Genomic DNA, 72089 nt, shown 5'->3' on the forward strand with positions numbered 1-72089 from the left:
CCATCTAGTCTTTAGCATCTAGTCAGGCTAAAAGCCCCTGGGCAGGAGGTCTGGTCTAGAGGGTTGAGTCTCCATTTGCCTGAAGATAACATCTGAAGGTCGCCAGTTCGAGGCCACCGGCACCGTGCGACCTTGAGGCAGCTGACAAGCTGAGCCGAGCTATTCCATCTGCTCTGAGGATGGAGGCCAGAATGTGCAACCAGATTAAGAAAGAAACATCTGAATGTTGTGGCTTCTTGAAAGATAGAACCTTTCAAATTGTAAAAATCCCTACGGGGATTTAAATTTGCCTGCCTGTGTAAACCGCCTTGAATAAAGTCCAAGGAGAAATCTGAGGACCAAGAAAGGTGGTATAGAAATACCTGTATTATTATTATTATTATTAGTCCAGCTTCCTGCCTCTCACAGTGGTCCACCAGATGCCTCAGGGAGCACACAAGACAACAAGAGACCTGCATCCTGTTGCCACTCCCTTGTACCTGGCATTTAGAAATAACCTACTTCTCATGGCTTGTAACCTATGGCAGACTTTTCATCCATAAATCTGTCTAATCCCCTTTTAAAGGCATCTAGGCCAGGCACCATCACAATATCCTGTGGCAAGGAGTTCCACATATCTATTACACACTGGGTGAGAAATATTTTCATTTTTTTACATCTTTTTTCTCTCTTTTTGCTTGTGGTTTCTACATTTTTTAGATTGTGAGCCTTTTTAGGACAGGGAGCAATTTAGTTATTTAATTTTTTTTTTTTTAAAATGTCTGTAAACTTCAAACTGTTAGCTTAAATTAATTGCACAATGGAAGGAAGAATGGCTGTTCCTCCTATGTTTAGAAGAGATTAAAAACCTGCCAAGTGTACGTTAATAATCTAACCTACAAGTAATCTAACCTACTGGCCCAAGATATTGATTCTGTTACCTCCAATTCTACATCTTTCGATGTTGGCTTTTAGAATTGCAGCAGAACTTGAGATGAAAGGACTGGGTACATAACCAAACATTCTCAATGAATGAACAACTTCCATTCCTGCTTCTGCTAAAGTAGAAAACCGCCATGCAGTTATTATATTGTCAAGGATTCTCACTGTGGTGAAGTAACTCTGCTCTTCTCATATAGAAGTTAAGTTGCAATCTGAAAGTCCCAACAGAGCCCTAAATATGCTGACGAACTCTCTGATCTTTTCAAGCCTATTTTTAACCTATATTTAGATCCTTGTTTCAGGTTTCTGCTCTATGAAATTTTTATATTGTAATTGTGAGACAGTGCCTGGTGTTATAAAACACAGAACAATTCTCCCAGATATTATCCCATATTACAAATTGTGAAACATGAGGCAGTTTTTCACAATTACAATGTAAATGTTTAACATGACATAGTACAGGAGAAGACAGGGGGAGAAATCTAAGTATGGAAAGTAAATCTGCTTGAAGTAGAGTTACTCACGGGCAACCCGATCCTAAGCTGCCCAGCATCCAGAGGAACAGCAGTGCCAAAATGGCTACTGCATCATATGGGCACCATGGCAGCTCCTGGAGTCTCCTCGGGGGAAGGGGACATTCATCTCCTTCCCCCAGGTATGGGCACAGGCCCCACAATGGGTCTCCTCCAGTCTGCACCGGCTATTTTGCCAGCACAGACTGGAGGAGTTCCATGTTGGGTATTTCAGCCCAACATAGAGCATAGGATCGAGTGGAGCATGTTCTTATGTTCAGTAACATTGCGGCAGAGGGCTACATTTGATTCCTGTTGCGTATATGCAACGTTGGGCAGAAATGGCTTAAAAGGGAACATTGTGACAAAGTTGATTCAGTTAAAACTGAGTAGACTTATAGTCAGAGGATGATGCTGAAGATGCTCACAAACAGTGCTTACATATTTATCAGTGCACTGAGTTTGGATGTGACAAGGGGCAAAAAAGGAGGAATCACACAAAGATCTTACAACTGGCATATATTATCTGTTGAGTTGTGGTCTCCGCCTCCCCCTGTCAAGGTCCCATATTTGTTTTTCAACACTAGGAACAATGTGCTTAAACTTCAAAGCTAATGAGTGAAACTTCAGAGCTAATGAGGCCTATCTGAGGATACTTTCTTGTAATAATAATAATAATAATAATAATACAGGTGTTTATATACCGCCTTTCTTTCAGATTTCTCCTCAGACTTTAATTCAAGGTGGTTTACATAGGTAGGCTGTTCAAAATTCCCCATAGGGATTTTTACAATTGAAGAAAGGTTCTATCTTTCAAGAACCGCACAACATTTCAAATGGGTCTGTTACCACTTTCTGGCCTCCAAATTCCTCCCACACAGGCTGACAAGCAGCTCCTTCATCTCTCCAAAGAGCAGGTGGAATAACTCGGCTCAGCTTGTCAGCTGCTTCAAGATCTCGCCATTCACAGTGCCGGTGGCCTTGAACCGGCGCCCTTCGGATGTTATCTTCAGGCAAATGGAAGCTCAACCCTCTAGACCAGACCTCCTGCCTCTAACACTCCAGGAGTGTTAGACACTCTAGATGGTTTCTCTTGTTGATAAAGGTTTAGTTTATTTCTGCATCTCCTCCTCCTCCTCTCAACTCATTTCTGTTTTACCCCTGGAAATTATATCTATAGTAACTTTAAAATGAATGATAGTTTGTTTTATGCAAAAAGATAGAAAAATGGCATGAGCAGGCCTCACACAGAGACAGAATGGGTTCACCAGTGTAGTTCACAAATTCATTTTAGGATGTGTGATGATGAACCCTACCATGTGGATACAGCAAGCCCCAAAAGGGCAAATGTATTTATTTTGTTAGCCAAGCTCCAGGAACTATGGCAGAAAAAACAGTTACATTAAAAAAAAAAAGATATAAAACTTCATGTGCAAGTCCAAAGATGTGTGCCTCTTTCATGCATGGAAGCTTCCTTCCATAAATGGAAGTCTTGCCCTAATGAGGAGAATAAAAAGGAACATAAACTGTGGCAAAAGAAATGTAAGAAGGTGAGACGGGAGGCCAAGAGAGACTATGAGGAACACATAGCCAGCAACATTAAGGGGAATAATAAAAGCTTCTACAAATATGTTAGAAGCAGGAAACCCGCCAGAGAAGTGGTTGGCCCTCTGGATAGTCAGGGAGGGAAAGGGGAGAAAAAAGGAGACTTAGAGATGGCAGTGAAATTAAACGAATTCTTTGCATCTGTCTTCACGACAGAAGACCTATGGCAGATACCGCTGCCCCTCCTGACCAAGGAATTAAGTCAGATAGAGGTGAAAAGAGAAGATGTTTCAGACCTAATTGACAAATTAAAAATCAATAAGTCACCAGGCCCTGATAGCATCCACCCAAGAGTTATTAAGGAATTGAAGAATGAAGTTGCTGATCTCTTGTCCCTCAAAACGGCCTTGGTGCCAGAGGATTGGAGGATAGCAAATGTCACACCGATCTTTAAAAAGGAAAAGAGAGGGGACCCGGGAAACTATAGGCTGGTCAGCCTAACGTCTATTCCAAGTAAGATGGTGGAATGCCTCATCAAAGATAGAATCTCAAAACACATAGACAAACAAGCATTGCTGAGGGAGAATCAGAATGGCTTCTGTAAGGGTACGTCTTGCCTAACAAACCTTTTAGAAATCCTTGAATTGGTCAACAGGCATGTGGATGCAGGAGAACCCATGAACATTATATATCTGGACTTTCAGAAGGTGTTCGACACGGTCCTCACCAAAGGCTGCTGAGGAAACTCCACAGTCAGGGAATTAGAGACCAGGTCCTCTCATGGATTGAGAACTGGTTGAAGACTAGGAAACAGAGAGTGGGTGTCAATGGATAATTTTCACAATGGAGAGAGGTGAAAAGCGGTGTGCACCAAGGATCTGTCTTGGGACCGGTGTTTTTCAACCTCTTCATAAATGACCTGGAGAAAGGGTTGAGCAGCGAGGTGGCTAAGTTTGCAAACAACACCAAACTTTTCCAAGTGGTGAAGACCAGAAGTGATTGTAAGGAGCTCCAGAAGGATCTCTCCAAACTGGCAGATTGGGCAGCAAAATGGCAGATGTATTTCAGTGTAAGTGTAAAGTAATGCATATTGGGGCAAAAAATCAAAACTTCACATATAGGCTAATGGGTTCTGAGCTGTCTGTGACAGATCAGGAGAGAGATCCTGGGGTGGACAGCTTGATGAAAGTGTTGACCCAATGTGTGGCGGCAGTGAAGAAGGCCAATTCTATGCTTGGGATCATTAGAAAAGGTATTGAGAACAAAACAGCTAATATTATAATGCCATTGTACAAATCTATGGTAAGGCCACGCCTGGAGTATTGTGTCCAGTTCTGGTCACCACATCTCAAAAAAGACATAGTGGAAATGGAAAAGGTGCAATGGAGGACATTCACTAAAATTGAGTGTTGGGAAAGTTAGGACAGACAAAGAAAATATTTCTTTACTCAGTGTGTGGTTTGTCTGTGGAACTCCTTGCCACAGGATGTGGGATGGCATCTGGCCTGGATGCCTTTAAAAGGGAATTGGACAAATTTCTGGAGGAAAAATCCATTACGGGTTACAAGCCATGATGTGTATGTGCAACCTCCTGATTTTAGAAATGGGCTATGTCAGATACAAGGGTGCACCAGGATGCAGGTCTCTTGTTATCTGGTGTGCTCCCTGGGGCATTTGGTGGGCCGCCGTGAGATACAGGAAGGTGGACTAGATGGGCCTATGGCCTGATCCAGCAGGGCTGTTCTTATGTTCTTATGTACCAAAGTGACTTTCAAGAGTGGCCTTTGATCTTCCTGAACAATTTTGGACTTTGATTATTGTTGAACCTGAACCTGAATTGAAGCTTGTTATTCCCTCTGTGGCATGCTAGAATTCCTGTTCCTTGGCTATGAGGAGGAATATTGGTCTGTTTAAATATGGAATTTCTGCATTCTGCTCATCAATGATATTTTAGAGAGATGGCTTTATTAAAACACAATTTAGTTTGAGGTTTCTTTTCTCATATTATTTTTCCTCCTTATAAAACTGAATGGTTGAAAATGGCTGAAAACAGAAATATTTATCCCATCAGTTTATCAAATGCTTTATCAACATTTTATCAATCTAAAATAGATGTCAATCATCATGGGATTAAGACTATTGCAGCAAATCAGTGGTCAAGGAAGTGGCATTATGGAAAATATTACTATAGTCTAGTAATAGTCTAGTCTAGTATAGTCTAGTATAGTCTAGTAAGGCCAGGGACAGACTGCACTTGCTCCCAGTGTGAAAGGGATTGTCACTCCCGAATCGGCCTTTTCAGTCACACTAGACGCTGTTCCAGAACCACCTTTCAGAGCGCGATACCATAGTCTTTCGAGACTGAAGGTTGCCAAGCTTACTATAGTCTAATTAACCTCAGAGCTTTTGTGCTGTGAATATAATATTCAAGCTTCTTCAAGCCTCTTGTGGCTTCATACTACAGAACTGACAAAAAAGGCAGTTAAGGAACATACTCATTTCCTATTATCAAAGTAATTATAATTTTCATTTGAAATAAATCTTCCAAGGGATTTAAGGCCAAAAAATAGTATTCAAAGTTTTCTTCAATTTTATTCCATGTGCCATTATTGAGGTTCCCTTTGGGCAGATTTAAAACTTCAGTATTAGTATAACATGCTGCTAAATCTTTAGTTTAAGATGCTACTTTAATGTCTAATTCCTTGGTGTCTTGGAGTCTAAAAGTTATGCCTATATTTGTTTTGCTAGTTTACCTTTCAAAGGGTGTTCATTGGTGTATGTAGAAGAATGGAGAAAATAGAACATTGTTAAAAAAACAGCACAAAAAAACTGTTATTTCAAACTTGTTCAGATAATTCTGCCTTTTAAGGAAACCACCTCCTCTCACATGAACCTACTTGAATGATGTACAGAGATTTTAAGTTGGACCTGTGTTCTGTGTCCTGCTTCCATCAGATGTGCAGTTGGGCAGTGACCTAGGACAGGACCTGCTTGTTGGTGATACCAAAGATGTGTAATGGTCTCCAAATGGAGGTTTGACAGATACCTTCAATTGGCACACCACCTGGCAAAACCTTTACTGCTTAGGCAGGTTTTTCTTGCTGGAAGCTTTATTTCTAGTTGCTGCTGCTGTGTTTCTGCCTGTTTTTATTTAGTGTTTGTTTAATTTGTATTTTAAATTATTGGGGGCTCAATCGAGAGCAGCATGCGCCAGCTCCCTGTTGCAAACGTGCCATAAGGCACCTTTGCAAGCATTAGTGCCAGCCCAGCGCCAAAGCTGACCCAGCGCAAGCCCGTGCTGGGACAGTGCCAATCAGAGGCTGAAGATCTGCCACTTGGTGCTCTTTTAGAGTGCCAAGTGGTGAAGAGGTAAGTCAGAGTGGACAGGAGGTGGGGAGAAGGCATTCTGGGGCAGGTGGAGGGCAGAGGGAAGGCATGGAGCGGGAGGGAGTGGGGTGGGACTGACACAAGGTGCCCTTACTCTGCGCCAGCTAAATAGCAGACGCAGAATCTTGTAGCCCTATTGTGGGGCTGCTTCCCTTATTTGAGGGATGGGGACAAATGTCCCCTTTTCCCAAGGAGCTGCCGCCGGCTGCCTAGTGCACTCAAGATGCCACGGCAGGCATTTTGGCATCGTGGCAGCCCCATGCGCCAGGCAACTCAGGATTGAGATGCGGTTGCTATGTTATTTTGATTTTTTTTAATTGTATACTGCTTTAGGTACCTCCGTAAAAAACAATTTATACATTGAATGAATGAATGAATGCTCTATATCATTTTGAAAGAGATGGGAGGAGATAATATGAATGAAGAAGGCATAGTCCTTCCATTTATTAATTAGTCCAATAGATGTTTGTTATCTAGTAATTTCAAGGGACAATTCACACTGAATCTTCACTGAAGAGAGTGGTCCATAATGCAGTCAATTTCTGTCATATGATGTTGCAATTCAGTCCATTTTAGGGAAGGTTGTAGCATTGGAATGAGAGATTAATGTGAGATTGTGAGATTAATGTGTGCCGAAGTAATGAAGACTCAGCACTGATCATGTTGAATCATTGCATGAGACACTGACATCACAGACAGGTGCAGACATGCTGGAGAGGGTTCAAGTTGTAACAGTTTTGAAGAATAAATACTATCTGCCAGGGATGGGCAAGTCCAGCGTGGCTTGACTTGAGTCAAGTTTCCAAGTCACTGCCCCCTGTGACTCAACTAGAAAACGAGTCATAAAGGGGGCACTTTTTGAGTCGCCAAGTCACCCTTTAGTGACTCTAAAGGACTTGAGTTGAGTTGCCCCCCCTTTAAAAAGCCCATCGCAGAAAAAACGGGGCTGCTGCCGAGGGGTGTGTGTATGTGTCGGAGTTATCTTTGAACACTTCCCTGCTGCCCCACCCATCCGTAAACAGGGCAGGAGGGGGTGGGAGGGAGTGTGAGAGAGCAGGGACAGAAGTGGCTAGAGGGAGGAGGGTCTCACGCAGCAACTGGGAGGCTTACCAGGATGACCCAATCCTTTGCAACCCGACTCAGGAATAGTCCCACTGCAGTGGGTCATTCAAATGAGGCTTCCCCCTCCCCACCAGCCGTGGTAGAAAGTGTGATCACTATGAACTGCCTCCCCCAACTTCCTCACCTCCTTTTTTCCTCTCCAGCCAATTGTAAGTTAAGAACCCCCTTGGGCTCATCCTGCTCTCCCTCAGTCAATTAAAATACCAGACTGCCCATCCTGCATCCAATGATCATCCATTTCTTAATTCCTATCAGAGATGAGAAAAGAGAGCCTAGTCCCACCTCCCCCATTCATTGCAAACATTAACCCTTTCCTGCCTCCCGGCTGGAACCTCCCTGCTGCTTGCCCCATTGGAATGCTGGCCCCACGAGGTTTTTCACACCGTGGAAACAGCAAGCACACCCAGACACAGGCAGACTAAAGTCCGCATGTGTGGTAATGAGTGCCAAGTCAGGGAATGAGTGCCAAGTCATCCCATCATGGGATGGGCACCTTATTTTTGGAAGTGCCCTATGTGCAAATATACTGGCCTCTCTCAAGCACACTTCTTCCACTTCTGTCTATGTTCTGCAAGAGCAACATTGACCACTGGATGGGGACACTACTGAGTGAGCGAGCCTTAAGAATGCTACTGATTTGGTTTGCAAGTTGTGACCTGCAAAGCTAAGCATAGGACTCACATGCATCACTGACAAGCAAATAAGAGACTGCAGAAAACAAAACTAAAACAAAAAAGAGAGAAATGGGAAACATACGACAAGCCACAGTATGAGGCTGGTAGATTGCACTTGGTTTGCAGACTTGGTGATGAGCTACAGATTGCAATGCAAGAGTGACTACCTTAAATATTCTGTGTACTGGCTTTCCATTTGTTAAATACAGATAATGGCACCGCCTTGCTCTGACAAGGGTCCAGGAAATTCAATTTATTAATATTTCTGAAAAGCTTGTATACAATGCTAATGAGAGCAACCTAAACTTAAGACAGGTATGCCAGGCTGAGAAAGACGTGTGCAACAATCAATTTGATGGGTCGTGAAAACGCATCGGCCTTCGGTGAAGAGCTTTCAGATGCAGTCACTTTCTTCCAGAATTACCAATTAGCGCAATTCTTCCAGCCTGCCTAAGTTGTTGCATGTTCAGTGCTTCCTGTGACAGTCTTTTTGGCAGTCTTGTGCTCTATTTGGAGTTAGATCATTAGACAAGACATTTCTCATCACTGTTATTGATGCCCATTCTCCTTCTGAGGAGCTGTCATCCTGGAGCACAATTTTATTTTGGTGACAATTGAGTGGGAAAAACTCTGTGTTTCCCCTCAGCACATTTATACGTATATAACTGTACCTCAGAAGCCAGCAACCCACTTCTCTTAGGTTGGCTTCTTCCTTCCCACTAATGGGTCAGCTCACTTGACACTCTCTAGGATTATTTTGAGTGTTTGTATCCTTGGTATCCATCCACTGTAATTGCCTTTTAAAGCTAAAAGAAACTTCGCAAGTTATGTGAGGACCTGTTTACACATTATACAGTAATTACCTTGTGAAAGCTACTTTAAACTGTTCCATGTAGCAAATCTTGTGGCAGAGAGAACCATCCGCGTGCAGCAGTTCACTGAATGGATTGGGCAGTGTTATCCACACCAGTGCAAATGTTCAAAAATGAACAGCTGTGGAGAAAATGTGAATGGTGAGCCACTTAAACACCTTGTCTTAGTATGTGGTGGTGACAACAGTAACATGGTACCTTTTTGCTCAGCCCTATGAAGATTTTTTTTTTTTTGGTGTGTGTGTATACCCTGGTGTTGATGACTCCTTCACCCATATCTGCAGAGACATAAGTGGAGGCATGAGTGAAAGGGGTTTGTGACTGGTGGAACTCAGCTCTGCTGGATCCGAAGCCTTGCACTGGTCCTCCTGGCCCAACATGGAACTCCCTTAGCTGATGCAGAGTCTAGTAGACCAGTTGCAGGGCTACTTTACTTACCTGGGGTAGGGAATGAATGTCCCCTTCCCCTGAGGAGCCAGTGGCTGCCCAGAGCGCTCAGGATACCATAGCATGCTTGAGCAGGGCAGCTCAAGATTGGGCTGTAAGTGTAGATACACAATAATCTTGCAAATAATGTCAGTCACATAGACAGGTTCCACGTGGAGGCACCATGTTTCATAAGGGGCACTCTTTAAATACTGCCAGATCCCAAGCCCAGTGAAAGCTCATTGCACAGAGAAGAAACTTGCATGGAGGGAGGCTATAAAATATATCTTGATGTTCTCAAAAGTTAGGGTTTCAAAATAGGCAGTTTTGCTTCTTTGAAAATTTTAATTGAAAGATGGGATAGAAATAGTTTAATAATCATAAAAATTTACTTTGCTGTATGCTGTAGCTATATGTCAAGGTCATAACTATACCTAACCTGGTTTTCTTCCTATCAACTCAAAAGTCATGCAGAATGCTTTAGATCTTACAGTACTTTGTAAAGAGACTGTGGAGTACTTAAAAAAAAATTCTCTTTTACAGATGAGAAAATAGAAGCAGAAAAATGATGTGTGATTTGATCAAAGTCACAGAGTGAATCACTGACAGCAAAGTGAACAGGTCTCCTGGTAGAACCAAAGAGTTTAAAGCACTTGTCCTCTGAGAGTGAGAGAGCAAGATCCTATAATTGGATCAACTTGGGGGATCTCTTCACAGCAAAATGGAGTGGGTGCTGTCAAGAACCTCCATTGAATGGAGTTGTGCTTTCAGAGATTTTGAAAACTTTGCCTATTCCCACTTTCCATTATTTTTGCAGTGTTTTAAATAATTCTATTTTGCTCAATACAACCAATCTTGAATTCAGAAATTACAATTACGTGCAATTCTGTTCATTAGCGCTCAATTGTTTTGATCAGGCCTGGGAGGAGGGGCAGGATCAGAGGCACTGGTGTGTGCCACATCCTATTCCCTGCGCCTGATCCACCAACATGGGTGCATGCAGATGTGCGCCAGTCATAAGGCTCATGCAGATCCAAGTAGACTTATTGTGCGGGCTGGGGCTTTCTCCAGGACAAGGGGGCAAATGTCTCCTTACTCTGAGGAGACCTCCTGCCTGCTAAATTCTCCTGTGGGATGCAGTGCAGGCTGTGCTGGCCCTGCTGCATCAGCATGGAGGAATTTATCCTGGACTGGGGAGCCCAGGACCCTATTTGGCTAGGTGGTCAAATTGTCTGCAAACTCTGCATAAGACTTGTCTGTTTGTCAGTGAATGGTTATTACACAAGTGGAGAAGCTCTAACATAAAATTAGAGTGAGCCAGAATGGCGTAGTGGTTTGGAAGGTGGACTTAGACCTGGAAGATCCAGGTTCGAATCCCCCCCCCCCAACCAAGGAGCTTCCTGGGTGGCCTTGGGCCAGTCACTTTCTCTCAGCCTCACCTACCTCACAGGGTTGTTGTGAGGACCAAAAGAGGGGAGCAGCTGTGTACACCCCCTGAGCCCTTTGTAGGAAGGGCAGTATAAAAATGTGAAAAATAAATAAATAATAATAAAATCAAAGAAACAATAGACCGTGCTAGTTCTGAAGTTTCTTTTCCAACATTGATGCCATCTGTAATTCACATTGAAGGCACTTTCAAGCTCCAAAACTGTACCTCCATAGTCACTAATTGAACTCTTTTTAAAAAAAATGAAGTCTATAATGGAGACACTTTTCACAGCAAGGCTGATCCAAAATTAATTGTATGAGGAGAGCTGGTGATGCTTTCGTTATTAAAAGCACACTTTAGGATTCCAAACATACATATGCATGACATGCAGCATCAAGTGAAGGTCTAACTCTCCCTGCTGTAAGTCAGCATTTGATGTCTTCTGATGAGGTTCTGCTCCAATCAACTTCCATCTTATGTGAAAGCAAGACTAGTCTCTACATGGAGCAATCTTCTTTGGCCGCCCTGAAGTCCAGTATTGACTTATTGGAAGCAGCTGAAGACCACTCTTTTTTTCAGAGGGCCTTTGTTTCATTGATGGTGTATGGCTTTGTTTCTCATGTTGATTTTGCTGCTATTTATTGAGTTTATTCTATAGATTTCTTTACTGACTAGGGGCCCAATCCTATCCAATTTTCCAGTGCTGGTGCAGCCATGCCAATGGGAAGTGCATTGCAACCTGTGGTGGGGAAGCAGTCACAGAGGCCTCCTCAAGGTATGGAAACATTTGTCCCCTTACCTCGGGGCTGCACTGCGGCTGCACCGGGGCTGGAAAGTTGGATAGGATTGGGCCCTTGGTCAGTTTTGATGCCTGACAAACTTTTTATTTCTTTTATTCATATGCAGATGTATGACATTTTGGCATGCACATGTATGAGTGCTGGGTGTCTGCCAGGAAAGCATGACCCAGGACGATATTGTGACTTTAGAGCTGGACTTATTTATTTATTTTTCACATTTTTATACCGCCCTTCCTCCAAAGAGCTCAGGGCGGTTTACACAGCTGCTCCTCCCCTCTTTCTTGTCCTCACAACAACCCTGTGAGGTAGATGAGGCTGAGAGAAAGTGACTGGCCCAAGGTCACCCAGGAAGCTTTGTGGCTGAGGGGGGTATTGAACCTGGATCATCCAGGTCTAAGTCCACCTCCCAAACCACTACACCACCCTGGCTCTTATGGCTCTTATGACTTATGGCATGAGGCTATTGCTGCAGGCTGGGGGATAGGCTGCATTTTTAATTCGTCAGAGCAAACCCTCCCCCTAAGCTAGTAGGATAGCTAGACAGTTCAACTTGAGCCAGTTATTTCACTGGTGCAATTCCAAGTCAAGGAACAGAGGCTGGGAAGGGGATACCACTAATACCTAGTGGAATTGAGGCAAGGGAGGGGTCACCCCCTACTTCTCCCTTCCTGGCCTTCAATCCACCTTCCTCCCTATCTCCCCCATTTCTCTGCCTCCCTGACCTGTTCCACCCCCCACCTCCCTCCCACCATCTGCATGGACTTATTGGCCCCAGTGGGCTTCTTCAGGTTACTACTGTGCAGACCTGGCTGTGAACCACCTGCAGCAGCGAACAGGTCATGCTGAATGGTTTGTCACATTTCGCAGCAGGAATAAGGCCTTTTAAGGATTGGGCCATAGGATCTTCCAGTGATGTCTTTGCTTTTAGGAGAAGAAAAATCTGCATGGATTTTCTTGTTCCTTGTAGCATAGGCTTCAAGTGAAATGACAGAATTATAAAATTGGGAGGAGCCTGGAGTTTCAACTTGAAGGAGTTCACTGCACAATCATGCATTGTAAATAAATTAAACCTTAAGAGTCTGTGAGGATCAGGGTTGCATTAACATCTGAACAGAGAATAGGAAGACCAAATTGCCCTTCCTCAAATACACCCATATGAGAAAGAATAAATATTAACACCCAGATGGTTCAATCAAATAAGGCAGGCAATGTGCTCCAGGGAAAGGAGCTTCCTTCACCCAGAATTATCCACCCAGTCTGGCTTGGAGGAAGATTAATTGTCGTTTTCTAATACGTATGTTAATTAGTTCAACTTCAAGTATGCAAATAAGACCTGTTCAACATGCTACTGAGATGATTCCCAGTAATTCTTCTCCTAAGTGCTGTTCTATCCATTTCGACTATCTGTGGATTATTTCTGGCAGAAAATTATGCTGGAGTGCAAAATCCATTTCATAGTGTTCTTGCTCCAAAGATCTGAAATCTCATGTGAATTCAAGAATTACACCTGCAAAATTTGGATTTAAATTCACATGATTGCAACATTATATTTTGCACATTTTTTCCCCTCTCCTTTCTATCTTTCTGTGGATCAAAAACAATTCTATTTGAAGAACAGAAATGCTCACTGGAATATCTATGGAAACTCTGACATAAAGAGATATTGCTGTCCCCAGATAATAAAAAAAACTATAATATTTTGCACACGTTTTTCTCCTCTGGTATCTTTCTGTGGATCAAAATCAATCCTATTTGAAGCACTGAAGTGCCCACTGGAATATCTATAGAAACCCTAACATAAAGAGATATTGCTGTTCCCAGATGATTTTCCACACCTTCTTTTAATGGCAGCTATTTCTTTCTCTTAGGTCTCATTGCATCTCCCTGTTTTGTTTTTTTATGTATAGTTTTAAAATTAAAGAATCCTGCTCCAGTCCAGATGAGGAGCTTTGCCTGCAGTTCAACTTGTTGGATCAGGAATCACAGGAGAAAATTAGATATGCATCCAAGTATGCATGCCATTAATTCATGGTACATTGTTTTCAATGGGATGAACTTTCAGATGCACATCTTTATTGTCGTTCTGAACCCCTGCTAATTGGGTAAGAGGCACTTTTTCAAGTGGGTGCTCCTTTTTTAGCAGGGGGAGAGTAACTGGCCCATCTCACCCCAGCACTGTCTGTTCTAGTGGCTGTCTGCTGGTATTCCTTTGCATCTTTTTAGATTGTGAGCCCTTTTGGGACAGGGAGCCATTTAGTTATTTGATTTTTCTCTGTAAACCGCTTTGTGAACTTTTAGTTGAAAAGCGGTATATAAATACTGTTAATAATAAAATTGTCGTTCTGACATGTTACATGCAGTAACGTGTAAATATCTTTTTAAAAGAATGACTCAAGCTGGATCAGGTCAATGGTAATTTTTATTACACACCATATATTAATACTGCATATGAATATAAAACTTTATATATGTTAAAAAGTTTTATATGAATATAAAACTTTTATATATATGAATATAAAACTTTTATATTCATAGGTATATGAATATAAAACTTTTGCAGAAGCTCATTCCACAAATGTCACTCTTATAACCACATTTCACTGGTGTTGGTCTTATAGAATGAGAGTATCAGAATCACTCAAATTTGAAAGGCTAGTGTGCTGTAATGGTCAAAGAGCTGGTGTGGTGAAATGTAGTGGATAGGGCATTCAGGCTCGAGGAGAAGGGGGCTGGGGGGCAAAATCCCCAGGGCCCATGCTTCCAGGGGCCTTGTACTATGACAAAACAAACTATACAGTACAAATTTGGGAAGGGGAGTCCCAATCAGGTATCTTGTTCTGGGTCTAATACCAGCTCTCAGCAGCCCTGAGAGTAATTGGGCTTACATCAGGAAGAGCTGGTTCCTGACTAGCTACAAAGCTTAGCTCTAACCAGTCGCTGCACCTCAGCCTAACCTATCTCTCAGGTTTGTGAGGCTAAAATGAGTCACTAAGTGCACTGCATCATGGCCTGAACTCTTTGGAAGGACTGCTCAGTGGTCCAGCACATGTTTTGCAAGCAGAAAATTCTGGTGGGACTGGTAGAGACCCATATCTGAAACCCTAGAGACCCACTGGCAGTCAGTGCTTAGATAATACTGAGCTGAATGGACTGGTCACTTGACTGCATATAAGGCACTGTTATATACTTGTGTGAGGAAAGGCAGGACACAATCTGAGAGAAAGATCGACAGGCAGCGAACACAGACTCAATCAGAGGCTTGTTAAACCTTCCAGTTATCTTTATTTTATTAAGGTAGTTCTGTTGGCTCTGCTCTTTACAGGGCTTGAAGCTGCAACATCTGCAGACAGCTATGCTTTTCTCTTTACCAGACTGAGCACACATTATTATGCAAGAAAAGATTTTGGAGGTACAAAGCATTGCCTGTGTCCCAGGGCTTAACAAAACAAGACTTCAGCCCTTTTACCATGTCTGTAATTATCTTTTAAGCTCACTTTTGTTTCAAGGTAACTCTCACCCATCTGCTCCCCACCAACTCCTGTTTTCGGAGGCCTTCCTCATAAAAGGCTGAGAGAGGTAACATAGAGAGAAGAAGGCCTGTCAGGCAAATTGATGGGGGGAAGGACAGTCCGCTTTTCCATTTCACCAAGCTCACGGAAAACTAAGCGCCTGGTCAGTTACTTAAACATTTTCGGCCTTTTTTTCCTGGTGTTTGAGAGTGTTTTGTGCAAAGTGAATCAAATTAATTACGTGCAGCGCTTGCTACAGAGCAAGATGGTAAATCCACTCAGGCAGGAATCAATACGAAGTGGGGCCGCGAGTGCAGAGCTCTGGGTTTAAATGCTTTAAAGTTCAATCAAAGATCGTCGCACGAAGGAGCATGTTTCCTTCCTGCAGTCTTCAGACAAAGCAAAACTTACAGAAAGTCAGGCTTGGGTTCCAAAACTCTTTTCCGCTTAACTACAGAGCAGCTGGTGCTGCTTGTACAAGACTCAATTGAAGTTGGCATCTCTTGCGCTCTGGCTACATAAGCAGCTTTTGCTAAATTTTCCAGATAAACCATCAGGGATCACCTGAATGGTCTGAAACAAGTAAACCTTCAAATGGGTTTCCTTTTGGACATGCTGTTTTCTGGTGGTTGTTCTTTTGTTTTGCTAAGAGCCCTTCCCCCCCCCCCCACCGATATAATAGCAGAACTGCATGCTCTTTAGAGTTAGTGTGCATAATATTTTTAAGTTTCTTTAGCCCTACAAGTTTTGGCCTTGCTTTCTTGTGTCTCTGTTAATATTAATGACTATCCTTTCCTCGACTCACTGGAGGTTTCTGGCCCAACAGCGAGGCATCAGAGATCAGCAGTGGAAAAGAGGTTTACCAGTCCTCCTCCTTCAACTGTCTCTTGGCTCCTTCCCCGGCCTTTCCTGTTTAGAGCTGCCCTTGCTGTGATCCCAATCTGCATGTTTTCCTTTCCAAATTTCTGTTTTTATCGCTGCTTAATTTTCATGTGTGAGGGAATAAAAAAGGAGAGAACCTTAAATCATAAATAGAAGTTATTTCTTAAGTCTTCACTTTAGTATGGCGGAAATGTTAATATACTCCCATGAAGGTGCAATCAGTCAGCTGTTATTTAAAGGTTTCTTAACATTTAGCACTAGAGTTATTTAAGTACCAAGGACTTTCCTGCTTCACTTGGGGAAAAATTAATAAAAAGCTCAGAAGAAAGTCAGGCTGTGAAGATGGAGGCATTCTCCGAGTTTGACTGAAAGTCATGGGCCTCATAGGAGATGTATAAAGTATTAAAGGCTGCGGTAAAGGTTATGAAATAATTCTGTCTGCCCCTGCCCCTCTCTGTACCAAAGTGTTAATTTCAAGTAGACATTTGTCGTCTTCAGTAGAGCAAGTCATCTGTCCTCATCATTAGACTCCTGTGAAATCTCTCATCGGCTCCAGTCATGCATCAGCTCTCCACAGAGCAGAGCTTTACTCCAAGCATCCTGCCGCTGAAAAGCTCTCTTTGTTGTAGGCCCAATATCTTCCCAAGCTCTCCTCTTTGTTCTATAACTGCTACTTACATGCTCAGAGGATGGTTTCAAAGAGCAACAAATGCATAGTTATTACACTGTAATTTTTTTTTCGTGTGTGGGGGATCCAAGCACTTTTCCCCCAAGGATGTGCTTCTGCGGTGAGAATATTATAATTGCATGGTTAAGAAGCTGCAGAATGAGTAGCATGAATAAGAACATAAGAAGAGCCCCATTGAATCAGACCAGAAGCCCATTGAGTCCAGCTTCCTGAATCTCACAGTTACCCACCAGATGCCTCTGGGAGCACACAAGACAACAACAGACACTCTCCACTCCCTTGCATCTGCCATTCTGAGGTAGTCTACTTTTAAAACCAGGAGGTCGCACATACCCATCACAGATTGTAACCTGTGATGGATTTTTCCTCCAGAAATCTGTCCAATTCCGTTTTATAGGCATCTAGGCCAGAAACCATCATGATATCGTGTGGCAAGGAGTTCCACAGACTAATTACCAACTGGGTAAAAAAATATTTTCTTTTGTTGTTCTAACTATCCCAACACTCAATTTTAGTGGATGTCCCCTGGTTCTTGTGTTGTGTGAGAGGGAAAAGAACATCCCTCTATCCACACTATCCACCCCCTGCATAATTTTGTACGTCTCAATCATGCTTCTTCTCAGGTGCTTTTTTCCTAGAATGAAGAGCCCCAAACGATGTAGCCTTTCCTCGTAAGGAAGGTGCCCCAGTCCATTAATCATTTTGGTTGCTCTTTTCTGCACCTTTTCCAGTTCTGCTATGTCCTTTTGGAGATGTGGTGAACTGTACACTATATTCCAAGTGTGGCCTTACCATTGATTTGTACAATGGCATTATAATATTGCCTGTTTTATTCTCAGTATATGTAATTCAACTGTGGAGTACCTACAGATGACCATTTACCAACATGGTAACTTTACATGTGTGTGTGTAAAAAGGCTTGGTAAGATACTTGGGGGGTCCATACAGACAATCCTTTAACCCAGGGGTGCCCAAACCCCGGCCCTGGGGCCACTTGCAGCTCTCGAGGCCTCTCAATGTGGCCCTCAGGGAGCCCCCAGTCTCCAATGAGTCTCTGGCCCTGCAGAAATTTGTTTGAGTCCACACTGGCCCAACGCAACTGCTCTCAGCGTGAGGGTGACTGTTTGACCACTCGCGTGATCTGTGGGATGATGGCTCCCTCCACTTCTTGCTGTTTCACATCTGTAATGCAGTAGCAGCAGCAAAGGAAAGGCCAACCTTGCTTTGTGCAAGGCCTTTTATATGCCTTGAGCTATTGCAAGACCTTCATTCATTCATATAAGTTCATCTTTAATATATTCATTTATGTAAACTTATGCAAATTTATTCAAATTTTAAATGTAAATTAATTCTTTCTTTCCCCAGCCCCTGACACAGTGTCAGAGAGAAGATGTGGCCCTCCTGCCAAAAACTTTGGACACCCCTGCTTTAACCCATTTGCACATTCTTCTGCACATCTGTATCTGATGTGTGGTAAAATCTACGACTGAGCAGAATAGCCATTACTGAACATTTTGGTACAGAAGAATTTCTGTGTTTCTGAGAAGACAGAAATTGTCCTCTGCTCTCTGCCCGCCAAATGCCTACTTTTGGCCCCAGTTTGCAGTTCTACTCAGCTAGTGCTTTGGTATTATTGTTTCTTTTCTAAGAACAAATGGTTATTTAAGTACAGCAGCTGTTCCTAAGCAAAAGACAACCTGATCTGAAAGAAACAAAAGGTTCCCTGCTGTAAACACAATGGTCCTCAAGCATTGCAGAAGGGCCATAGGTGAGTTGGAGGGCGTACGCTTTGTGTACAGGAGGTCTCAGGTTTAATTCCTTTTAACTCCTTTTAAATGTGCTCTGACTGAAGCCATGGAGGAACATTATCAGCCAGAGTAGACAACTCAGCTAGACAGACAATAGACTGAAAGTGTAAGGTTGCAATCCTAACCAATATTCCAGCACTGACATAAGGGCATTGCAACTCTGAGGTAAGGGAACAAACATTGCCCTACCTTGAGGAGGCCTCCATGACTGCCCCCCAACTGCAGGATGCAGCACATGCCCCACTGGCACAGCTATGCCAGTACTGGAAAGTTGGTTAGGATTGCACCCTAAGGCAGTTTTCTATAGTCACATATTGGTAAGATCTATGAAAGAGGTACATGACATTGCTCTTTCCCACGCACCAGCAACTGAATTGTGTTGGGGAGAGGTACTGTGATTTCACCGCCACATGGTGAACACTTTCACCTCCTTTGCTGAGAAATGGTCATTTTTAATAGCATGATAAACTTACATGGAAAATGATCTCCCCGGTTCAGCTCTGCTTCAGCTCCCTAATTAAGGTCTTCCCATTTCAGATGTAAGAATCCACCTCTACTTTTTGTCAGGATGATAGAGATGACCAAGTTACCGCAGGATAAAGTGTCCTGGCATTACTTTGACATCTGTATGGACTTTCTGTCTCATTCTGACACATGGTAAGGAGAATTTTACTATGTATCAGATACAGAAATGTGGTCACTGTTACCAGGACTACTGAAAGTATCACTGTGGCCTGGCGGAATAGTCACATCCATGCTACACATTGTATATGTGCTATCTGAGCTGTCCTTTGATGCCTTATGCATGTGATGGAAACATAATAGGCTTAGGACAGGGGTTCCCAAAGTGTGTGTTGTGATGCCTTAGGGCGTTGCAGCACACTCACAAGGGCGCTGCAGGATGTCCCCATGGCTCCTCCTACCTGTTCCCCTGGATGCCACCATCTTGGAGCTCATAAAATCCAAGATAGTTCCAAGATAGTTGTGAGAGTTGTGTGAGTTGTATTCCAAGATATCTTGTGAGATTTGGACAACACCATAGTCATTTCACAAAATCTCACAAGATTTGGGCATCACCATCTTGGATCTTGTGAGATTTCATGAGACCTAAGATGGCAGTCCCAGCTGAACTGGGAAGAAGAGGCTGTGGGGGCTTCATTCCCCAGGTAAGTTTGGGGACCACTGGGCTTAAAGTCATTGAATAATTTCTTCTATAATCGTAAGTGGTCTGCAGAAATCAGAGACAAGGCAGGCTACAAACAGCAGCAAACGTCTGGCTGGGGACACCTATGTTTCATTACTCTGAGCAGTGAGAGGCCAGATAGGTCTGGTGGATAGGGGATGAGACAGCTGGATTCAGATCCCACTCTGCTGGAAACTTTGACTCTGAGGCTCTGAGGCCCAATCCTATTAGGACAATGAAACAACGAATGCTGCACAGACACCATCATGATGGAGAGGCATAAGCTTGGCAATCACCCTGATTGAATGACACTATACAGACTTCCCCCAAGACACTCCCCACAAGCCGGACTGCAAAGCCACCTGCTAAGTCCACACTCAGACATTGGTACCTTCCCTGTGGAAGCAAGTGCACACAAAGGCCAGCTACCTCACCTTGCAGCTGCCAGTCTCCCACTGGTCACTATGGACAGGTGCGTTGTCTGCTTCGGCTCCACACAATGTCCTCACCTGTGGAACAGCTGCATATGGGGAGCAAGACGAAACAGAGAGGAAGTAACAAGGAATAGACATTGGCCTTAGTCACACTTTTTCCCTGGCTTGGAACAAGTACTCGGTGTTTGTAAGGGTGAATGATGCCACTAGAGTGTCCCTTGTTGATTTATTTTGCTTTGCAAACTGCTTTGAAAACAACTTTTTGTTGAAAAGTGTTATATAAATATTCATCATCATCATCATCATCACCACCTCCCCATTTTGGCCATTTGGCACCATCATCTGAGTGACATCTGAGTTATGCTGGTCTTGCATTTTTTTCATGTTGCACTGGTATCCATGGGGCATCTATTGGTGGACAGACTTCTAGGTCTTCAGGATTGTCATTGCGCTGGTATATGTGGAGATATGCTAGTGTGTCTCTAGGGAGAGACTGGTCCTTAAATGCAGGGCCTCTGAGAAGAATTTTATCAGGGACTACAAAGTTTATTTTGGGCCCCTTTCAAAGGGGGAGGAGTGAAACAGAGCAGGGGAGTGTTGTGATGGGTGAGCAGAATAGGGGCAGGGAGGCTGAAGCAGGATGTGGGGAGGGTAGAGACAGCTGGAAAAGTCTTAGGAGCCCAGGTTTACCCACCCATGTGGCATCAGTAGTGTCCCCAGCATCCCCAGTCATGGTACTGTCCCCAGCATCCCGTACGGGCAACAAGTCTGAGTAGATAGGAAAATGTCAGATCCCAGGAAATTTCTGGGCCCCCTTTTGACCCTGGGCCTGGGTACAAATTACCCCTTTACCCTCCTCTCCTAGGCCCTGCTTAAATGAATCAGTTTTCAAAAAAGGTCAGAGTATCATTTAGTCCAACATTCTGTTCAAAAGGAGTTTGCTTTCGAGAGAATTCAGTGTGGTCCCAATATTGTAATCCCAAAGCCAGACAGCTAGAAACACACTATCTGTACATATATACTTAAATCCTGTGCTGTGTTTCCAATCATTCTATGAGAGTCCAGAGGAAATGTAATATCTTGCCTGGCTGAAGTGTTAAATCCAACTTCATGAGCCAGTTGGAAGATGTAAAAGAAAGAGTTTCATATCAGGGAAACTTTATTGGCTTAGACTTCCCCGAGGCAATAATTTTCGAAACAAATTTGTGCTTCCGCTTGTTTTCTATCTGGTGCAATGCAGAATATCTCACATTCATTACATTGCACTCAGGGTGCTAGCTAGTCTGCAAAGTTAAGATCAGAATGATATCCCTTCAACTCACGGTCGCACGTTGCAGTAGCATGCTTTTAAAATAATTATGACAGTTATAAGGTGAAATTTAGATGTGAGGAAAATTGTCTCTTGGCAGCTACCTCATCACTAGATCATTAAATGACTAAGTAGATAGCACTCATTTTGAACACCTGCAATAATGAAATCCTATTTGGCCTCTCCCAAATCTTCATTAAATGGTTGAAACAAAAAATATGTCTGTGTCATAAGCAGAGGACTTAAAACAAAATTGGGACAACAGCATCAGTGTTCCTTTGTTTGATTTAAACATTCATGAACTAGAAAAATTCCTATTTTTTTCCTGGCTGATGAGAAAAGTGATTGTACAGCACATTCAGTGACATCAATAACAGGGTACTGAAGGATACATAGGTCTCCAGCAGGACAGAGTATAATCCCACATGCCAAGAAATACTCTTTCTTGAATAATAAGTTTCCCTAACTGCTTATTTTAGCAGTAGGTTTTAAGTTTTAGAAAATGTATTAATCAGCTGAACTTGTCACTATTAAAAACCATTCCATCAAATCAGTTTTACTCAATGCAAGACATAAAGAAATGTGGACATTAAACTCTAATTTACATTTCTACTAGTCTGCCAAATAGCAGTTGCGTATTCCAGGGATTCTTTATTTTTCATAATCCCACCCCAAAGAATCTTGTGGCATCTTAAAGTCTAACAAATTGATAATAGCATAAGCTTTTGTAACCTGTAGCCCACTTCATCAGGTGCCTGGAATGTGGCCTCTGTTGGCAGATATAGAAAAGAAGAATAAAAAATTGTAAACAGTGTGGTGAAATAGCCAGGAAATCTCTCTCTCTTCAAGTGTTCTTTTCAAAAGAAGATAGAGTTTATTAAAGAACAAGTAAATGGCATGTTTACTTTCAGTTACTTTCCTTAGGAAATCAGTTAAAGAGTATTTAAATGCTTGCATGTGAAAGAAATACTTGTTATTTGTGAATTAACTGGAAAGAGAAAGGAGGGAGCGAATGAGTTTGTGTTTAACTGGGTTTCCTCCCCAGTCAGCTAGTGGAAGAGACCCACAAAATGCACAACAGGTGCCCACCTTGACAAATGCCAAGATGAAGAAAAACACTCAGCGTGGACACTCTACTGGGGAAAGAGAGGACCCAAAATGGAGGAGGCTTCTATGGAGAAAAAAGCCTCAAAACATGCAACATGGACACTTCTGAAGGGTTTGGAAGTGACCAAATTCTGCTTCCAGAGCAGGGACAGTTATAGGACTTTGCACAATGGATACAAACATCCCAATCCTAACTAAATTCCCACCTGGCAATGCAGCTACACCAGCATGGGCTCAGCTGCAACTCATGGGGGAATTTTGGCTCCTGGAGGTCTTCTCATGGCCAAGGGACATTTGTCCCCTTGCTCCAGGGTAAGCCCCAGAAGCCACTGTGGGTGTACTTGAACCTGTACCAGCAATATCGACGGCACAAGTCCAAATTGATCTGTGTCCTTGGCACTGGCGTTCTTGAAGGGGGTGGGGAACATTAAGTTTCTTCAAGTGCCTGGCTGTTGGTGTAAAGTGGCCCCTCTTCCTCACCTTCTGAGCCAGTCACTACTGCAAAAGTTTTTGCTTTTGAATTCACAACTGGCTCTGAAGGTGAGGAGGAGGTGGCCGCTTTACACCAGCAGCCAGGTGCCTGAAGAAACTTAGTGTTTTGCCCCTCTTCCAGGAACACCAGTGGTCAATGAATCAGACCCGGGCAGGGGGATAGGATATGGTGAGCACCCACCCCCTTCCAGACCCGATCTGCCCCCCTCAGCTCCATTGCTGCCTTCCCCTACCTTGTTCCACCTCTCTCCACCCTCCCCCATCCCTGCACTGCTTACCTGCTCTGTCGGGCATCATTGCAAGTGCTGACAGTGGACTCCTAAAATATATATAAAATATCCTAAAACTGAGACAGTACCTCTCACCAATTGGGGCATAGAAAGCAGGTGTGCCTAATATTGTGACAAATTTAATACTAGTTTGGTCTTAATGTGGAGGGCAACTTTTCAGAGCTAACAGAGTATTACTCAATATTCTTGCTAATGACTAGCATGTAGTTGGTGCTAGATAAATGTGTAGTAAGCATGGTATAAGAATTTCAGTTCAAGTGCAGTATATTCAAAATGATGCTGTATATGTATAATTCCGTACATAAATTCTGTAAGTAAAATATCACCTTGAAGCCTACAAATTGCCCAATCAAAGTTAAGAGATATTTCTTGTTTACTTTGTAGTCTTCTACAAAGTCTAGAAGACTTTGTAGTCTTCTATCGAAGCAAAAATAAGATGTAAATTTAAAAAGAACAACAAAATGGAATAGATCACTATGAAAAATAAAGCATCATGGAAGTGATTCATGTCTAATTGGGCTAATTGTCCCTGACCCAATTTGTGTGCTTTCAGGTGGACCTCCTAATTTCATCCTCTTGTAGGTTGCAATCCTACGTGTACTTTTCTGGGAATAAGCCCCATATTGCAGAGTGGGACATCTGAATAAACATGCATAGGCTTGTGCCATTAGATGCATTATTTTTAGCTCCAAATTGGTCTGTGGGGGGGGGGGGGTTCCTGCCACAAAATGCGTTTTATTAAATGTAACATATTGCACTAAGCTTGCTACAATATAATTTGGAAGAATATGAGTTATTCCGCATCTGGAAAAAAAATTACCATGGAAACTATATCATGTCATTTCTTTTTTAAAACAGAGGAGGAAGGTACTGCAGTATTTGGTCCAGATATCCTATTTCCTGCCCCCAATTAAAGGAAGAAACTTAACACTAAAAGGAGAACAGGGCAATATAAAAGGCCAGAACTTTGGACTCTGCACACCACCCAATGAGACCCTTCCTGCAAACCCCTGCTGAAATGAACTGGAACTGAATTATGAATGACCTAAACACATCTGTCTTGATCGAGGATGGTTTGGGGTTTTCCAAGCCTTTTAGGAAAATTATTGAAAAAAGCTCTGGGTTGTCTTGCTGCCCAATCCTATCCACATTTTCCTGGGAGTAAGCTCCATTGACTCTAATGGGACTTACTTCTGAGTAGACATGCATAGGATTGGGCTGTTAATCTTGTAAAGATTTGCCAGTCTCTCCTTTCCCTTTACCATTGGGTAGGGGGAGGGAAAATAGCAGCCAAGTTGACTGGTTGGCAGCCCAGTCCTAAACAAACTGCCCTGTGAATTTGCAGAGGTCTTCTAAAGGCTGGAGGTCTTCTCAAGGTAAGGGGACATATGTCCCCTTGCCCCAGGGAAAGCCCTAGCTTCCCGGACAGTTCAACCCAGACCTCCCCCAGCTACAGTTCGTTCTCTCTACACATGGATTTGCTATTTGCGAATTTGGGGAGCAGTATTGCCAACCACCTACCTCTCAGTATTCGTGGGATGTTCTCGGCTATCCATGGCCCCCATGCCATCCCTGGCCATCCTGAAGCAATTTGAGAACACCAGCAGAGACCTCTAAGCAAGGCTGCAGAGACCTTCAAAACTGTCTTGCAACTAACATGGAGTGCTTTAAAATGGCCATGGAAGCGTCATAATGCCAGCAGATAGCTCTCCACTGGCATTCTAAAGCTTCCCATGGCCATTTTAAAGCATTCCATGCTAGTTGTGGGACCATTTTGAAGGTCTCCACTGCCTTGCTGGGGAGTCTTGCTGCCTTGCTGAGAGTCTCAGCTGTATTTTGAGGATATCTACTGCTGGCAAGTAAGCTCCTCCTCCAACCCCATTGATCCCATAGGATTAATAATTCCCTATCAGAGGGTTCTGTATCCTTTGGGGTTTCCAAGAAAGTAACCAAGTAGATACCAAGTAACCGCAGATACCAAGAACTGACTGTATATTGCTGGCACAAGTCTGCATTGGTGTGTTGATGGATCAGGCCCAGGAAGGGGGATAGGATACAGCACAGGCCAGTGCTGCCAGTTCTACCACTCCCAGGCCCCTATCGCAACTTCTCCAGGCCCAGAGCATATAATATCAAGGAAAATACTAATTACTCATACATTCTATCTTTATAAGGGCCAATAGAGAGAACAGAATATCAGAAGGTGTTTTGCCATTCAACTGCAAAGCCATCTGGTGCAATGAACCTTATAGAATTCTTTGAAAAGGTCAACAGGCATGTGGATGTGGGAGAACCCATGGACATTATATATCTGGACTTTCAGAAGGCGTTCGACACGGTCCTTCACCAAAGGCTACTGAAAAAACTCCACAGTCAGGGAATTAGAGGACAGGTCCTCTCATGGATTGAGAACTGGTTGGAGGCCAGGAAGCAGAGAGTGGGTGTCAATGGGCAATTTTCACAATGGCGAGAGGTGAAAAGTGATGTGCCCCAAGGATCTGTCCTGGGACCGGTGCTTTTCAACCTCTTCATAAATGAGCTGGAGAAAGGGTTGAGCATTGAGGTTGCTAAGTTTGCAGACGACACCAAACTTTTCCGAGTGGTGAAGACCAGAAGTGATTGTGAGGAGCTCCAGAAGGATCTCTCCAGACTGGCAGAATGGGCAGCAAAATGGCAGATGTGCTTCAATGTCAGTAAGTGTAAAGTCATGCACATTGGGGCAAAAAATCAAAAATTTAGATATAGGCTGATGGGTTCTGAGCTGTCTGTGACAGATCAGGAGAGAGATCTTGGGGTGGTGGTGGACAGGTCGATGAAAGTGTCGACCCAATGTGCGGCGGCAGTGAAGAAGGCCAATTCTATGCTTGGGATCATTAGGAAGGGTATTGAGAACAAAACGGCTAATATTATAATGCCGTTGTACAAATCTATGGTAAGGCCACACCTGGAGTATTGTGTCCAGTTCTGGTCACCGCATCTCAAAAAAGACATAGTGGAAATGGAAAAGGTGCAAAAGAGAGTGACTAAGATGATTATGGGGCTGGGGCACCTTCCTTATGAGGAAAGGCTGCGGCGTTTGGGCCTCTTCAGCCTAGAAAAGAGACGCCTGAGGGGGGACATGATTGAGACATACAAAATTATGCAGGGGATGGACAGAGTGGATAGGGAGATAATCTTTACACTCTCACATAATACCAGAACCAGGGGACATCCACTAAAATTAAGTGTTCGGAGGGTTAGGACAGACAAAAGAAAATATTTCTTTACTCAGCGTGTGGTCGGTCTGTGGAACTCCTTGCCGCAGGATGTGGTGCTGGCGTCTAGCCTAGACTCCTTTAAAAGGGGATTGGACAAGTTTCTGGAGGAAAAACCCATTATGGGGTACAAGCCATGATGTGTATGCGCAACCTCCTGATTTTAGAAATGGGTTAAGTCAGAATGCCAGATGTAGGGAAGGGCACCAGAATGAGGTCTCTTGTTATCTGGTGTGCTCCCTGGGGCATTTGGTGGGCTGCTGTGAGATACAGGAAGCTGGACTAGATGGGCCTATGGCCTGATCCAGTGGGGCTGTTCTTATGTTCTTATGTTCTTAATGCTTTCCCTTAAAAAAAAATGTGCCTTGCATCCTTCCCTCTAATAAGAAACTTGATGGTCCTGTCTTGACTAGTAAGGCAACAAAACAGGATCATCCATAGACAAAATAGGGGTTTCTCCAGGGCATCTCCAGAAAATATTACTTTAACACACCCAGTTTCCAATGTCTGCTTTGCTGAGTCGATTGTATTCATGTCATATTTTTGCCCATGCATTTGTCTGAGAAGCTCTGGATAGGGTGCAGGCTGCAAAAGCACTAGCATGTTCCACCTCTTGCACTTCCAGTTGAGTTTGTTGTTGGGTTCTGCTTTTCTTCTTATGAGCCCTGAGTGCACTTATTCTCCCACTAATGTATGCTTTAAAAGTATCCCCTAACATGGCTCAAGATGGGGCTGAGGGTAAATTAATTTCAAAGAACTCCCTGATCTCATTTTCCATTTGTGTCCTAAAGACCTCATCTTTCAAAAGGGAGACATTTAATTTCTAAATTGGTCTAGAGGGAGAATCTTGTGCCAAAGTCAATACCAATTGTACTGACGCATGATTGGATATATTTAGGGGGCCAATTCTGCATTCCTTAGTCACCTTCCTGAGGACACTAGGCACCAGGCAATACTGGAGTCTACTCACAAAGTGAAATGTGCTGAAGAGGGAAAAACATAGTCTCTTCCTGTGGGATGTCAGCAAGTTCTGGAGTAGCTTCTAGACATTACAGCAGCTCCTCCCTGCCTTGATTCATTCTCTCACTTGGATTTCAATCCTGTTTGAGCTGTTTTCCAATCTAGTAAAAAGGCCAAGGATCTAAATCCATTTGACCCCTTTAATGTAAGTATCTAGTGTTAATAGTTCAATTTGAAAGAAAACTGATGGTTCAATCTGATGTGGGCCTACCTCTGTGCATGTTTCACTGGCAGCAAATGTCTGGCGGCAGTCATAAAAAGCACTCTGGCAGCATATGAACTTGTGTGCTGCAGGAGCACCACTGGAAAGGCTGGAGTCTTCCTGCATCCTCCAGATGATTACTAGCCAAACTGCCAAGGCTGGTAGGATGACAGAGGAGATGGGACGGGACGAGGCAAAGTAGAATGCAGTGGGGGAAGGGTGGATCCGGTCCAGGAAGGGGGCAGGTTCAGCAGTATGTAAACATTTTAATAATAACAACAATAATACCATATATACTTTTTTTGCATGCTGAGATTGCTTGCAGAGATTCCTGCTCTTAGTCCTGCAATGGAGATGTGGCTGGCAGTGGCCTTGCATAGGGCTTTCACCTGTAGTGGCTTCCCAACTGTGGATGGTCCCTATGCTACAGACTTTCTGCCACAATGATAAAACCTATCTCTGAAAACAGGCATTTGCCCTGCCTTGAGTTGTCTGGTTTTAATGGTTTCCCTCTACTATGTTTTTGTATCCTGTTTTTTTTTTTTTTTGATACTGTGGTTTGTTTCTTTATGCTGATTTATTTTATAGATGCCGTAGCATTCTTCTAGTTTATGCCACTTTGGCTATATTACAGAAAAGTGACTGGTCTTGTAAGTAAAGAAATAGGGAATGATGACTGCGTTGCTACAGAAGTGGCTGCTGGAACTTCCATAATTATCCTGATCAGATGTTACACTGTTCACATGAGTCAACCGCTATGTGTGCAGTCTTTAATGGGAAAATACTATCAGCAAGATGGGTTCTTTGTGGAGAATTATGTTTCCCTTAGTATGGAAGTTCAACAATACAGTGGCTTGTTTGTGTTTAAAGTGATCATCTGTTCCCAAGTTTAAGCACTGCAATCCTGAGGTTTTCTCTTCTGTTCAAAAAAGGATGAGTGACTTGGATTCTCTTCTGCCAAGAGATGGGTTAGTGTGAGAGCAGCACTATACAGCCACTGTGTGCCATGTTGAAGCGGGGTGAGTGGTGAAGCATGGCGCCATGCAAGCAATGATATATTAACACTCTGCAGAGAGGGAGCCAATTTTGAGAAGGACATAGGCTGGCAAAATGCTTTTTTGGCTGCTTTTCAATAGACATATGCATGGCTTCTGAATGACAGCTTCAACACAAGGAGAAGCATCTGCTAAGAGTTGTCTGTGTGCATACAGAAGGAAAATGCATTCTATAACACAATTTACTTGATTTATATCAAGTAGTGGTAGGATTAATGTTAACAAGCAGTAGGATTGGCAGCACTGGCACGTGCTTTATCCTATCCCCCTTCCCGGGCCTGATCCATCAACACACCAATGCATCCTATCAAATGGTAGGATATTAATTTGAGCGGCAATTGGTGCAGATCACACACACGTATCCCTGCTTGGCTGAAAATGGTGACGCTGAGAAGACAGGGCTGAAAAAAGAAATTGAATGTATCCAGTACTTCTTTGAAAGTCAAACAAGCTATTAAAAAGCTCACACTGTTGGCAGGAGGGCATCAAAATTTCTTCCAAGAGGCCTTCTGGCTTGCATATCATTCCTAGAAATTAATAAATGAGTACGGTCACATGCAGTGCCAGAGTATTCTTGACACAAAAAACTACCATGGCCATTTGGACAACTTTGAATCATTCAGAAATATTGTTTCTTTTTTGGGGGGGGGGAGCATGTGTTTGTTTAGAAGTGATGGATCAAGTCGAGTGAAGGCATTCATTCAAATGTCAAAGCTTCAGTTCTCCGCAGAGACAAACTGGACAGATTTCAAATCCAACAGATCTGCGCAGCAGCCCAAACATATTTTCTTTTGTACAAAATTTCTGGCCAGCGCAATGAAAGGAAGAAGCACCACAGGAAAAGCAAGCAGCCTCTAAAGCACTAATCAAATACAAAAATTGACAAGGAAATATGAGCAGGGATAGGTTGGCGTTTCTCACAATATCTGCCAAACACAGATAATTTATCATGTTGCATTAGTGGTGAGTTGTCTGAGAACAGAGCAATTCCACATGCCCAGTTTCAAATATGGCTTTCATCAGTACTCTAAAAATTGAGGTGTATAACACAGTGGGAGACCTGGTGCGAGCAGACACAAATCATCGTGCTGAGAGCTAGACGAGATGAGACATAGTTAAATAGTTAAGACCTCTGGCCCAAACTGAGGTCCTCTCATGACTACGTTTTTTCAATCAGAAAAAAGTTAGTGAGCTACAGGAACAGAACTCTTGTATCATGTCCTCTTTGGTGCTCAGTGCAATGGTTTGTGAGTGTTTGCTCAAATTTCCCCATTATAGCTCCTAAGGGTGAAACTAAAGGATGTGCCCCCAACACTTCCCAATCATATTTTGCCTCGCCCAAGAGGTATACCACAAGCAGGTGTCTGTTCCTCCATCCCAGTTAATAGGTCGATGTTAAGGCTGTAACAGGCTTTAAGGCCTGGAGTAACCTGGAACAAAAAGAATAGGTGATTCAGATAGAACTTGTTTGTTTCAAGAGATAGTGGACAGCAAAGGTTTATTCATTTATGTAGTTATCATGTTGGTGTGATGCAGTATGGCTTGCAGGCATCATAACACTAATAGCACAGTTTTATACTGGGCTGGCCCACAGCATGCAGCAGCCCTGGTGCAGCCTCCACTCAAGCTATGGGCCAGTTGGGGACTGGGCAGCGACTGAGAGGTAAGAACAAAATGTTTTACTTACCTACTCCACCATGCCGTGGCTTCCAAAGGACCTATTTCAGTCTTTGCCAGTTCATTGGCTGGCATAAATCCAAATGGGTTCAGGAGGGCAATAAACATATCAGTGCTCCTGCTATCCACCTCCAGTTTGGACACCGTATAAAATGGGACAGGAATACATTTTCAGCAGATTTGCTGACGCTCTTTGTGTCTGATATGAGAAAGGCTACTTGTTACAAAACCTTGAGTGTGAATAGCTGAGTATAACATACACGTACTGCTTGGAAATATGAAATGGGCGTGCAAGTGTTTTGAGCCTCACGTCTCCTCAAAGTACTCACAGTGTCATCCTTCCCCCCTTGCATATCTTGGGCTGTGGATTTGTCACTAGAAGAAAGGGTAGGGCTGCTCAGAGTGGTTTGAACTCAAGAGATGCTGGGGAGCGGAAACTGGACAACTGTTGGTTGGTGTTCCCACCAAGCATCTAAGACCAGGGAAGCACAGCAACCCTGCCTTCCCTCCATGTTCCATAGTGTGGGTTCATCTGGTTGACAATTTGAAGCTGAAAAGGAATTTTTGTCTGTTTGATTGACTTGGTTCTGTTCTTTTTTTGTCTACGCTATATTGTTGGAGTTGAGTAGGTATTTCTGATCAGCAGGTATTACTTTTCTATAGGGCAGTGCTGGTTACGGAATCATTTTGACAAGGAGAACCAATGAACCCCATGAGGCATTCAGCCTCTCAATGCTAGTCAGCACAAGGGGATGAGACCATCTTTGTAGTCCTCCACTGGTGGTGTTTGACTGCTTAGCTTGTGAGGAGGGCAAGCTGTCACCTTACCTGAAAAAGCTAAGCAGGATTGGCTGCTTAGATGGGAGACCAAAAGGCCTCTGGCATATCTTGCAGGAGAGCACGAAGCATGGAGGAGTCAGCTGGCAAAAAATAGATAACGTCTTTGTAGAAACCAGTCTGAAGCTTGGATGCAGCTGCCTGTGAGAGCTTGGAAAGCGCACGAGCCATCAGCTAGGATGACAACTGCCCTTTGAAGGGAAACATCTGGAGAAATGGAGGTTCTGTGAGATATTCTCATGGAATAGTACTTGTAAAAATCTAATTGAAAATAGATTTATGTTCAGCCTGCTGATGTAAACCGTTTGAGTCTATTGAGAAAGGCTACATGTCACAAAGAAGACCTCAGCCAGGAATTAGCAGGGCCACAAACCCATCAGCCCCCACTAAGCCCAGCTGGCTTCTATCTACTTTCTCTTCTCTTCACACCAGGAGCTCTTAGATCATACAACAGTCAATTTTATTACGCCCAAAGCAGTCCTACTCCCAGCCTGAGTCCGCACTTGGCTTTACAGAGGGAGCAAGGAACAAACTTAACAGGACATCCGGGATAGGTCAGAACTGAGCCACTGGATTCAGATACAACCGATTCCCCTCTAGATTGCCCAATAAACAACACAGCTGTAAATAGATAGAATTTATTTTAGGATAAGTTACACAGCAAAAGGACAGGCACTTCATGAGTCATAAATTTAAAGGACAACTCTTATATCAAACTTGGACCTAGCAGCCAATCAGCAGACCAGCCAAACTCTCTAGAGTGACTATGTGATCTCCAGCTTCTTACTCATGGTGACACTTCCCTCCCCAGCCTGAAACACATAGCTGGAAAGAGTTTGCAATCAAGGTGTCCTTGGGCCAATTAACCACTCTCTGGGAAACTTGTTACCTGCAGGGATGGGCTGGCCACTCCCACTAGCTCTCAAAAGCAAGGTCCTCTGTGGTAGGCCATAATTAAAACTTTCTCATTCTCCAGGCTGCTTCCAGCTAACAACCAACATGACTTCAGGCAGAGGCCTACAGTTTGCTTTTACCCACTTAGCCTTTCTGTCACACGGTATATAAATATAGCAATAAATAAATATAGGGGAGCCCTCATGTCTGCAGTTTCCATATCTGTGGATTCTGTTATCCATGGATCGGGTCCACAGGACCACCCACGCGCACCCCCTCTGGAAGTGTGTAGCCCTCTGAGCCCAGCAGAGGGCACGGTCATCTGTCCGCAACCTCTGCTGGGCTCATACTGAGCTTGGCAGCTCAGAACACATAACTTCTGGTTTTACAGAAAAACCGGAAGTGACATTTTTAATGCATTTTAAGGCATTTGAGAAGCTCTGGAGGGAAGCTTCTCCAATCCCCCAACTGCCTTATATGACATTAAAAACCTCACTTCGGGTTTCACTGTGAAACCGGAAGTCACATGTTCTGAGCTGCCAAGCTCAGTCTGAACCCAGCAGAGGCTGCAGGTAGATGTCTGCAGCCTCTGCCGGGTTCAGAGGGCCCACTGGCAGTGAGGGGATCAGAGCTACCCTGGCCTCTGGAGGGTGGGTGGGCAGGTGTTTGCACATATCCACGGTTTCAGGTAACTGCAGGGGGTTCCAGAACAGAACCGCGGTGGATACGGGGGTCTGCCTATGTCACACATTGCTTGTAGTTGACATTACCAAAAATGAGTAAATAGGGAGATCCTTCTTATCTAGAGAAATCGAAAATCAATATTAGTGGCAATATTAAAAAATACAAATGCAAGTTTCTTTAGCAACCCGTGGAAATAGTTTTGAAAACTTTAGAGAAATCAATAATTGCAAAGCAAGACTTTCTACTTAAATAACCTCAGTCATCTCAAGTTAAATCAACCCCAGCTTGGCAGTGAACCCAAAAGAACCCCAGTGAGAGGTTGTTTAAAATAATTAGAAAATCTGTTTTTCCTTCATTCAAAATCAAATGTGTTTAAAATGAAATTGTGGTAGGGAAAAATACTTGATAATTATGTTCCATCTTAAGCAACTGGAACAATATTGATTTAAATCAAGAACAAACATTTCATAGCCAACTTCATGCCCGGGGAGTAGACTCTATATAGAGTTAACTCAAACTAAGTGAAAATAATAAAGCATTTGCATAATTGTATTCTGGAGATTGTTTTTGCTCAGTCTGCGGAAGTCTCCTGAAAGACAAGGAAGCAAAGCTCACTGAACCACTATTCCCAGTTTCACTCCCTTTATCTGCAACAAATTATATTAATACAAGTGATAAGCACTAGAATTATTGTCTGATGTGCATTAGTATTAATTATGCTTGTAGCCATCTTTTCCTTATCAGACACGATAATACCACCAAAAGCTAATACATGAAACTGTTTCCACTGGTTCACTGTGGATTTGTTTCAAATGCTGCCATAGTGGAATGTAAATGCAGAGGAATATAATGGAAATGAAAGTTTCAGTAGTCCCAAGCTGGAAGGATAATGGTTTGCTTTATTGTCTTTATTTTAGTGCATGACACAATCTCAGTTTTTTTCCCCCCTGCATTTTTCCTCAGTGGTAAACTTTGGAAGAGCAGAGAAATGGAACACATACCAGAATTATTAACTGAAGTCGCAACTGAAGCCACAGCTACAAGTTATAAATTGCATCTAAGTATGTGTGTGTGGGTCTATGTCTGAACACACAAATGTTGCCAGCAGATAGAGTTTTTCCTCCCATCCAGATTACTGAAATGGCTAAACATCTTAACTGAATTTGGGCACAATCCTAACCAGGTCTCCTCAGAAGTAAGTCCTATTTAGTTCAATGGGGCGTACGCTCAGGCAAGTGTGGTTAGGATTGCAGCCTTTGTTTATTATATAAATGATCTTCATTTTGGCTCCAAGCCTGTCGTGAATCTTAGCCTTTAACCCTGTATGGTTATGGTACTGGACTTGACTTGTTTTTGTTGGCAACCTTCAGTCTCGAAAGACTATGGTATCACGCTCTGAAAGGTGGTTCTGGAACAGCATCTAGTGTGGCTGAAAAGGCCAATTCGGGAGTGACAATCCCTTCCACACTGGGAGCAAGTGCAGTTTGTCCCTGGTCTGTCTCCCTGGCTATGGGCCTTCCTTCTTTGCCTCTTAGCCTCAGACTGTTGGCCAAGTGTCTCTTCAAACTGGGAAAGGCCATGCTGCACAGCCTGCCTCCAAGCGGGCTGCTCAGAGGCCAGGGTTTCCCACTTGTTGAGGTCCACTCCTAAGGCCTTCAGATCCCTCTTGCAGATGTCCTTGTATCACAGCTGTGGTCTACCTGTAGGGCGCTTTCCTTGCACGAGTTCTCCATAGAGGAGATCCTTTGGGATCCGGCCATCATCCACTCTCACGACATGACCGAGCCAATGCAGGCGTCTCTGTTTCAGCAGTGCATACATGCTAGGGATTCCAGCACGTTCCAGGACTGTGTTGTTTGGAACTTTGTCCTGCCAGGTGATACCGAGAATGCATCAGAGGCAGCGCATGTGGAAAGCGTTCAGTTTGCTCTCCTGTTGTAAGCGAAGAGTCCATGACTCGCTGCAGTACAGAAGTGTACTCAGGACACAAGCTCTGTAGACCTGGATCTTGCTTTTGAACACAGGAAATAACTACATGTGGAAATGCTACGAGTTTCCTGCACTCCGATGTGCTTGTCTAGGAATTCTAGCCTCTACAATTCACATGTTTGTGAATGGCCTATGTGAATGGCCTATGCTTAGCCGTTCACTGATCTTGTGCCTGTTATATTGCATTAATGAGCTGAATATGAGCAGGGAAATGAATGATTCCAGTGCAAGAAATCCCACATTCCACTATCCTTTGTTTCTTGTATCTTCTGCTAGATGCACACTTAAAGCATCAGAAAATCTTTTGCAGACATACTCTGTTGTTTACCTTTCCCACCTTGGGAAACCTGTTATTATGGCCACCTGCTGCAATAATAAAAGATAGTGGTTGTAGTACCAGTGAAGTGTCATTTTAGAAGATATGTCAATTCAGTATAGCCAATAAAGTATCCAGGTCAGGTCACTTTCTCCCATTACATTTGTGGATTATTGCCAGAATATACACTCTGGAATCTCTGTGACATCACTGTGGCCAATAGTGTCAGATCCATCGGCATTGATGTACACTGAACTTTCTGAAACTAGATTTACTGTACAATGGACCTAGAAGCTGGCTAGACACAATGTACAAACACTTGCTTACTTGCCTGGAGATCTCACTCACGGCACAATCCTAACCAGGTCTACTCAGAAGTAAGTCCTATTTTGTTCAATGGGGTTTACTCTCAGGAAAGTGTGGTTAGGATTGATTGTACTGCCACTGCAAAGCTCCCAAACTACTGGGATAGAGAAAAGCAGAAAAATGTGCTGGGTGGGGATGACCCATTCTCAGTCATGCTGGCTTTACTTGAGTTTATGCACCCCAAGGGAACTGCTACGTCTCTGAGCTAAGCCATCATTAACACCCTCCAGCTGCTTATGCTTCAAGCACTTTCATTTCCTTCCCCATATAGTAGACTCTTGTGAATTTCACCACCTCTGTAGATGTGGTTTCAGGAACTGGATTTGCTTCTTCTGTTTACTGATAACTTTGCATCACAAACAGTGCGATCCCTCCACTGCAGTGTTTCACCAGCTGTTCGAGAAGCAATGGTTTAGCTGGGCAGCAGCATTCCTGTTTTCTTTTTCCTTCTCCAAATGGCCAAGTTTTGCTGAAATGCCAGATTATTAAAATCATGATGTAGGAAAGAGTCTGAAAATGATATAAAAGTTGCCACATTGTCTATAATTCTATTCCTTCTATACAACCTGCTGATGTAGTTTGTGCATTTTATAGTACAGCATTTTATAGATGCTTTTTAGTATTTTGCAATTTGTTTATTTTTTATTTTTGTAAGTCACTTGAGATGCTTTTAAAAAGAAATGTGGGATAATAATAATAATGATTAATAATAAATGTTTTGTTTGTTTCAACATTTATGTACTGCCTTTCTTTTTAAAAAACAAAAACCAAAACCAAACTAGTTTTGCAATATAAAGAAAAATTACATTCCAAAGTCATGTACTTGTTTAATCTATGTATGCCATGCATGGCTCAGGATGTGGGGCAATTCACATAGTCATATGAACTCAGAGAACCACTATAAATCACCATTTTTTTAGCACATTGACAAGTGAACATACTGCAACTTTGTCATAAAAATATTTGAAATGTCAGGGTGGGTAGGTCTGAGGATACCCACTGATGGGTTTTTACTTATTTTTTTTACCTTTACTTACTTCTCCTGGGTCATCTTTTCACCCCCTGCCCACCACTGTATGTAGTACTATCTCCAGCAGTGCAACTGCATAGGGGAAACTGGTGGAGGATAGAATTGGGCCATGAAACATATAAAACTGTGCATGGGATGGATAGAGAGGATAGAAGGAAGTTCTTTTCCCTTTAGCACAGTACCAGAACTTACAGTCCAATCCAAACGTACTCCCCACCCAGCGATGCAGCAGCACCAATGCGGTGCCTCATGTGTTCCATGGAGTTTTGACCTCTGAAGGCCTCCTCAGGAGAAGCCCCTTCCATCCTGCCAGGTCTACTTGGACCTGCACCAGCAATATCTCTGACTCAAGTCTGTATGGACTGGAGTCAGGGGATTGAGGCAGGGAAGGGGGTTCAGATTTGGTGAACACCACTGAACTTGCCCCCTTCCTGGAGCTGATCTTCCCTCCTTCCTGCCTCCATCATCACCCTGTTCTGCCTTTGGCCTGATCCAGCAGGGTTCTTATATTCTTATGTGCTTATTTTTAAGGCTGTTGCTTTCACGCCCTGCTTGTGGGGTTCTTCTCAAGGGCATCTGGTAGGCCATTGTGCTGGACTGGATGGATCTTTGACCTGATCCAACAACGTTCTTCTTATGCTGCTGTGTGGTTAATTCAGAACTACTTCAGATAAATTCCATTTATTGTATGGAGAAAACACTGTGCTTCATGTATGCCTTCCACATTCCACATTCTGGCTGTCACATTTCCAATTGTTTTACGGATTAGTATCACAGCAAGGATTAAACAATTATTACTTGGTCTTTGTACTCAAGGCAGTTGAGTCTCATTCCAGAAAGCAAACAATTTTACACAAAGGAGAAGGAACCTGATTTATTTCTACACTCTCTACAGTATCTGCATTTTACTGCTATCAGAGCAGAACTTTGCAGAGGTTGTGGGACATGAAATAACATCAACATTCAGCAAATGGGGCCTATCTGAGACTCATGAAACTCGGCAATCAATTTAGTGAAGGGAAAGTCATCTTAAACCCTGACAGGAATGGATTGCTGAATCATATAGAAATAGGAGAAGAGTCTTCAGCTTGTATCTCATGATACCTTGGAGCCAAACAAACTAAGTTATTGGGTAGGGATGATATTTAGAATGCAATCTGCAATCTCACAGGGGGGATTTTCTGTTTTCTTGTCTCCTTGGATTATGTGTCAGTGTCCAGGCAGCACTCAGATTTCTTGGATTCTATGCTGCTAATGATATAAAGGGACTCTTTTCAAAATCACTTTTTCAGTTTGCATTTTCCTAAATGATGAACAATCCAAGCCTAAACATTTGTGCCGGTTCACAGTAGTTAACATTTTTCACCGGGATTCATTTTCCAGTACCTAGACTACTTATTAATGGGTAGAACAATGGACAGAAAGATAGTTACTAGATGGGGGTGGTTGATGTGATGGACAATTGTGCTCCACAGTACTACAAAAATAAAGAGCTAAAAATACTTTGAGGTGTGTATGAGGGTTTGGAAACTGGAACTGGATTGCTACAAAGCCTACAGTTTTTCTACAGTCAACATGTGCTCTGGATACCTGTATTCAGAGTTTATGAAAAGGTCAATCTTCAGCAATGAGCTACTCACAGAACATAGACACAGGTGCTAGAAATGCTTATTAGAATCTGTGTGTGTATGCATGCAAGTGGAAAGCCTATGCATACATATGTATGATGATTAGTAACAGAGCTTCTCATTAGCTTCACTATAGCTTCCCATTACATATTGGTATAGAAGTGAAAAAAAGTGAAAAAGAACCTATAACTAGCCATGTACAACGTGCAATGAGAATTCCAGTCCTCTTCTTTTTTTCACTCCTGATCAGTAGACTTGCATGGAACTCTCATAGCTGGTCTTAATTTTTATGTATTTATTCATTCATGAAATCAAGTATCTATAGTCTACCTTTCTCTGTTTTACTCAGATTCAAGGCAGTTTACCTAGGCAGGCTATTCATAAACCACCATTTTTTTCAAATAGGGTTTTTAAAAGTATTGTTCTGTGAGAAAAACTCGCAGAACCCTCGCGTTCCCCAAATGCATCTGTCCAAGTGCAGCCATTGTCTTGGCTGTGCTCTGCATTTTCCAAGCTTTCACAGCAGCTGCAGTTCCCCCTTGGTAAGTTCTCAGCATTTTATCTGTCTTAGCAGACTCCTCTGCATTCCACATATCCCACACTCTCTCAGATTGCCTTCACAAGGTCTGTCAGCAGCTTTCCTGTCTCCCTTCCAAGACAAGAACCCAGAGAGATCCTGCTGAGCTTATTCAGTCAGAGCACTGGCTCAACCTCAAGACCACACTGTGTCCATTCTTTTAATACTTTATCAATTACACAGGTCAACACACATTTTGCTTCCTTAAACGTTACACCAATTCCTGGGTATATTTGGGGTGCTGATTCCAAAAATGGCATCTGTTTTGCCCTATCATGCCTAGTTTTGGAGACACGGCATAGCCTCTTTAGTGAATGGTTCAAGCAGCTTCCTCATGAGGAAGCCTACATCATGGCTTCCTCATGAGGAAGCTGCTTGAACCATTCACTAATGAGGCTATACTATATCTCCCAAACTAGACGTGATAGGGCAAAACGAATGCCATTCATATCAAAACACCATAAAGTTTGAGAAAAACTTTTCTGACCCTCAATTTTGTAGGCCTGTGTTGTTAATCCAAGGATCCAAGTGCTTTTGTACATGCATTTTAGCTAATTTTAGCTTTAGTTGCAATGATTTATAATGTGGGATTATAGCTCGAGATATGGACAGAAGATGGTGCAGGGCGAAGAGTGGAGGAAAATCCTGAGATTAACACAAGAATACACAAGAGTACAAAGACTGAGAGATAACATGGGCTTAAAATAATTCTACCAGACCTTTCTAAGTCTCTTGTTTACACCTGACTGGTAAAAGAACTTCAGGTACTAGTGCCATGGGCCCACACCTTCCTCATGAATTGCTGATACAAGGTGTCCCTGGGCCAACCAATTTGGAGGATCAGATGGTTAGTGCAACAAATATTCCATTCAGTTTAAACAAAATACCCCACTCATGAGCAATGCTTGCTTTCTCGTGGTTAAAGTAAGTAATATTCTCTTTCATGGATAAAAAAATACCCAGTGTCCATATATCAGATGTCCTATTGTCCAAAGGTAGCAATAGTCCATTTTTTTCCAGTAATTTTGCTATGTAAACTGCTTTGTGAACTTTTTTTGTTGAAAGGTGGCATTTAACATTCTTAATAATCATATGATACTACAATTTTTAAAACTGAGATAAGGCTAGCGCCAGCAGAAAGCTTATAAAATACAAGCTAATGACGCAGTCAAAATACATCAGTATTGTGCAGTGTCAGTCATCTGGTCAGGAAAAAAAAGCTCACAGAGGAGAATGGTCTGAAGAATGAACATGTTCTAGCTCTGCCTGAATGCTGGTGTTGAGATCTGTGGTCCAGTTGTGTATATGAAATCTTTATGAAAATAATTTTTGAAAATTTACCAGCATCCTGTGTGGTATGTCATAAAATTATGTCTTTAGTGACAATGATATGCTATGAATATAAGCCCATGTTTCTCAAAGCATGAAAGATGACTTTTGTGAGACGTCTGAGAAGAAGGCATGCCCAGTTGAGTTATGAACGCCTTTCTCAGTACCTGTCTCAGTTTTTATGTGGGCACCAAAAAAGCCTGGAAATTTACAGTAAGTTGGTATGCATCATAATTGAAGTTACAGTTGGCTAAAGGCATAGCTAAATGTACTAGGCTTTTGAGTCCTAGATTATTGTGTCCTGCTCAAATGCATCCCAGTCATTGGTGTCCCTGGACATTCGCATTTGGGTTTTTGACACAAATGCCCAGGACACAAAAAGATCTGATGCAAATGTCCAATACCGGGATGCATTTGAACAGAACACAGTTGTCAAGGATGCAATGGTCCTGTCACTATAACTATAATATACTTTATATACTTTTTGCTTCTTTATGTCCATCCTTTATGGATATCAAGATGATTGTTGATCAAAAGCACTCCGTGCCTCATTTTAATCTGCCTGCCCTCAGATCCACATTACCTTGAATCTTGGTGAATCTAAAATCACATTTTAATTCAGCAAGGTTCAGAAAGTCAGAGCCCAGTCCTATTGTTCCACAACCTGCCAGTGCAGCGTTGCCAAAATAGCTACACTGCATCCTGCAGTGGCGCAGTCCAGAAGTTTTCCTCTGGGTAAGGGAACAATTGCTAGCTCAACAGCTGGAGCAGGTCTGCATGAACCTGTGCTATGGAATGAGGTCTAGGAAGGGGGTTAGGATTTGGTGATCCCTGCTGCCAATGAATCTGCTCCTTCCTTAGACCTAAGTTGCCCATTCCCTACCCCATCACCTCCCCATTTCATCTTCCCTTTGCTCCTGCTGTCACCTTGTTTTACCCCACTCTCCCGCCTCCCCCACCATCCTACCTGTATTGGCAGGTGGATCTGCTGACAGAGGTGGGAAAATTCTGGCCTTCCTGCCAGCATCCCTGACTGCCAGAGTGCCTTTTACAACTGCTTTGTGGCAGTCATTGCCAGCTGAAAAGACATGGCAGCATCAGCCGGTAAGTAAAGGGTTGGGCCGACAGTGTCGGAGAACAATGTAGACTGATCTTCATTATCTTCTCATTTAGATGCTAACTGAAAGAAATATTGTACTTGTTTCAGTATGCTTATTAGTATCTCACTTTTTTTTGTCTTCCTGATAATGAATATATTAATGCCAGACCACCTTTATGCCTCTGGAAACAAACGTGTCAGTTTTGACTATAATGAAGCAAGAAAATGAATTTCATAATATTCTTTAAAAGTCTCTCTAGAAAAGATGCATACTGCTTTATTTAAATGCATCACTGTGCATAAAATTTATTCAAGAGAATCCTAGCAGCTAAGATTGTGGGTTTTCCCCCCCCTTATTAATGCTTTTTTTATAAAGCTCAGTTAGTTGAATGGCATTCTTTGAAGTTAAATCTTTGAAAGTCTTCTGAAATCCCGAGGAGTTGATATGAAGGGTCTGAAGCTGGTGGGTGCAAATTTAGACTTTTCAAATGTGCCTTCTGATCACAATGCACACGAGCTGGTGGCAGTCTTAAGGAAAGGTCAGGTACTTTTTCATGTTAAAGAGTTCTGTCTCTGTGGATTTATTGAACTCCATGCCATGGCATCAAAGAGTTAAAACATCTCATGCAAAAATACAAGGCAGGAAAAAATGCCAAATTGTTAAGTACTGGAGGTAAGGATGCAAAACGACAATATAATAGATGCGTAAGAGCAGCTTGGCATGAATATATTATGCTCTCAGAACTGTTTTCAAGCACCTTGCTGCCATAGATTTATCTGATCTGGAGCTGCCCATCTTGCTATTTGCAGCAGCCGAGTTTCAAGGTCAAAGAGAACCTTTTTATCTTGATTTCTCTTCCCCCACCTGAGCACGACTTGATTAAAAATAAAACACCTGTTCTTGACAGAGCCCAGATGGGTAACCAATTTGTCTTTTAAAATGAGAATGGTCTTAAATGTCAGCACATGATTCAAACCAAACTGAACTTTTAACATTTTGAAGAGATAAGATCACTTTCTATCAGTGGAGAAGATGCTAAGAAGTTTCAGTCCCTCTTCCAGCCACTGCGCTGCTCTTGAGGGCTTCCCAAGTAGCTTCTAACGATTGTCACGGCTCCTGCCCATTTCCCGCTTCCATCTGTTGTGTGATCAAGCCTCCCTGAATGCGTTTATGAGCGCAACATCTCAATGAGCAATATGCACTCATTAATATTAATATTCTGCCTCAGTGACAAAGATGCTGGCCTAGGATTTTCCCAAAGAAACACAAAAACTTTATGGTTCTAATAAAAAGGCATACAATACTAGTTTGAGTCTTCTTCTTCTTCTTTAGAACTACTTTCTATATTTGTTAGCCCTTAAATTCAGTTAGGAGGATAGAAATTCAACTGAGGCTGGCCTGGCCTGTTTTTCTAACTAGGAGAGGTGGTATACTGAATACAGAGTCTGTCTGTTGAGAAGGGTGGAGAGGGGTTGCCTCCTTAGTCTGGCCTGGGTGGATTGAGATAAGTCCTTGAAGGAAGTTCCTTTAGCACAAATTTTGGTCTGATGGCAAGGAGTGAGAAAAGTTCTGGGACAGATATCAGAGGGAATTTTGCTATTTTAAGCCTAGCAACATAGAAAAGGTGGAGGGAGGTTGGTTTGGCTTGCTTCAGCATTGAGGACTTCCTAGAATGAAACATGCATCTTGGAAAAGGAGTTGTTTTCTATTATTTTCCTCTTTTAGAAAAGTTCTTTAAACCCCTTCTTTGTTGAAATTCCAGCCTTTAATATCTTAGGATCAGGTGCAGTCTCACAGAGTAATTACCATCAATGGGCAGTCAGACTTCAAGTCACCATCCTACCTACCACTCATGACTTCCTAGTTATTTACTCTGTCCATGGTAGTGGGATGATAATCATGGATAATGGTAACTCATTCTTGAAAGAACTGTATCCCTCCTTCATGCCTTTCTCCAGATGCTGTGACCCATCATTAAATTATCATGGAGGATAGCAAAGATTATTGAAGAATTTGTGGCAAAATTCCCCTGGTGGAATGGTCTCCTTTACATGGGCCTAATGGTAGTCTGATAGAGGTAGTAATTTGCTTACACCTTCTGAACCACTTCTGCTTTTGAATGGCTGCCTACATAACAACTGGGGATGGTGGTGTATGCCTGCAAGGTAGTACTGTTAGTGCTGTACAGCTCCTGATACCAGTCCTAAAATCAGAAAAGAAAACGAAGGTGGAACACTTGGGCTGCAATCCTGTATACACTTACCTGGGAATAAGCTCCACTGACCATAGCAAGCTTCTGAATAAACATGTGTAGAATTGTTTATTTCCACCTGTTTGAAAAGGCACATTTCAATTTAAGGCTTGTTTATGTGACACTTTCAGTAACATCTTAAGTAGGGATTGCCAAAATAGTCTACAGATATCAGGAGTGTGGACAGATCTTTTGGGATTGCTGAGATTTCTATACTTTTCTTCTTAAATTTTTTTTGAAATCTAAATGGAAATTTAGGACAGAACTGTACAGTACTGGAGATCCATAGTTATGGATCTGCATCTCCGGCCTTTTTCTTCCTACTATGAAGAATGCTCTGATTTGTTGGCATTTATGCATGAACGATAACAGCATGAATTCTGACCATCAATTTACAAACAGACCACGAGAATACTCAGTGTCTGGGAAGATAACTTGGTATATTCATTTCTTAAACAAAGGGTGTTTTTTCCCCCACAGTGAAACACTGTCAAGCATTTTAGACCCTCTTCCTTCTTGGTCTTTATTCAAAAAAGACTCTGTGGACCTGATATCTGGGAATGTTGTGAGCGTCCCGCTGACTGCTGACAGCAAGAGGTGATTGGCAGTTTTGAGGGGAAATGTGAAGGCTTTCCATCCAGAAGAGGTTTCAGCGGTTAACCGATGTTGATCTGACTTCCGACTCTGATTGATGAACAGAATGTAATGTCAATTTCAAGATGCATGGCTACTGTGCTGTAAAAAAAAGGATGCCCCGGAACAGGAATTTTGTGACACCATTACAGCTAACATTTGAAGGCTTTGGCTCCTCTGACTGTGAAATAACTGATGAAAGGCCAAGCGTGGACTTAATTCATCATCTGGCTAATTCCCTCCCCCTCACACTTGTAGGTTTGCAGGCTTGTTTCAGTAAATGCCTTTTCTCCCTACAGAGGGAACTCATTTTTCGCTAAAAATGGCTCATTAAAACTATCCTTTCATTTTATGTGGATCACTGGGTTTTCCTCAGCACATTTCCTGTGTCATTCCGTGCATCCTATAGTCTTTGAGATTTGATTCAATATGCATATTTTGACCTATAAAGCCTGAAATAGTTTAAGCCCCACAGACCTGTGACAAACTTGTAAATTCTTCCATACTTTGGCAGAGCAACAACTGCTAGTGTTTGGAAATGTGACCCTGCTACATTGTGTGCTGCTCTGGACTTAGTAAACATTTATTACACTTGAATACTACTGTTTGTTACAATAGAAAGTTGCCAAATTACTTCTTATATTTGATGATAAAAGAAAAAGATACAATAGCACATAGATTGTATATTCAACTCATTGCCATTGTATTTAGAATGTGTGTCTATCTTCACCGTTTTGCTCGGTGAAGTTTAATTGCTCATACCTGAAAATCAAATTACACAAATCATGCCGTAAGGTATTTGCAGTGAGTAGTTTACACCAATGAGAATGGCTACACTGCAGCTGCATGCAATGGTGGGAAACTGTGTAGTTTTCTTGAGAGACAATATTTTCTGAATTAACATGGCACATGAATGAAAAGAAGCACCAAGCAATAATTATTTTAGTGATGTGAAGAGATAGCTGAATTGGTGGTGTTCCCCCCTTCACCCATATACAGGTTTAAGTATCTAGTGGTTCACTCTTAAGCTCTTATGACATGGCAGTTGTTAGACCAGAGTAAGTTACAAAGGCCGTTACACTGCCATGACAATGATATTGCTGTACCCTTGCAAGGTTATTTTATTTATTTAGTGTATGGCATATAATATTTGGACTTATATATCAATTAGACTAGATCAAATGTCAATGTCCAGTTTGTCCAGCCATTCAAGGACAGAGTTACCTTCATGGAAAAAGTCAGACCATGGGCCAGTATACGCCCTCGGTTTGCAGCCATACACAATGTGGTATATGGTTTGGCAGGCAAACCCGAAATCACACTGTGGGGTAGATACTAGCCCCCATTTAAACACTGAATCCTGACTATGTAGGGTATGGATCCTGTTCAAAGTTTTCCAGTGCTGGTGAGGTAAGTCAAAACCTGGCACCTTAAGTGTAGGATCGTCTATATATCGACCCATTTCTGGGCGTTTAACTGCCCATTTAGCTTTCCATTGGGCATTGATGTTAAAATTGTTGTGCAGATGTTGTGCAAGTGCCAGAGAAGGCTTCCTGGATTTAAGCCTACCGATTGATAGATGAGGAAGATTGGCATGTACTGGTAAAAGTGGGTTGTTGGTGATTTTTCTGTATTCTTTCACTAAAGCATCTTGTCTCTGTAGGGCTGGTGGTGCTACGTGGCTCAAAACGGGGAGCCAACAGTCAGGAGTGGGTCTTATACAGCCACTTATGATCCTCATGGTTTCATTTAATCTGGCATCAATCTGGCTAGTATGACAGCTGTTAAGCCATACTGGAGCACAGTATTCTGCTGCGGAGTAGATCAATTCTAATGCTGATGTTCTGAGAGTAGTGGCTGAAACTCCCCATCTTCTTTCTATTAATTCTTGGAATATGTTGTTCCTGGTATTGATTTTTGCGGATGTGTTCTCAAGGCGTGGCTTATAAGAGAGAGTCCGGTCCAAAGTTACTCCAAGGTATTTTGGATGAGGATTGTTTTGGATGAGGATTATTTTGGATGATCATTGCAAGGTGAGAGGTCACTATAAATGTTTAGGTTTCCGAAGGAAAAACAGGGTCTAACTTCTTTGTATTACAGGCAATCGTTTCCCAAGTACTGGCTATAGTTGTTTGTAGCAGCAAAAACTTGGACTCTTGTGGCACCTTAAAGACTAACAAATTGGTTGTAGCATAACTTTAATGGATTCCATGAAGTGAAATCCCTAGTAGGTAAGGGTGTTTGTGTTTTTGTGTGTGGGTTCATTAGATTTTTTTTTAAAGCACAGCCAAATGCAAGAATAGGCACAAGCACAGAAAATAATGGCTGCTTCTTACTGAGAAATGCCCTCCTGTCAACTGTGAGCCTCTTACTCGTGTTTGTAGTGTTGCATCTGGCCTCCGACCTGGAAGTAACTGGCAATGATGTAAGTTCTGGTGGTACTTCCAATAAGTAGACCATACCAAGAAATATTGCAGGGGGCAAACATTGAGAAACACTGGCCTGGACCTTCTGCATGAGAAACATGCGCGCTTCCACTGAGAGGAGCATCCTACTTACAGAGCTAGCCCTCCTTCTTTACTTCTGTCTTTCAAAAGATATACTTAAGAGCCACTAATCAGTTACCACCACGTACACAGACTGCTGCTTCCTTTCCTTGCATGTAGATGTATCCATGACATTGGTGCATCCTTGCACCACAAGGTATATTTGAGGACGTTGTGGATTTTGTTGCCTCTTTCTCTTATGACAGGCCAATTCATCATTTCAATGTCCTACTGAACTGGATGTCTAGACCTGAAGCACAACCATTTGGCAAAAGGAGAATATAACTCAAAGTTATTTGGCAGAAGGTTTGGGGAGGAACCCCAGCCTTGTACTAGAGCTTGGACTTTGAATGCAAAGGGACCTAAGTTCAATCCCTAGCATCTTGATAAGGGGTAGAGAAAATGCTCTGCCTGAAACCTTGAAGTGTCAGTATCAAAAATAAAGAGCTATATGAACCAGTAATCTGACTTGGCATAAAGTTTATTGCTTCCTTGCCACAGATGTTTAGGGCACAGTTTTGTTGGAGTTTTTCCTGCTCAGGTCATGCTGAAATGATCCATATTGTGGCCTTGTTTAGCTCTCATTCATTTCATTGGGGTTTGTATAGAGGACCTTCTCACTGGCTGCTACCCTTAATCTCACATTGTCATTTACCCCCCCCCCCGCACTCTTCAAGAAAGTTCTGCTGACAAACCTCATGCCTGATCTTGTCTGATCTCGGAAGCTAAGCAGGGTCAGGCCTGGTTAGTACTTGGATGGGAGACAGCTTGGGAATACCAGGAGCTGTAGGCTTATACCATAGTCTTTCGAGAATGAAGGTTGCCAACCATTTAGACTCCATAAATGCATCTAAATGTATTTTATAATCAGAATCATACCTCCCTCCTATCTGCTACAATCCTGATAGACTGCTTGGCTCTAACAGAAGTAGGGTTGGTTTAACACGATAAGGGGAGAAGGAAGCATGCACCGATATTTCTAAGAGCTTTCTCAGGGGAATAAATGCAGTGCCCAAACAAAGAAAATAAGCACATTTTTCATGTTTACTGTTTCAGCAGAAATGAACCAAGGCACGCATTTCTCCTGTTCCTTTGGGAAAGTAGCAGAACAAGAAATGAAAAAGAAAGAGCGAGGTCAAGAGATGAGACAAATTCATGGTGTACTCAGCCATCAATTGCAACCATTCATTAGATGGCTTAAGGAACAGCCTTATTCTCAAAGTGTCTTGAAATCTTTAACAGCAAGTTGCTGGTTGAATGTCTGTTTACCTCAGCAGTTGGGCAAGTGTCAGCTCCAGTTTCCCTCGCCAGCTGGCTTTGCCCCATTGGCTTTCATATTGTCCCTTCTTCCTCCTTCTCTTGAGACCCCCAACTCGGTCTCCCCTTTCCCTAGTCCTGCTCTTTCAGTTGTGGCTCCATGCAGAAATTGTCAGGTGATTGGTTAGTTCTGTATGTTCACATTCATTTTTGATCCTTTGTTTTCTGGCCTACTAAATATGACAGGCTTTCTTTATTGAAAGGTATAGTGTGCTCAGCAGGCAAAGAGGTCTGAGGTGCAGGTGAAGACTGGGACAATGGTTGATATCACCAAGTCACTGAAGGTTCACTATAGCAGGAAAAAATACTGATCTTGAAGTAGTCCTAACAACAACCCTGCAAGGTAGACTGTGAGCCCAGGACCTGTCTCTGCTTTTCATGTAAAGTACTGTATTCATTACTGGTGCTCTAGTAATAATGATAGAATAGGTATTTTTTTCTTATTGCAGCTGGAAAGTGAAGGTTTTGAGGAACTGGTTTGCCTAAAATCACCTAATGAGTTCACTGTAGAGGTGAGACTTGAACCAGTCTACATTTGCAACTCACAGCCTGATCCTATCCTGCGCTGGAACAGGCAGGTCAACTGCCCTGTGCCATATATAGCACAGGGTAGGACGTAGCTGCTGCGCAACTTGGAGTAGAGGGATTTATTTCATTTTAGCCTGTGTAGCACAGCGACCACCCCTATGGGGGCTACTTGGATCTGCTCCAGCAATATCACTGGTACAGATTTGAGCAGCCTTGTGTAATGCAGGGCTGGCCAGGAGAGGGGTTAGGGTATCATCCTCCTCCAGTCTGCCCACCAGTCTGTTCTCCCCCTGCCCCGAAATGCCCCCATTCTGCCCTTTCGCCATCCTCCCCAGCTTACTCCTGCCCATGGAGATTCCGGGGCAGGGAGGCTAGTGCACATCTCTGGCTTGTCCTCTTTGCAATTAGGTGCAAACATGCTTTCTGGCACGTTTGTGACACTCCTGGGCTGGTGTAAGGGACTTATGCAGACTGAGCGCCCAGTTAGGATTAGGATTGTCCAATTAGGATAGTAGCTTCCAGTATCTTAGCTACTATGCTATACCAGTTCACAATGCGCCTGTCGTTTGCTGCTCCACCAACTTCTGGAGGTTTTATGGTGGTGCAGTACAAGTGGATGGAGTTACAGGCTAGGTGCCCAATGGCCTAATGCTCAAACATCAGTCCCACTGAATTCCGTGTGATGGGCTCCCAAGTAAATATGCATGAGATTGCAGCCTACTTGTGCAATTGTTTCACCCCATGCTAAACTTTGTGTGGATCGATTTAAGTTATGTTCTCAATTCACCATTTTGACATGCACCAAAAATGCATATCACAAATGTGCCCTAAATCTCATTATAATTTAAGAGCATATGACAGCGGTGATGGAGAAATATGGTTGCCATCATTTAATGGGCTGAATTTTAAGGGGCAAGTTAGACATGCAGACAACTGCATGTAATTCAAGTGTGCTTCCAACTGGAAGTTCTTGTCTTTGGGGAATGGACGAACAAAAAGCCAATGGGGATGATGCGCTTGGGGTTCACTCTTCCCTCATGCCATTTGAAAGCTGAAAACCACCCTTTCCTCAAGCACTAGTTTGCCTGTGAAGCAGATATTTGAGAAAATCACCACAGGCACATTCTGCTTCAGAGGAATGATTTTTGGCTTTAAAATGGTGTTGGGTCCTGCTCTCAGTTGGGGTCATTTCCCCAATTGGCTGTTTTTTTGCAAAAACCCTCAGGAGTTTCCAGCTGAGATGTGGATGGCATGCACACACATCGAATTTGATCCTTAGAAATGTAAGAAGTCCCATTATATATCAACAACACCGAGCAAGCTCTCAGTGAATATTCTATGCAAAGAGCTGTTCCTGTTGCATAAATGTACTCTGCTGGCCTTGTGCTAATAGATATTATGCCCATGCTGGATCTGTTTGCATTTGATGGCTTTGGCTTCACTTAAGATTTATCTCTCACTCAAAATAGAGAGTAAATTTTCTCCTCTTTTGGTGGCAGAGATATTACGTTCACTTTTGAACCAATGTTTATTCTGAACAGAGACTATCCAGTTGCAGCAGTACATTTCATATGATTTCTTTAAGTAAATGAGTCAGTAAGCAAAGGCCCTGTGGTTACCAGGAGCTGCACTGTGTGAGATCTGCAGAGTCTCTGCTGTGAGACTTTTTTGTCAACTTAAAGTAAGAACAGATGTGGCTGTTGGAGAATAGAATTTGTAACTTTGGTGCCCCAAGCGGCCAAGGGCACCCAGCGTCTCATGGGCAACAGGGACTGCAATGTACACAGTTCCCAAGCTTTTGCACCCAAATCCCAGCTCCTTACAATGTTGTTCACCTAGCAAACTGCCAGTGATGCCCCTCTTCCCCTACCTGTCTGCGCCTCTCTGCCCCAAGGCTCCAGCAGTCCAGTCACAAACCACACACTCTAAGCTCACTTCTCCCACTTATATAGCTAATGCCCTTTTAGGTCCAGTCCAATTGAATAGCCGTAATTCTGTCAAGTCAAGATCTGCCCCCTCTGTTGCTACCCCATATTGGCTTCTAATTTCCAGGTATCTGGCATAGCTCCAAACTGGCAGCACCTGGTCTCTGACCTGTGCTTATCAGATAACAGGCCTCCTCTAAGAAGTGGGGAAACCCACCACCGAGACAGAATTTAAATGTTATACTCCAAAGGAAGGCCATTGCTACTGATGATTACCATGCCTAAATATGGTAGTACCATACATTTTACAGGTAATTTTGATTTCTGAACCACATGTTGTGAGCAAATGCAAAGCTGGGATAATATTTTAATTGTTAAATTTACATATTGCTAATCTTGCCTTGTGCACTAAGAGTACTAAAGCAGGCATATGTTTGGGGTAACAGGAAGTTGCAAAGCACAATGGTTTAACCCCCTGAATTGAAGATATAGCTGCAATTGACCCCCCCCCCAACTTCTCTTGATTAGACCTCTGTGGGGGGAGGGGATGCCAAGATCAGGCAGGGCCAAATAATAAAGGAATCTAGAAGTGCCAGTATGCAAGCAAATGTGTGTGAGGTATGCAAATATTTACTGGGCAAGCTGAGAAAGGGGGAAATCAACACAGAGGCTGGATGGTGTGATTCCATCATTTCAAATAGGAGGCTCCTATTGGGGGGGGGGAGGACAGACAGTTGAGTGCATAGAAGGAAGGAAGGATGCCAGATGCAAGGGAGGGCACAAGGATGTAGGTCTCTTGTTGTCTTGTGTGCTCCCTGGGGTATTTGGTGAGCCACTGTGAGATACAGGAAGCTGGACTAGATGGGCTTATGGCCTGATCCAGCAGGGATGTTCTTATGAAGGAAGGAGGGAAGAAAGGAAGGAAGGAATGAGACTTGTGCCCAGTCTAATTATGTGAAAACTTGTTTGCCTCTAATGAGAGAAAGCAACAGAGAACACACACTGACAGTTCATACAGCAAATGCAGCATAGGTCACCTTCTCACAAGAGTTGCTATAGCAAAGTGGCAACCTAGATGCACCCTAAGACAAGGGGACGCACGTCTGCATGTATATCTCATGTGGCTCAGTCTTGTTTAAAAAGTGTGTTTCAACCTGACATACCATCATTTTCTGTTCCTCTCTCTCTCTTTTTTTTTTAACCTCTAAGCATTTCATATTTCTTCTATTAAGGTTGGTTGTTTTTGTACTTCCTCTTGTATTTCCCCTAAGGAAGTTTTGTTACTTCCTTTGGTGGAAAGCGGTGTTGATTTTTTTAACACTACATCTTCCTGGATGTAATGGCCAAACTAGACAAGGTGAGTGCCTGTTCCCCTGGCCCCCTCTATAGCATCCAATAGAAAGCTTTTGCTCTACTGTCATAACATTCTATATCTCCCTGCCCACTGCTGGAAGCAACCAGCAATACGAGCAGAAAATATGGAATAGTGTGACCATAGCACAGTGTTCTACAAGATGTTAAGGAGGGCAAGAAGAACTAGATGGGTGGCTGCTGTTTTTGGCAGCAGCTGCAAATTTAGAATAATATCTATGTTGATCTGGACTCATTGCTCTTCATGCATTGTTGTTCTACCTGAGTAGCAAAACCATATTCATTTAATAGGTCATTGTTCCCTTGCTTTTCAGCGTCACGGTAAAAAAACAAAAACATGTCATACTAGTAGCAATACTCAGGACCAAACAAGATAGGGAGTTTAACAGACTGAATTTTTTCCCTTAAGGTGCAACGGCAGCAAATGGCACCTTTGGCAGCAAATAGTCACACTTTGGTGGCTAATTTTCAGCAGGAAGACAAAGCAGAAGTTGCTATTTAAACTGAGAAACTGGGAGAATGACATGTCTTAATTGAGCATGAAAGGCAGAGTGTAAATCTGTTAAATGAAATAATGTCCCGTGTGGTTTGACCCTCAGAGGCACTCATTCTATGTAATTCTGGACAGCTAAAAGAACACTACACTACCCATGACTGTTACAAAGAAAAGTGGAGTATGAGATTTATTTCTTATGGCATTAGAAAAGGTTTCAGTTGAAAAAAACCATTGAAAAATATCAAGATCCTATACAGAACAATGACATTACATGCATTTATTATCAAGCAATATATCCCTATTAAATTCAGTCCTCAAGAAACATAAAATGGTTGCTACTGAACTGCCGAATGAGTTGTGTCCCGATCATTTTCATTAGTGGTTTCTTGTGACAAAAAGGGGGGGGCAGGATGTGCAGAACAAGAATTATTAAAATTCTTTTTGCTTCTCTTTATGTCTCTCAGATGTTCATCCTGGGCAAGAACCTACAAATTCTCATTGAAATTTTGCTTGAGGTGCAGTTGGGTGGCAATTGTACCAAAAAAAAAAAAAAAAAGTCTCATGTCCTTAACCAAAATGCAGAATGCCATGGCTACATGAGAGCTGGTTAATAAGCCTTCAAATCACGCCAGGGTTGTTCACAAGTATAAATCTGCTTTCGTGATGTCTCTCAGCACACCATACCTTGACAGTAATTTATGCACACTTCATTCCTCAAGCTGCTGAATCTTTCCTATAAAATATGTACAATGTAGCTCTTAGCATGCAATATTTTTCTATGAAGGAGCTCTTCAAGAAAATTATTACAATCCAACTCTATAAAATCAGCTCCCGTCACTGTACCTAACTTTTCCTGACATTCTCTCGCAAGACAAAGAAACAAAACCCAGTGTGAAGAAATGCAGAATGAAGAGGTGGGGTTACACAGACACTCACATGCTTGACACTCTGTTATTTGGACTAGGAGCTAGTTGAGTGTTCATCCCAATGAATTCAACCCACAGAACACACATTATTTGCTCCCCCCCCCATATAAGTGAAATATTGCCATTCACTCCTACAATAAAAGCCTTTTTTGAGGGGGAGATTCAGTGTTGCTGGAAGAAGATGGGGGAAGCCTGCCATGCTCCAGATCAGCGGTCATCAAACTTGTGACCACTGCGCAGAGAAAATGCTGTCACCATTTGGAGTGGGGCTTACTGTTCCGCTGTTCATAATCTCCCTTCACGATCTAGACAAAGCAACACTCTGGGCAGTCACATCTGTTGCCCATTGCCCCAGCAGGCTTCGTTGCCGGATTTCTGGGAAGATATGACTGCTCAGAGCATTGCTTCGTCCAGACTGGAAAGGGAGATTATGAGCAGCTCAGTGGAATGGTAACTGCCGCTCACAGAGGGGAGGGCTTTCTCCGAACTCCAGATCCGGTCCACTGGCCATAGTTTGGGAAGCCCTGCTCCAGATCCCCTCTCCTCACATACTTGGTGCTAACAAAGAACCAGGCAGGCAGGGCAGGTGATTTGGAGCCCACCCCTGTCCCTTTAGTTTAGGGGACATCCACTAAAATTGAGTGTTGGGCGGGTTAGGACAGACAAAAGAAAATATTTCTTTACTCAGCACGTGGTCGGTCTGTGGAACTCCTTGCCACAGGATGTGGTGCTGGCGTCTAGCCTAGACGCCTTTAAAAGGGGATTGGACGAGTTTCTGGAGGAAAAATCCATTATGGGGTACAAGCCATGATGAGTATGCGCAACCTCCTGATTTTAGGAATGGGTTAAGTCAGAATGCCAGATGTAGGGGAGGGCACCAGGATGAGGTCTCTTGTTATCTGGTGCATTTGGTGGGCCGCTGTGAGATACAGGAAGCTGGACTAGATGGGCCTATGGCCTGATCCAGTGGGGCTGTTCTTATGTTCTTATGTTCTTATGTTCTTATGTACCAGGACTGCAGCATGCAAGTTCCTTGCTCTGCACGGCTTCTGTTTGATAGGAATGGAAGTGGTGCAGGCTGGGGAATCCAGACCATGCTGCTTCCTTTCGTATCAGACAGAAACAGCATACAGCAAGGGAGACTGTGCATTGCACTCCCAGTAGGTAAATGCAGGGGGGTGAGCTGCTCTTGTTTGTTCGCCCATGCGCCTGCCCACCCCCACATCCATGGGGTGTGTGCATGAAAATGTGGCATTTGAGGGGATTGAAGTGGCATGTGGCATGTTGCCCCGGGCACTGGAAGTTCTTGGGCAATCCCTGTTCTATGAGTTTCTTTCCACACGTACACATCATATGTACAATGGGAAGGATTGCATCGGATGTGATTTTATGTTGGTGCTGCTGCTAACACACACACAGAAATGAGAACCTATTACTGCCTAGTCCAGTAGGATATACATTTTAAAATATAGTCAAGAAATGTTATTTATACAGTACTTCAAGTTTTCTTGGTGTTTACCAAATGAATAATAATAATATTTCTATCATCAGAACTATGCAATTGGGACATTTTCCTTTAAGCTGTATATTGTTGTAGCCTTTCATTTAACTGAAATAGCTAAAGGCAGAAGGAAGCCAGTAATAAAAATGTTTTATTTGAATACAGCTGTAAGGCAAGCCCACAGACTTGAGATAAATTTGAATGGGAGAAAAGCAGCTGTGATTAGAGATTCCTGTCATAAATGCAGTTGACAAACATTTATTTTTTCACTTTTCCAAAGTCCGTTCATTTTTCACTTTGGAATCAGGCCATTTGCCAGACAATTGACTGGGGGAAATTCTAACTGGAAAAATATACCAGCGTCGCACTCTTTTCACTTTTACAGACAAACTGACAAGGGCTCATTATATTTTTCAAATTGCTTGAACATTCATATGATCATGCAATAATGATCTGTTACATTTTAATACAGATCCTTCACCACCTTGTCTACACAGTGGTTAAAGGGTGATACAGTGATGTTCTTCTCTGGTCATCCAGTGAAAATTTAAGGCGTTGAATAGCTGGGAATGGCTCAAAAGTTCATTATGGTTGTCATCTTGAAATGCGAACAGTGATATTATCTTTGTCGTTATCGCTTTTTTGGTGAAATTGTAGCCAGTCCTTTGGAAAGGTTGGTTAGAGTCATCTTCTGCTGGTGGAATGTTTTATGAATCCAGTTGAATAAACAATTCCTTTACAATGCTGCTTAGGGAATCCATGTGATCATCTCCAAAGATGGAAGAATCAAGGTCAAAACAGATGTGGCCTGGGAATTTGATGCTTGGAACTCCTGATATCTCTCCCCCCCCCCCCCAGTCTGTGTGTGTGGAATTTGGATTGGGACGGGGTGGGGGGCTCCTGAGCCATGGATTCAATCCAAATCACTAACCATAGAGAAGGAGACTTATGGCACAATGTTTGAGTCTATGAGTTTCTCCCTCCCTCTACCAGGGGTAGTAGACTTTAAAATATGAGAACCCTGAAATGTATCCACCTGGAATGAAACAAGGAATCTTTATGATAGGGATTGCAATGAAATGAGAAAAGATACTGTAGAGACCCCAGTAAAGTCTTTTTAACATGCTGATCATTTTTCACCCCCTGGGCTTTTGTTGCCTTGGGCAGCATGCCACTTTAATTTTACCTTCACCATTTGAATGACTGCACCCTAATTGTACCAATGTGAGAGACTGATTGGTTTCTCCTGAAACTTTGCTTGTCCTAAATCAGCTTCTTCTAGGCTTCTTCCAACAGAGCAACTGCACAGATGATTGCAGGTTTGGTTTCCTAAAAAGATGTCTTGCTAATCTGAACAAGGAAAAGAGAAATCAAGCTACCTGCGGAGTTGTACAATAAAGCAGTGGCACTAATTTGACAATGCATCCACAGGATTATCATGCAATTAACAAAATGGAGAAAAAGCTCCAGCTTGTTACACTGAACTGGTTGTGTTGAAGTGGCAGTTCCTGGAGGCAAAAGCAGAAACTTATACAAGCCCTTCCAATGAATAGCAACTCCATTGCTCTGACAGTTCTCATTTATTCACTTTTCTAGCTGCTGAATTGGTGTGAAAATCTCTTGGCACCTATTCCCCCCCCCCTCAAATCCTTTCATACTACACTGCTTAAGAATTAACAGAAGTACTGGCACTCGTTACAATAGCTCCTTGCACAGGTGTCAGCTGAACTGAGTTACACTGTACTGTTTGCTAAAACCTGAGTTGCATGTGCTAGCAATGTCAGTGCCAGGTTGCTGATGACCCTGCGGCAAAGCTGTGCACTGAGTTTCCATGGCGTTCTTCATTGAAGAATGAAGATGCTGATTTCTTGACTTAAGAATGGAGTTGCTGACTAAAATATGCAACTTGTCCCTTAAAACAGCCACGGTGCCAGAGGATTGGAGGATAGCAAATGCCTCAACAATGATGATGGCATGATGCAGCGCCATGATGCAGGTCACTTGTTGTCTTGTGTGTTCCCTGAAGCATCTGGTGGGCCATGGTGAGATACAGGAAACTGGACTAGATAGGCCTTGGCCTGATTCAGCAGGACTCTTCTTATGTACCCTTTGCCTGTCCTCTGATATTGCATTGGGTCACACAGGTACTGAGGCTTCAGGGGTTGGCCTGGAAAGATGTGTGTTATGATAGGTGTGGGCTCTCAGAAATTGCCCAGACTGGTCTACCCTGGATGCCACCCATGCATGCTAGTGTAAGCAAACCAAGTGCCAGTGGTTGACATGGCTGGGTATCTGCCACGGCCAACACACCCAAAAATCAAGTCCAAAAAAGGGAAGGATGAAGTACCATGGTTCAAGAATATTATATAAAGTAAAGCAAAGAAAGGGTTAAAGAGTTACATCTCCTGCTGGCTTCCTGCTCAATATGTAGCCCCAGAAGCTTCTTTACCTGATGAAAGAAAGCTCCTGGAAAAACCATCCTAGAATATAATGTAACACACAGTTCTACCCTTTGCCCCATGTGTAGACTTTCAAAGCAAAATCTGACATTTGGACATTGAAGCATTTATATATCTGGTGGTGAATTGTTCAACAGGTTCTTTATGGGCTGTAGGCCACCCAAAGCTATGTCATAATACACGTGTTAGCCTACAAGACTCTTTGTTGTGTTTGTTGCTATAGACTACCGTTGCTACCTTGGAGGCACTTTGTTGTATCTTAACTTTGAGCTACAATTCTGTGCTCAATTATAAACAGGATTCTTAGCTTTTTAGTGACTTAGGACCATTGAGAATGTTCTCAGAAGTGATCCTCACTATGCAGGGACACAAAGTGTTACTTCAAGGTTATTTTCCATCACATTTACCATTTATGACACTAGCAGTGTGGCCCCTTGTTGCACCCTCTCTTTAGCACTGTCAACTGGAAGTGTAATGGAAAAGAAGGCATAATATTGTGTGTCCACAATAATCACTTCACTATCTGGAATGTCCCACTATGCAGAGGGGGGAAAGCTCCTTCTGTGTGGATACCTGGATCCTCCCTTATCCCTGGGTCTAGGATCACAGCCACTGCAGGCAAGTTCCCAAATGCTAAAACTGGCAGAGTTTTATATTAAACCTCTGACTGAATTAAACTTGGGATAACTTGCAAATATATTATTAGAAACTCATCTATAAATTATTTCTATACCACCTTCCATTGATTTCCTTTCTGTTCTGCCCCTCATCCCTTTGTCTTTCTCTTTTGCATTGTCTCCTACATGTGCTCTCGTGTTTATTGCTCTCATTTATTACTTTCTGTCCTCCTTGGACTATTTCATTTAATTGGTTCCCTCCCAGGGGTTGAGAAAGTTGGACCTCCTCCTCCTCTCTCTTGAATTACCTCTCTTCAAAACTGAGCCTCAAATATTTCAGTATACAAACCTCTTTTTTTTTTTCCTGTGAGCATATGAGTGAAAAACAATGTATGCTAAAACGTGAGGCAAGTTTATTTTTTCTCCATTACTTTTTGGTTACAGAAATTACTGTGTGCCCTTTCCTTTTCAAAAGTACCAGGGCTTGCAGGTAATGTGCTGTGGATATGTGAACATATGGTCAATTTTCAAGTAAATCAGTGATATTTACCAGTTTCAAAAACACTGATTAAGAGATGTGTCTTACCTAGAACATATTTGAGAAGCTGTGGCTTTTGACAAGGGTATTTAATACTTGAAATCAAATAAATTCTGATTGCTGTTCAGGGCCCAGGGGAGGGTGTATAACAAGTCCTGTATCAGAGACAGTTGTGGAGCTTGGCAGGTCTGGGACAGAGCCCAGTGGTTTGAGGGTGTTGGGAAGCAGAGAGAGGGGGAGGTGCCCCCTTCCTATGATAAAAGGATATCCCAGCACCCAGATTAGCTGTTACCAATAAAACACACAGAGAGGAGAAGAGGTTTGGTTAAGGTTTCATCAGAAATATTTTACTTACAGTTCGTACATACATCTTCGAATTAGGATCAGAGGCTCTAACACAGTGATTTTCAATGTTTTACATTTCACGGCACACTGACAGGGCACTAAAATGGTCAAGGCACACCACCAGGTTTTTGACAATTAACAAGGCACACCATGCTGCTAGTGGGGACTCACATCTTCCATTGGCCCTATTAATAAATGACCTTCCCCCCAATTCCTGTGGCACACCTGTGGACCACTCGCAGCACACCAGTGTGCCATGGCACAGTAGTTGAAAATGGCTGCTCTAACACTTTGGGAACAGGAAACCTTAAAGTCTGTTTCCTTTGTGTGCAAGTATGATGAGGATGGCCTGCGAGCAAGGAGCTCTAGCAGGGCATACCCTTCACCTTGGGTGTCTGGAGAGAAAAAAGGAGTGTGTTAGATGGAGGGAGGAAGGAAATAGAGTTAAGGACCACTACTCCTGCAAGAACCACAGAGAGGAGAGACAGATGGTCTCAGGTAACTGGACAGTACACTGACCTCCTGAGTCCTGCAGGTGCCATTGCTTCCGTATTCCAACAACGGTGAGGGGAAAGACAGATCAGTGTAAAATCTGTTTGCCTACTGAAAGTAGAAAAACAAAACAATTGAAGGGGGGGCACTTTTTCCTTTGCCTGGAAGTGGTCTGAAAGAAAAAATAAAAGAATGAGCAAACACAGCCAAGGCCAACTTTATTGTTTTTAATTGGAAATGCTACTCTTCTCTAGAGTCCTATGGATTATGTTCACAATCGCATGTGGTTTCATTAAGGATAATCTCCTGAAGGATGTCAGATTGTAAACAATGATATGTTATAGAGAGGATGTTAAAGGTCTTCATTTTGAGACTGCCAATTACATTCCCTGGTGTGCAACAGTTCAGGGGTATGTTCTATATAGCTTGTGAATTGCATCCAGTCAATTTAAGGTTATAGGTGCACTACACATGTATATTCTTTTAACCACTCTCATGGCTTCTTTGAAAATTCTTACTCTGGTGAGAATACTGTTAAAGAACACGAGCTTCCTTTTCCAAAGTACAGCTCCCAAGATTTCCTGGGAAGATGGAATGACTACAGAACCAATCTGTAAGTCTGGCATATATGTGGTTTAAGACCTGCTTGCAGGCCACCAGATAGGGAAGGGATGAGTGTGTACCATAGGAAGAGAGCAGGGACAAGTGCACATATTGGAGGAGGGGAAGGGGAGTGTTAGTGACTGCCAGGAGGCATTTGGCACAGCAAGCAGGTGGGCAGGGATACAGTTTCAACAGCCTCTCTTGCGATTCCAAATATTAAACATCTGAGTGGAATGTATGCATGCATGTAAATAGCCATGTGTGCTCACAAAATCCCAGAATACTGTTCATCTTTCCACCTCCCTCCACAAACACTTATCCACACAGCAAATGTTTCTGAATTTCTCTGAATCTTAACTATTCTGTAATATCTAGAGTCAGATCCATTGTGAGATTATCTTAAACATTCTAAACTTGAAAAAAGGGAACACAACCTCTGTCCAGGGCCACACAGCAGGCAGAGGAGAACTGCAGGACAAACTTAAGCAGTGATCCTTCATATGAGAATTACTGCTGAGCCACAAGGAGGCCAGCTCATGCACATGTTTTGCCTCTAGCAAAAGAAGCCCTTTTGCACTTCTTAGTGAAGGATCTGAAACTGTTTCAGAGGGGATGGATGTCAGGGAGGAGAGGAAATTGAGAAGACAAGTCAGCTGACACTTCCTTCCACAGAGTTGTGCATCCAAATGCACACCGCATTGAAGGTAGCATACCACAAAGGAAATATGTGGCAAAATGAAATAATATGGCAAATGAACAGAAGTTGACTTTTCCTGAGGAGACCTCTGCAACCCTCCACTGTGCTTCCTTGGCATGAGGGGGAGTTAGGCAGGATTGGGCTGCAACTGTGGTTAATTTTGCTATGATGGTGGCGGGCTGTTGTTGCGGCAGAAGCCATTTCACCAAGAGACCTAATGAAGATGCTTTTGAAGACTGCTGTCTAATCCTGATTCCTGCAAGGCTGGTGAAAGAGGCAGAGGCAATGGGTTGAAAAATATGTAGTCAGAGACCCCTAATACAGGGTCAGTGCTGAAACACAGGTAGAAAAAGGACAAATTACATCTAAAACATTTGCTGCTAGGAAACGAGGCTCTTACATTTCAGTGAAATTAAACATAAACGCTGAGCATTTAAACTGAAATTGTGCTTCAGAGGAGGCATAATATCAGTAGGGGGAGGGCTACTCTTGCCATCTAGGTTGCATGGAGCTTGTCTTTTCAGTATTTAATATGAACTGGAACCCATGTCAGGGGAAGGGAATTAGTGAGTCCCAGGAGAAGGCCAAGGAACTAGCAGTTAGTGTGCACACAACCTTCCTGCTTTCCCTTTACTGGACCGTTACCTCAATGGGGAAAAGGCCTTCATAGTTTGTATCCACTTTCAGCACCCCAGCTACAGAGACCAGGCAGATGAGGGCCAACTGGGAAAAATAACTTTTCCAGGATAACACTGACCCCCCAGAGGCTCTAATTAAAAAAAATCAAACCCACTGTAACATTTGCAGGGTGAAGAAGCTGACAACTCTCTGAATTACCCATTGACATGGACGAGGAAGACAAAAGGTGAAAATATAATTAGGCTGCAATCCTAGCCATACTTTCCTGAGAGTAAGTCCCATTGAACAAAATAGGACTTACTTCTGAGTAGACCTGGTTAGGCTTGTGCCCTTAGTTTGTTAAAAGTCCTAAAGTAAAGGAAATGAACAAAATCGGGAAAGGCGGGTTGTTAAAGTATAAGCAAGCTGATGGGAAAAGCCTGAGCTTTGCTGGAAGGCACAGCACAAAGGTTGATCAAATGGATGCAGTAACCATTAACACCCAGCAGATGGACTTCAAAAAACTCAACCCTTGAGCCTGGTGCTCCTCCCCCTAGTTCCCTTTCCTGGCTCTCCTGGGCAGTACTCGTCCTGCAGCTGGCCTTGGGGTTTGCCTCCTCTTTGCCTTGAGCCCTCCTCTTGCCCTGTAAACTTTCCCCCCCAGATAAGTCAGGGGACTGAAAGGGAAGAAAAACCTGGGCACAGAGTGATAGCTGTATGGCAGTGATTTTCAGTCTTTTTCATCTCACAGCACACTGACAAAGCACTAAAATAGTCAAGGCTTACCACCAAGTTTTTGACAATTGACAAGGCACACATCATGCTGCCAGTGATGGGTTTACATCTCCCATTGGCCCAATTAATAAATGACCTTCCCCCCAATTCCTGTGGCACACCTGTGGACCACTCACAGCACACTAGTGTGCCATGGCACAGTGGTTGAAAATGACTGCTGTGTGGTGTCAACACACAGGTGAACCTGAATGCCATGGGCTTTTTTTTTTTTAGGTCTTTCAAGGATATATTAAGGGACCAAGGAAAGAAGAACCCTGAATAAAATGAAGAGAGGAGAAAGTAGATGAGGAACTCCTTATGAGATGGTCTACTCTGTCAAAAGCAACAGAAAGGTCAAGGAGCATAGTAGAGGTCTTAAATATTTTGCATTTAATATTGAAGCTGCCCTTATGTGGGTTGCTTGTAGAGCTGGGCTTGTCTTCATTGTTACCAGATAGAGAATGGGTTGCTTTATATATGGATAAGGGATCACTTCTTGTGATTAAATAACCCGATGAAAAGATGAGAACAAAACAGAGGAATAAAACATTTTGTTCCCTTCAGAAGCTCATTATGTACACGAAATGCCATTACCGTGGAGCAAACATAAATGTGTCTGTTTAAGTATCACTCTGTCTGCATCTTCCCAAGCTGCTTCTGACAGTTGGATCATGCATTGCTGAAACTGTGCCTCTTTTTGCAGTTCTTCTTGATGATGTCTGTGAATTCTGGGCAGTTACCTGTCTGCTCTCTAGCAGCAACAGCAACAAGTCTTGTTCTGGACCCACAATATTCAACACTGTGAGTGAGAGAGAAAGTGCACAAACCCCACCTGATTCTGCCCACAGTGGACACTCCCCTCCTGTGGTCCTTCCTGCTGCCAACAAGTAGACATGGATCATTTTATATAGCTGCATCGACTAATCCATTTTTAACCTTTGGAGAACTCTTTAGCTGAGTACCCGCATGCCTTTCTGGCAGGGTGGAACTGATGTGGAGTGGAAACTTCACAAGAAAAATGTCAGCAAAACTAAATTAAAGAAATAATGTGACTATTATCAATGTAATAATAACCTGGATATGTTCTTCCACCAGGGCCCAAGCCAGCAGCCTCCTTGTAGGTCTTTCAGGGGAACTAGCTCCCTCCCATTGTTCCTGGCCTCCTCCTTGTTTTCCCCTTCCTTCACTCTATCCCCCTCTCTCTACATCCTACAGCTCCCCTGAGCCACCCTCCTTTTTTGCCTCCATCTCCCTCTGCCCTGACCAGCCCAGGCTTCCTTTTACCACAGTCCCATCCCTGCCCCCCCTCTCAGCCAGGTGCTGCTAATTTGCACCCTCATTTGGCTGTGATCAGGTGGTGGGTGATGGCCACCAGCCCCCCAGCTCCTCCTATGATCAGGGGCTCATCTCCCGCTTTTTATTTTTGTATGAAGTGCTACTCTGACATTAGAATTACACAAGCACATATTTGAAGAACACTGTTTTGCTGCAACACTGAAGTTACATTTCTTTTACTTGATTTGCATCAGTAATGTAGATAAACTTTTGCTTGCAGGTACCTTGCCCTGCAGGTGCTTGCAGGGCAGGAGGTCTGGTCTAGAGGGTAGAGCCTCCGTTTGCCTGAAGATAACATCTGCAGGTCGCCGGTTCAAGGTGAATGGTGAGACCTTGAAGCAGCTGACAAGCCGAGCCGAGTTATTCCACCAGCCTCTTTGGTGTGAGCGAAGAAGCGTCTTGGCTGCCCTCCATGTGAGAGATGAAGGAGCTGCTTGTCAGCTTGCGTGGGAGGAAACTGGAGGCCAGAATGTGATACCAGATCAGAAAGATCCATCTGAAATGTTGTGGTTCTTGGAAGATAGAACCTTTCTTCAATTGTAAAAATCCCTACGGGGATTTAGAACAGCCTGCCTTTGTAAACCGCCTCAGATAAAGTCTGAGGAGAAATCTGACGACCAAGAAAGACAGTATATAAATACATGTATTATGATGATGATGATTATCATAGAAGCCTGAAGTTTTTAGTTGTTACTTGGTATAAGGTACAAACAGGTTTCTTCCACCAGGCAATGGTTCCTAGTGTTTGCTTGGTAGTACCATCTGGAGCTTCTAGTTTTAACAAGTTAGAACTTACTAAGCGCATCTACTTGGTTCATATTAAGTGGGGCTTACTCCCAAGATTAAGCCTTTCTTAGTGTTTAAGGTACCATATGACAGAATTCTTTTCTTGCATTCCTCAGAGTTCATTGCTAAGTTATGCACTAAGATGGGTACACTTGTGATTTCTCTGTCATAAATCTTGATTAGTACTTCGCAGTCTATAGCACATGAATGTTTCATGATACAAGGTGCTGAGCTCCTCCATGTTGCTGTTGTTGCCCCAATGGCTAGTGGGAGGGGCTGCTTACATGATACATTGCGCCACCTGCTGTACTTACCACGCCACCCCCTCTGGCTATGCTACTGCACTAGTGGCATCCTTCAAAGAAGAGCACTTCTGCGTTACACTTCTGAAATACTCTGCTTTTCTGACAGAGGAAATGAGACCAAGGGATTATTTGATATTTTTTTAAAAATAGAAGCACATTTTTCTGCTGAAACAGAAAAACAGAATGATGCAGTCAGATGCATCTAGAGCTAGCACTTGAATTCTGCTTTGCATGCAGAAGGCCCCAGGCTCAATCCCTCTTTTCTCTTGATAGACGGGGACAGACCTCCTCTGAAGCTCTGGAGAGCTGCTATTAGAAGATATGAAGCTAGATGGGCAAAAGGTCTGACTCAGTACAAGGCAACTTGTTATGTACATATGTTTTTTTTTTTTCTTCAGAGATAGTTTAAAGAATGTTTAAGATGTTAATTTTTCATTGGCATGGAATGGTCTAGGAATAGAAATGGGTACACGAAATATATCACAGCAGATTTCACTGGAAAACTTGCATCCTAGGCTGGGGCAGCCAAACCCAATGCCTGATGCCAGAGATGGGAACTTGAGTCAGGTGACTCGACTTCAAATTGCAAATGTGTTTTTTGCTGACTCAACTCGAGTGTAGCAGCAACTGTTACCCTGCAGATGCCTGATCTTGTCTGATCTTGGAAACTAAGCAGGGTCAGGCCTGGTTAGTACTTGGATGGGAGACCGCCTGGGAATACCGGGTGCTGTAGGCTTATACCATAGCCTTTTGAGACTGAAGGTTGCCAACCAACCGTACACTCGAGTCAGACATGTCAATGACTCCAGCACTGACTTGATTCTGAGGCCAGCCTCAAGTCTGTCTGGGTATGCTGGCTTACATTTTTGCAATGTGAAAACCTCATGAGACCATCATTCAGATCGGGAGAGCAGCAGGAAGTTCCAGCCAGGAGGCATGGAAGGATTAATGTTTTGGTTTTGCATCGAGCAGGAGGTGGGGGGGAGTGAGTTGGGAGCAGGCTCTCTTCTTCATCTCAGGAACCGATGATCATTGGATAAAGTTTTATTTTCCTGGATGAGTGAGGGAAGAAAGTGGGGGGGGGGCAGTTCCTAGCCATCCAGGAGAAATGGCATGGCTCCAGTAGGCTCACTGAATGACCAACTGCAAAGGGACTACTTCTGAGTAGAGCTGCAAAGGATTAGGTCATACTGGTAAGCCTCCCAGCTGCTGCATGTGACCCTCCTCCCTCTGGCTGCTCTGTCCTCATTCTCATGCATTCCCCCCTCCCACCTTGTTTATAGTTGGGATGGGTACAGCTGGGAAGGGGAGTGTTTAAATATAACTCTGATACATACATATACCCTAAGCAACAGCTCTCTTTTTTCCCCATGGAGCTGCGCCTAACACGTGTATCAAAAAGACCCGGGACTTGAGTCTTTCCAAATTGCCAAAATGCTCTGGGCGACTTGGAAAATCCGCCATTAGGACTCATTTTTGAGTCTACTTAAAGGGGCAGAGACTTGTGACTTAACTCTACTTGAGTCAAGCCGTGTTGGATTTGCCCATCTCTGCCTGATATCCCCCCATCAAGAAGCTAGTTACCTCAGTTCCTTCCTGTGCAACCCTCTTGATAAAACAGGAAGTACAGGTCATGCTGGATTTTCCCAGTATACATTGCACTTACTGTTTTACATAAATAGAGAGATCACCTACTTCTGTACAATCCTGCACATCCTCGCTGGTCATCGGAGAAGACCCTTCTACAGAAGCTGCTGTCACCCATGGAGGTGGGAGGGGCAGTGGCAAGAAAAGGGCCTTCTCAGTAATGGCACCAATGTTATGTTACTCTGGATAAGAGAACAAATAGTCCCTTACACAGAGTAGACCTCCAGGTTTGTTCCTCCTGCAGAATGCAGCATGTGGCATGGCTGCATTGGTGGGGGTATTAGATAGGATTGGGGTGCCCATTGACTGAATAACAATTGGTATTAGGCTCTGCCTGAGAATTAATATATTTCACTATGGAAATATGTAATACCTTTTCCTATGTAAGTAACAATCATATAGGAATTAAAGGAAAATCCTGCAAACTCATGCATAAATATGTAGTAGAGTGTGGGCTAGCTGAATATAATTGACATGATTTATTTTATTTTGGTATTATCGTTATTGAAATGTGGCCAATGATTTATACAAGGAATAAGTTGATTATCTCCAATTTATTCCTAGATGAAATAAAGCTTTAATCAATTTAATTGTATGATGTTTTTATAGTACCTTGGAAAATATATGCCTGCATACAAAATTTATGAAAAAGGAAGGTCTGGCCAACTATTCAAAAGTAGGGTGAGACGTGTCTGGCTGTTATAGTAGCTGATATGCCATAAATCTCATTAAGTCCAATGGAACTTAAGTGTCTCTGTAGTTTTCCTGGATATATTGGCAACCTTCAGTCTCGAAAGACTATGGTATCGCGCTCTGAAAGGTGGTTCTGGCACAGCGTCTAGTGTGGCTGAAAAGGCCAATCCGGGAGTGACAATCCCTTCCACACCAGGAGCAAGTGCAGTCTGTCCCTGGTCTGTCTCCCTGGCTATGGGCCTTCCTTCTTTACCTCTTTGCCTCAGACTGTTGGCCAAGTGTCTCTTCAAACTGGGAAAGGCCATGCTGCACAGCCTGCCTCCAAGCGGGCTGCTCAGAGGCCAGGGTTTCCCACTTGTTGAGGTCCATTCCTAAGGCCTTCAGATCCCTCTTGCAGATGTCCTTGTATCGCAGCTGTGGTCTACCTGTAGGGCGCTTTCCTTGCACGAGTTCTCCATAAAGGAGATCCTTTGGGATCCGGCCATCATCCATTCTCACGACATGACCGAGCCAACGCAGGCGTCTCTGTTTCAGCAGTGCATACATGCTAGGGATTCCAGCACGTTCCAGGACTGTGTTGTTAGGAACTTTGTCCTGCCAGGTGATGCCGAGAATGCGTCAGAGGCAGCGCATGTGGAAAGCGTTCAGTTTCCTCTCCTGTTATGAGCGGAGAGTCCATGACTCGCTGCAGTATAGAAGTGTACTCAGGACGCAAGCTCTGTAGACCTGGATCTTGGTATGTTCCGTCAGCTTCTTGTTGGACCAGACTCTCTTTGTGAGTCTGGAAAACATGGTAGCTGCTTTACCGACGCGTTTGTTTAGCTCGGTATCGAGAGAAAGAGTGTCGGAGATCATTGAGCCAAGGTACACAAAGTCATGGACAACCTCCAGTTCATGCGCAGAGATTGTAATGCTGGGAGGTGAGTCCACATCCTGAACCATGACCTGTGTTTTCCTGGATACCACAGTCATATTACACAACCCAGTGAATGTGCAAATAGGTTTCTGCTGTGCACAAACAGTAATAGCCTGTGACAGAGATTCAAATAAGTATGTGTGGATTTCTTTGTATGAGGACATTTCAGCCTATCTTGCTAGTCAGACTTCTTCCAAAACCACCACTGAAGATTGGAGAACTCTCCAGAGTGCCTTTCCCAAGGGGCTGCCACCAGAAAGAAAAATTGGCACATACAGAAGCGTTTTGCCAGCTCACATAAATTTCTTTGGATCCCAGACCATGTTTCCTATGAGTGTGATGATTCATGTATAGCTTCCATAAGAATCCCCAGGGAGTCAATATATAGTAGGTCATGTGTCTCTGCAGATGTACACATTTCGTTCTTCTGTTCCCACACTACACTGTTTTGGGACGCTGGTCTTTTAATTAAAACTGAGCTCAGTCAGGGCGCAGCTAATAACGTGCAACGTTGCATTCCCCATAAGTACTGTAAGAAGTTGTTTTAGCCCAATTGTCTCATAACGGGAAGACAGGAGCATGCAATCAGGGGAGGTAGGGGAGACAGGGGAGGCAGAGCCTCACCTGTCATACTCCAAGGAAAATAGCCTCAGCCTCCGCTGTGAGTGGACGTGAGTTCCATCCACTTTCTGAGGGGTTGTGCGATAATAGGGGAGGCTGAGCTCTCACTGCTGCTAGACTAGAGCTGTGGCAGATGAGAGCTCATCGACTTGTTTAACCAGTCAGAAACTGGGTGGAACCCATGCACAATGTGATTGCACATGTGCTGCACCCAGTTTCAGAGTGGTTGTTTAATCACAGGGGAGACTGAGCTCTCGCTGCCATAGCTCTAGTCTTGATACAGGAAGAGACTAGACCTGTGGCAGCAAAAGCTCAGCTTCCCCTCTGACTGTGGCATCTGGATAGGCCCCAGAATGCCTTGCGGTATTGAGCCACTCCCGAATTGGCCTTTTCAGCCACACTAGACGCTGTTCCAGAACCACCATTCAGAGCGCGATATCATAGTCTTTCGGGACTGAAGGTTGCCAACGCTAATTGAGCCACAGCAAGTTCCTCACCAGCCATTCACTTCACCACATGTCTCTGCTGGAAGATGATTTAAATGCATTATCATTGCTTGGGGGAATAAATGTTGCTGGTGTAATTCATTCTAAAAGCCAACTATCAAAGGCTAAAACTTACAATAACCTTAACCTTGGCTTATTGAAATATAATAGTCTAAAGAAGCTGCCAAGAGAAATAATTGTATAATTTTTGCATACATAATATTTTGTCACACATAACAACCCTCGGTAGGCCAGTAGAAAGATAAGCCCTTCAAAAACGGCTCATAATTGCTTTAAATATACTCAGTTGCACTTTGTGTTCTCCAGTGTTAAAATGTGCAAAGGTGCCATGATGATTTCTGAAATCACCTAGCAGTTAATCTAAGTGTTGCTTATTGATGACCGTTCCGAAGAACTAGCTGTCACAAAGAATTTCCCATTATATTTTCTCTTGACCTCCACATTTGTGTGTGCCCTATAATTAACATAATAAATACTAGTAGGGGAAAAGGCACATTTGAAAGGTTCCTGCATGGAAATTTGCAACAATAATTCTAGTCTTCATACCAATAGGCACCACGCATTCAAAAAGTCTATTAATGTCCTAAATATGAGTTTCTTATATTGTGAGAATTAGAAAAAGATCAGGCTTCTCACTTACTTGCAGTATTATAAAACTGGATATGTGGTTAAAGACTCAAGTTTTTTTCAAAATAAGCACTGAGGGCGCAATCCTAACTTGCGCTGGAACAGGCAAGCCAGAAGGCTTGTGCTGTATCCAGCACAGGATTGTGGCCAGCAGTGGCTTAGCCAGAGGCAAGGGGAAACTTTTCCCCTTACCCCTGGGTAAGGGCTGCTGGCGCCTATGGGTCTCCGCAAAACCAGAGCATGATCGCTCCACTTTCACTTCTAACTAGCTGGGGAACCCTGCAGACACTTGTGCAGGGCTCCCCACACCCCCGGCAAGCTGCTGCAGGGACTGGAGAATGCATCCCAGTCCCTGCAACCCTCCTGAGTGGCACGATCCTGGGGATCGCATCTTGCCTTCCACCAGCCCCCCCTGTCTCCGCCCCACCCCCACAAGGACTTAAGAACATAAGAACAGCCCCACTGGATCAGGCCATAGGCCCATCTAGTCCAGCTTCCTGTATCTCACAGCGGCCCACCAAATGCCCCAGGGAGCATACCAGATAACAAGAGACCTCATCCTGGTGCCCTCCCTTGCATCTGGCATTCTGACACAACCCATTTCTAAAATCAGGAGGTTGCGCATACACATCATGGCTTGTACCCCGTAATGGATTTTTCCTCCAGAAACTTGTCCAATCCCCTTTTAAAGGCGTCCAGGCTAGACGCCATCACCACATCCTGTGGCAAGGAGTTCCACAGACCAACCACACGCTGAGTAAAGAAATATTTTCTTTTGTCTGAGAAAAGAAATATTTTCTCTCCCAACACTCAATTTTAGTGGATGTCCCCTGGTTCTGGTGTTATGTGACAGTGTAAAGAGCATCTCCCTATCCACTCTGTCCATCCCCTGCATAATTTTGTATGTCTCAATCATGTCCCCCCTCAGTGGTGCAAACTCTCCTAGAGAGTTTAGAAAACTGCTGATATAATGCAATGGATCTTTTCCACCTCTCGTCTTCCACTGCAGTGTCCTAGGCCATCTGAAAAACTCTCTTGAGGCCCAGATGATAATCAGTATGGGATGGGAAGATCAGAAGTGGGGCGTCATGTGTCCATCATCAGCAGGGTGAGGTTTGCCCCTTTCACAAGTTCAGGAATACATAGGGATAGTGTGTGAAGAGGGCTAATGTCTTCTAAGATTACAACAGTATGTTGGCTTCTTTGTCAACCAAGTGTTTTTCAGTTGAGATTGTGGTGAACCATTAAGAATAGATTTTAACAAAAGGGAAAGGGAAGGAAAGGAAAGGCCCTTCATTGCATGAATGGGATGCTGTTCGCTTGTCTTTGGATCCAAGTAAGACCTTCCCCATAGCTTGGTGTAGGTCATTTCAAATGCTCAAAGTAGGTTCACATACATTCTCTCAATAAGATTCTTTTTTCTTTTTTTTAGGGATTATTTATCTTTATGCTGTTCCCATCGAAAGGGTGCCACCTATACAGATTTTGATAGCATAAAGATTTTGCCTTATGCTATCAAGGTAAATCAAACTGATATGTCTCTATTTCATTTTTTTCAAAGCAATGAAAAAATGCTTGAGTGTTCATGTTTGCCAAAACCAACAGGCTGCACAACTCACCCAAATTTAAAGAAATGTGTTTGTTAATATTAAAATATGAAAACACTGCAGCATGTGTTGTTCCCCCCCCCCCGCTTTTCTGGGAATGCTTTTCTGAGAATGCTTCCGTTCTCTTGATCACAATGAGGAGGGACAACAGAAAGGTAGCAAGTGAGGGGGGACAGAGCTGGCTTAAGACTTCCCTGATTCTGAGAGGGCACACCATATGCCCCAACCCATCCCCATTGACTCCTTTTCCTGCCCTATAGATTCAAAAAGTTCAAATGGAATGGAGCAAGAGAGGAGTGGGCCTGCGTGCTGGAGTTCCCTCTTCTCCTCCAAGCACCCTCTTCCACTCCTTTCTCAAGTATTGGAGACCTCTCCATCTCCTCCTTTTTGAATCCAGGCAACTGGAAAATGAACAGAAGAGGCAGGCAGAAAGATGAAGGGGGGCACCATCATATGGCACAATCCTCCCCTTCCCTCCCCTGCCAGCATAACTAGTGTTGCGCCCGCAGAGGCTGCTTTACAGCAGTTACAAAGCAGCCTCCGCTGATGTGCACTGCAGGCCCACTGGCTGGTAGACCCACAGAGACCTGCTGGAGCAGATCAGCCCACACAGGGGATTGCAGGGAAGCAGGGAGGGGGTTGAATGGGCCTGGGGTGGGTGGAAGGGGGGAGGGGATGGTCAGAATGGGGTGTTGATGGAGCAGGTAGGAGGGCAGTTCAAGGCAGGGGGAAAGGATTGCCAGCAGCACCGCACACCAAATCACAATTACCTTTCTGGGCCTGATCAGCTTTCCCAAGTCAATGTGGACTTACTCTAGCAATCAAGCTGGTGCAAATCTGAGTTGACCAAAAGTGGCTGCTGGGTCTTTCCCTGTGACAAGGGGACAAATGTCCTCTTACCCTGAGGAAAGCTCCAGCAGCTGCAAATTCCCCTGTAGGATACAGTAGTAGCTGCACTAGTGCCGCTGCATCTTCAAGCGGGGATTTAGATAGGACTGGGCTGTTAGTTGCCCTCAAGGATGACCCAGTCTCCCTTCTATGGTGGAGGAAGAGTAAGGAGG

Source organism: Tiliqua scincoides, chromosome 1 (genome assembly GCF_035046505.1).
Source record: "Tiliqua scincoides isolate rTilSci1 chromosome 1, rTilSci1.hap2, whole genome shotgun sequence".
Classification (NCBI taxonomy): Eukaryota; Metazoa; Chordata; class Lepidosauria; order Squamata; family Scincidae; genus Tiliqua; species Tiliqua scincoides.